The sequence below is a fragment of the Topomyia yanbarensis genome, chromosome 3 (genome assembly GCF_030247195.1).
Source record: "Topomyia yanbarensis strain Yona2022 chromosome 3, ASM3024719v1, whole genome shotgun sequence".
In the NCBI taxonomy this organism is placed as follows: Eukaryota; Metazoa; Arthropoda; class Insecta; order Diptera; family Culicidae; genus Topomyia; species Topomyia yanbarensis.
In genome coordinates, this window is record NC_080672.1 from 213,542,231 (window position 1) to 213,614,319 (window position 72,089).

The 72,089-nt window shown below is 40.8% G+C and overlaps 1 protein-coding gene across 1 annotated transcript; it reads right to left on the bottom strand.

Moving 5' to 3' along the window:
* Window positions 1-40,153: 40,153 nt before the first annotated feature.
* Window positions 40,154-40,675, bottom strand: LOC131687631 (uncharacterized). Its single transcript, XM_058971717.1, has one exon. The coding sequence runs from the start codon at window positions 40,673-40,675 to the stop codon at window positions 40,154-40,156; it is 522 nt and encodes a 173-aa protein (XP_058827700.1).
* Window positions 40,676-72,089: the final 31,414 nt, after the last annotated feature.

Here is a 72,089-nt window from a genome sequence, read left to right on the forward strand (position 1 = left end):
CGAGCTTGTTTACATGGACTTCGAATTTTTTTTATTCCGATTCAGTGCAAGTGAGCGTGTCATATCTTCGAGCATTTTTACTCATATGACGTCAACTTGCAATGTCCCATACCCATGCCATGCACGGGCCGCAGCTCAATACGCTTGAATCGTTCACGCTCAAGCGAAACTTATGTATGTCACTTTGGGAAGACACTGTCATGTATCGCTATAGCGCAGTTAGTAAAGGGGTTTCTTTGGTGAGATATTAATTGTCGGTTCAAGTCTTGGTAATTGTTTAACGCGAATTTATTTTTATGTCAGTTGGTCACCAACGCATACGTAAGAGTTATTTACCTGCGACGTCAAGCCATACCGAACTTTTGAATGAGAATGAAGTTCCGGGCCAGAGAGCTCCTTTCCCCTCTGCAATCAAGCCAGCCAACCAGCCAGCTGTGCTACTAACGCAGGGGAGACCGGGGCTAGTTGGCGGTGTTTTCAGTTTTCATTTTTTACTGCTTTGACTTTGGTAGATCTTGCAAAATAGAACACGTTGCATGAAATAGTAGACTGTTGGCAACATCTCTGAATTTTATTAAAATGTTTGATACGTTGTCATTTCTAGAGACAAAAAAAGTAACGCGGAAAAGCCTCGGGGTAAGTTGGCGGTATGCATGGGGTAAGTTGGCGGACTGCCAGAAAATAAGCAATTCATTAGGAATACAATCACAAAAGTGGTCCATATGGAATGTGCCGATTGTCTTTTCAATAAAACTGTATAGTATTCGACATATCTCATTATATTTCAGTTTCAATACCCTGTCATTTTGACTTCGACGCGTATTCCATATTCAAAAGCAAATTTACGAAATTCTTCAATTCCATTTTATTGAAGTTTCTCTTACTTTGGAGTGAATTCCAGAAATTGAAATATATGATGACTATTTTTGCACTATCAATAGTACCGCCTACTTACCCCGTGTGCGTTACCGCCAACTTTCCCCAACCGCATATTTTATAAAAAAGGATTTAAAAAATTACTTTTGGGTATGAATAGGCATAATATCTATACGGATGCTGAAGCCTCTTTTCACGCACTACCGAAAAATATAATCGTTCGGGACCTTAAATTACACAAAATGTTTAAAATTAAGAAAATTTACAAATTGTGCTCAAAAACACAATTTCGTCCACAGCTTCTACAAAACATAATGTTTCGCAACAAAAACACATTGGATAATGCGTTTCACATTACTTAAGGTACACAACGAGAGACAACGCTTTATGTCTAATAGAAACGGAGAAAAAGCGGTTCCGCCAACTTACCCCAACCGCCAACTAGCCCCGGGCTCCCCTATATTATTTGTTTCTGAAAGTTTATGTTTGACATATAAGCTGATGAAAAAAATATTAACAAAACTCGGAGGAGCGAGAACTCATGCCTCTTTTTTTCTCTAAACCCCAACCCTTACACAGAACTACTGCAACGCTCTAAGGAACGAAGAAAACAGTTGTTTAGGGACGATTCATAAATTACATAACGCTTTTAGGGGGGAGGGGGTACGACAAGTTGTGACATGTTGTGACATAGGGGGAGGGGGAGTAAGCTAGATCGTTACGTAATATGTTTTCACCGAAGAAAAAAAAATTCAATGAATAACATAATAGAAGAGGGAGGATGGAGACATTTGTGACAATTTGTTACATGGGGGGAGTCAATTTTGGGCAATTTTTACGTTACGTAATTTATTAATGGCCCTTATCCACAAGCATGACATGCCCGGCGCATGTGCACCGTATTGTCTAAAAGAAAAAAGAGAAGAAACAGGTGGTTCACTGAAGTGTTCCAACCACGTTTGTGCTTGGAAATTTAAAGCCAATGCCATTCTCAATGATAGGTAAGGGACCATTCATAAATTACGTAACGCAAAAATTGCCCAAAATTGACTCCTTCCTCCCCCCATGTAACAAGTTGTCATAAATTTCTCTATCCCCCCTCCCCTATTACGTAACAAATTCCTCGAAAAAAAATTGTTTCGTAACGATCTGGCTTACTCCCTCTCCCCCATATGTCACAACTTTTCGTACCCCCCTAAACGCGTTACGTAATTTATGAATGGTCCCTAATCACCAGATGAAACTTTCTAAATGGAGCCTAACTTTGCAGGGATAATTGCTTTCGACGATAGCATGTTTTTGTTACAGCTCAGCAAAACAAAAAAAAAGTAAAATGCTACAGGCTACCCAAAAAAAAAAAAAAATTGTTGTTAAAATTTCCAAAAATAGTTAAAATTTGTTTAATGAAGATTACCACTAAACACAAAATAGTTTTTTTTCCACGTTTTTCTCGAAATTTCCAGTTTGAGCTTCAATTTCCTTTAACAGAAAGCTACGATCATTCAAACAATGTGTGTGTATGAAAGGTGTGAGCGTTGGGAAGAAATACTAGTGCGGATGACAAAAGACAATCATGTTTTAGTAGTTTTATTTAGATTTTTAAAGAGACCGCCTAGAGGCGGTGTTGGGAACTAGAGGGTTAATTTGATTAAAACCATAACATCCACCAGCAAAATCTAACATCCGGACGATTAACATTGCTGTCGTTTGTTTTGTTTTTTTGTGACAAATAATAACCTGTCATAATAAAATGAAGAAAAAATTTATTTATGGAGAAAGTCGCAGGGGATCGGTTTTATTCGTAATTCCCCTAAAATTACTAGTCGTAACTCGGTGAACTTATGGCACTCAGAAGAAGTTCATGTATGTTATATTTCAACCAAGTGACTGTCTGTTGGTACGGTATGGTTCGAAAACGCGCTACGGAGTATACAAATGGTTGGAGGTAATTGGCCGGTTCAAGCCCATTCCGCTACCTCCCTGTTTTTTCTGGTTCTTTTTTTTCTAATTACGATATGTTCATATCGCGATGTTATATTTGAAAGATGCTTTTTGTTAGATATATTTGAACGACACGTTTTACTACATCAGATTCAATGAAAATTTACAGGTTTCTTTCAAATTGTTGTAAAATGACTGATGCAGCTAGCATAGCAACATAAGTGGCCTTAATGTTCAGATGTTATCGTCATAAACAGCCAGATTTGAAGGGTATTACGTTTGACAGATTAGTAATTATTGTATTCATCATTAAAGTTGTTTTAAAAAAGGGATATTTTGAAATCAGTGTATCAGTGATTATGCAATGAGAGCAGATGCGTGCCTTAAGAGACATGATCTTCTACAATTAACAAAAAAATCAAAGCTTTTGAGCGATTTAGTGGAGGGGCTAAGATATGGTCTTTATTAATCACATAATAAAGGTTCAAGTAAATTTTATTAATACCTCCGCATGCAAAAAATGGATTGCGTTAAAATCGTTATCAATATGATGGCTTCATTCGTCAGTACAGTATTAAAATTCGCACAAAAAACGGGTGTTACACGCAAGCCAATGATTAAATTTTAAAAGCATTTATAGTATGATTATAAAAGTGCCCGACAAACCTACATGATGGTTGAATCAGTTTATTTGTACCCTGCGTGTTTGGCTAGCGTATGATCTACTGCCCCCACAAACATTCAAACTATTCACTATGAACACCATAAAAGCACCTAACAAGAATTCTTTTTAATCAGTTTGATTTTTCATTGCGCCTGAGCTAGAAAATATACCACAGAAATACGCCATATGCACCTCAGAGAGCTTGGAAGCGCCCTACGAGTTAGGATAGACTATCCACTACCATCTCATGAGCTCAAATACTCATACCAACGCCCCAAAGAGATACAGTATATGCGCCCCAGAAAATCTGAAAGCGCCCGGCAAGTTAGGATAGACTATTCGCATAACGCCCCATGAGCATACTACCTACCCGTTAGCTCAACATACTCATACTACTGACCCATAGAGCCTGAAAACGCCCTGCAACTTAGGATAGATTATTACCGCCTCATAAGCTTAAATACTCATTTATATGCGCCCCAAAGATACTGAAACCGGTTGAAAGCGCCTTGTAAGTTTGGAAAGTTTATTGCCCACCTATCTAACTGCCAGACGAGCCATGGGAATATCATACTACCTCTCCAGCGAGTGTGGAAGTGCTCTGCAATATATGGGAAATTCATACTAGCGCCCAATACAGTCTCGGAGTGCCGTGCGAACTATGAGAATATCGGACTTGCGCCCTAGGTAGTTTAAGAGAGCCCTGCGACCTATGCGAATATCAAACTGGTGCCCGAGAGACTCTGAGAGCGCCCTGCGAGCAATATGAATATCATGCTGGCGTCCCATATAGTCGCTGTGAGCTATGAGAAGCACCCCAGCGAGTGCGGAAGCGCTCTCCGAGCTATGGGAATATCATACTAGTACTCCAGAGAATCTTACAGCGCCCTACGAACTATGAGAATATTAGACTAGCGCCCTAGCGAGTTTAAGAGCGCCCTGCGAACTATGTGAAAATGGTAAAAGCACTCGAGAGAATCTAAGAGCACCCTGCAATCCATGAGAATATTAAACTAGCGCCCCAGAGAATTTGTAAGCGCCCAGTAAACTAAGAGAACATCAGACTAGTAACCTAGAGAGTTTGAATGCACCCTGCGAGCTATGGGAATATCATACTAGTGTCCCAGAGAATCGAAGAGCGCCCAGCGGGATATGTGAATATCATACTAGCGCCCCTTAGAGTCTCGGAGCGCCGTGCGAACTATGAGAATATCGGACTTGCGCCCTAGGGAGTTAAAGAGAGCCCTGCGACCTATGCGAATATTAAACTGGTGCCCGAGAGACTGAGAGCGCCCTGCGAGCAATGTGAATATCATGCTGGCGCCTCATAGGGTCATATTAGCACCAAAGGGAGCACCCTGTGAGCTATGAGAAGCACCACAGCGAGTGCGGAAGCGCTCTCCGAGCTATGGGAATATCATACTAGCGCTCTAGAAAATCTTAGAGTCTCGGAGCGCCGTGCGAACTATGAGAATATCGGACTTGCGCCCTAGGGAGTTTAAGACAGCCCTGCGACCTATGCGAATATCAAACTGATGCCCGAGATACTCTGAGAGCGCCCTGCGAGCAATGTGAATATCATACTGGCGCCCCATAGAGTCATATTAGCGCCCTATGGGAATATTATACTAGCGCTCCAGAGAATCTTAGAGCGCCCTACGAACTATGAGAATATTAGAATAGCGAGTTTGAGAGCGCCCTGCGAATTATGTGAATATCGTAAAAGCGCTCGAGAGAATCTAAGAGCGCCCTGCAATCTATGAGAATATTAGACTAGCGCCCCAGAGAATTTGAAAGCGCCCGGCAAATTAAGATAACATCAGACTAGTAACATAGAGAGTTTTGTGAATATCATCTTAGCGCCCTGAAGAGCTTGAGAGCGCCCTGTGAGCTATGATACTACGTATCACACTGAGGCCCTAGCGAGCATGGAACCACTCTTCGAACTATGGGAATATGATACTGGTACCCCAGAGAATCTGAGAGCACCCTACGCACTATGAGAATGTTAGATTAGCGCCCTAGCGAGTTTGGGAGCGCCCTGCGAGCTATGGAAATATTATACTGGCGCCAGAGAGAATCTGAGAGCGCCATGCGAGCGATGAGAATATAAAGCTAATCTAGAGAGTTTGAGAGCGCCCAGCGTGCTATGGGAATGTTATGCTGGCGCTCTAGAGAATCAAAAAGCGCCCTACGAGCTATGTGAATATCATACTTGCGCCCTATAGAGTCATACTAGCGCCCTAGATAGCCTGAGAGCGTCCTGCGAGCTATGAGAATATCATTATAACACCTCAGCGTGGAAGCGCTCTCCAAGCTATGTGGATATCACAATAGCACCCCATAGGGTCTCGGAGCGTACTGCGGGCTATGAGAATATCAGACTAGCGCCAATGTGAGTTTTAAAGTACCCGGCGAGCTATGGGAATATCACACTGGTGCCCCAGAGAATCTGAGAGCGCCCTGCAAACTATGAGAATATCAGACTACCCTACAGAGTTTGAGAGCACCCTGCGAGCTATGGGAATATCATGCTGGCGCTCGAGAGAATCTGAGAGCGCCTCGCGCGCTATGCGAATATCATACTAGCGCCCCATAGTCATTCTAGCGCCCTAGAGAGCTTGAAATCGATTTGCGAGCTGTGAGAATATTATACTAGCGCCCTAACGAGCATGGAAGCGCTCTCCGAGCTATGGGAATATCATACGAGCGGCCCAGAGAGTCTGAAAGAGAAGAATCTGAGAGCGCCCTGCGGACGATGAGAGTATCATAATATCCTAGAGAGTTTGAGAGCGCCCTGCGAGGAATATCATGCTGGTGCTCAAGGGATTCTGAGAGCGCCCTGCGAGCTCTGTGAATATCATACTAGCGCCCTGAAGAGCTTGAGAGCGCCTTGTGAGCTATGATATTATATATCATACTGGGGCCCTAGCGAGTATGAAAGCATTCTCCGAGCTATGGAAATATCATACTGGCACCCCAGAGAATCTGAAAGCGCCCTACGAACTGTGGGAATGTCAGATTAGCGCCCTGCGAGCTATGGAAATATCATACTGGCGCCAGAGAGAATCTGAGAGCGCCCTGCGAGCTATGGGAATACCATACTAGCTCCCCATACAGTTATACTAGCGCCCTAGAGAGCTATGAGAATATCGAACTAGCACCCTAGTGAGTTTTAGAGTCTCCAGAAAATTCGTGAGCGCCCTGCAAACTAAGAGAATATCGAACTAGCGCCCAAGAGAGTTCGAGAGCGTCCTGCGTGCTATGGGAATATCATGTTGGCGCTCGAGTGAATCTGAGAGCGCCTCGCGAGCTGTGTTAATATTTTATTAGCGCCCCATAATCATATTAGCGCCCTAGAAAGCTTGAAAACGATCTGCGAGATATGAGAATATTATACTAGCGCCCCAGCGACCAAGGATGCGCTCTCCGAGTATCATGTAGCGCCCCAGAGAGTCCGAAAGAGAAGAATCTGAGAGCGCCCTGCGGACGATGAGAGTTTCATAATATCCTAGAGAGTTTGAGAGCTCCCTGCGAGGAATATCATGCTGGTGCTCAAGGGATTCTGAGAGCGCCCTGCGAGCTCTGTGAATATCATACTAGGGCCCTGAAGAGCTTGAGAGCGCCTTGTGAGCTATGATATTATATATCATACTGGGGCCCTAGCGAGTATGAAAGCATTCTCCGAGCTATGGAAATATCATACTGGCACCCCAGAGAATCTGAAAGCGCCCTACGAACTGTGGGAATGTCAGATTAGCGCCCTGCGAGCTATAGAAATATCATACTGGCGCCAGAGAGAATCTGAGAGCGCCCTGCGAGCGATGAGAATATAAGGCTACCCTAGAGAGTTTGAGAGCGCCCAGCGTGCTATGGGAATGTTATGCTGGCGCTCTAGAGAACCTGAGAGCGCCCTGCGAGCTATGTGAATACCATACTTGCGCCCCATAGAGTCATACTAGCGCCCTGGAGAGCCTGAGAGCGTCCAGCGAGCTATGAGAATATCGTAATAGCACCCCAGCGAGTGTGGAAGCGCTCTCCGAGCTATGTGGATATCACAATAGCACCCCATAGGGTCTCGGAGCGCCCTGCGAGCTTTGAAAATGACAAACTAGTGCCCTTGTGAGTCTGAGAGCACCCTGCGAATAACATACTGGCGCCCCATAGAGTCATATTAGCGCCCTGTGAGCTGTGAAAAGCACTCCAGCGAGTGCGGAAGCGCTCTCCGAGCTATGGTAATATTATACTAGCGATTCAGAGAATCTTAGAGCGCCCTACGAACTATGAGAATATTAGACTAGCGCCCTAGCAAGTTTGAGAGCGCCCTGCGAATTATGGGAATATCGTAAAAGCGCTCGAGAGAATCTAAGAGCGCCCTGCAATCTATGAGAATATTAGACTAGCGCCCCAGAGAATTTGTAAGCGCCCGGCAAATTAAGATAACATATTAGAGAGTTTTGTGAATATCATACTAGCACCCTGAAGAGCTTGAGAGCGCCCTGAGAGCTTTGAAAATGACAAACTAGTGCCCCTGCGAGTCTAAGAGCACCCTGCGAGCTATCGGAATATCATACTAGCTTCCTATGAGTTTTGCAAATATCATATTGGCGCCCCAGAGAGTGTGGAAGCGCCCTGCAAGCGATGGGAACATCAGACTATCGTCCGAGAGAATCTGAGAGCGCCTTGCGTGACTTGTAAGTATCAAACTAATGTTGAAACGCTCTGCGAGGTGTGGGAATATCATACTAGTGCTTTCAAGTATCTGAGAGTATCCTATGAGCGTATCATACCAGTGCCCCACACAGTCTGGGATCGCCATGTGATTTATGAAAATATCATACTAGCGCGGCAGGGAGTTTGACAATACCCTACGAGTTTGAATACATTCACAAAATTCAAATTAGCTGGGATCATTAAATTTGCCTTCCAGAATGATAAGGCCTACGGATTTTTTTTTTGGCTCAAAAAATATTTTTTTTCGGTTCCAGGAGCTGGTTAGTCGCCGACTAACGGTGACTAACCGCAACTACAGCATTGATTGTAGACATTTTTGTATCCATGATGAGGACTTGCGGATGTCACAAATCTTTTAGACAAGTAAAAATGAGTGTCATATGAAAGTGGTGGTAACTGAATGATGGATTGAAGCCATTTATGATTCTAAGGTGGCAATCTCCTTGATTTATTTGCCATACCATTTGGCAAATGGTCCATGGAAACAATCCTAGTGTCAAAAATTTACATCAAAAATTTTCTCTTGTGTTCAATAAGTAAACAGATCATTTTGAATTAAAAGGCAAATTTACGTAAACAAGGGCGCGTATGATTTGGCAAGCTTTTACATTGAAAAACTGTAAATCGTCGGTTTCACATGCTGAAAACTCAGTAGATATAAAACAACAAAATAAATTTGCTGTTGTTATTGCTTCTAAACCATAATATATGAAAACATCTCGATTGGAATATACCGAAACATTTAGAAAATATACTGTTTTCTCGCTTGAAAGATTTACGAGTGCAGTTGTCGCCAATGTAATAATCATGTTATTCCACTTTCTTCGAAATAGGAATGGGCGATGTATAAACGAATTTTTCAAAGTCAATGTTGTTAACTTAAAAAAATTGATCTGGTAATATCGATTTTTGTTTCAAAATTGTCATTGAATCGAGATTTTTTGATTTTTTTATGTTTCTTACAAGCGATCTTTTTGTCTGGAAAAATCGAGAATTTTCCGAGATATCAGTAGGGGAGACTGAGGAGACTTGATCCCCGGGGAGACTTGATCCCATCATTGTAACTCAAAGGCGGATCAGAATATATTAATCGGATATACTATAAAGTTGCGTAGTTTTATCTAAACATAAATTTCATTAACACAGAAAAAATAAATTGGACTTTTATGTAACCGAATCTTTACCGATTTAAAAAAAAAGTCTAAGAAGAACTGAAGAAGATTTCTTTTTCAAATTTTCACACTACATACTCTACTTTTGCATACGGAATTACAGGAGAATGTCAATTATATGAATACGTTATGATTGAGCTGATTCTTTTGTTCAATTATATCTTTGAAAAAGTTTGCTGAAATAGATTCTATGGGTTCACTTGATCCCTTCAAATTCGTGGAGATTTGATCCCCTTTGCCATACTTCATACACACCACTGGAAATAACCAAATTCAGACCAGAACAATTGGAGTCATTGTTGTCATGAAAAAATATCAAAAATGAACGATTAATCATAAAGAAACATAACTGTAATTGTTTACTGTTTACCTCAACCATAATAAAGACAGCTTTCAAATAATTGCAAGGAGATTTGGGGAATTCGTAAAAAAATCAGGTGAGAGATGCGTAATATGTAGTAACAAAAATAACAATATCTAATCATAACAATTTAATCAATACTACAATCCATTTATAAAATTGAATGAGGTAATGTACCCGTTTTTGTCCTATTAAGAAGGGTACCACATCATTACTATAATAATTTTATTATTTCAGCTTCTTTAATTTGTTATTAAGGTCCATTTTTTATTTCGATTATAGAGGTTTTAACGTTAAGGTTATTCGCCTCTTATTAAGAGCCAATATAATAACAAAATTGTCTTGAGAATGGTGAAAATCTTCTGTTTGAGCGCAGCAAAATCTCTAATCGAGTACCACCATTATCGCAATACCATTTGAGTCAATGCGTTGAGCAAAAATGGCAGACGCTGCTCTAACCAAAAGCTTCAGATGGGTAGGATGATAGTAGAAACAGGGCAAAAATAGGCTTATTACCCTACATGCTCTTTTAAACACGTTTTCAAAGGAAAAGGAATCAAGTGTCCCCAAATTAGGGATCGAGTCTCCACTAATCTAAGAATTTTCCATTTTTTTTGTTGTTTTCCAGAAATGCTCATAGCTCATGTCCAGTATAATATTTCCATGTATTTTTTTATGATAATTAGTCATCCCTAGAAACAATATAAAACTACAAAAAATGCATAGTTTTTTATCATTCCACGGAGTTGGACTGAAAAATAAAAAAGGGGATCAAGTCTCCTCAGTCTCCCCTATAAAACATTACTTACTTATTACTTGACTGTGCGGGGATTTGGCTGGGTTCATCGAAGTGTGTATGTATATGCAATTCCTTGGTATGAATTTTTTTGCCTTTCTCATATAGAAAGGTTATGCAATCACTCTGAAAAACGTCAACGTAATCACGGCCCGAAGGGCCGAGTGTCATATCCCATTCGACTCAGTTCGTCGAGATCGGAAAAAGTCTGTATGTGTGTGTGTATGTGTGTATGTATGTGTGTGTATGTGTGTGTATGTGTGTGTGTATGTGTGTGTGTGAATGTATATGCGTATGTGTCAAATAATGTCACTCATTTTTCTCAGAGATGGCTGGACCGATTTGCCCAAACTTAGTCTCAAATGAAAGGTGCAACCTTCCCATCGGCTGCTATTGAATTTTGGATCGATCGGAATTCTGGTTCCGGAATTACGGGTTTCAGAGTGCGGCCACACAGAAATTTCTCATAAAAACTATAGGAAAAATTAAAAATAGAATTTTTATTTTTGATGCTAAATGTACTCAAGGTGCATAAAACGTCGAGATTTGATGCAAACACGAAAAAAATTTGACGAAGATTCACTTTTTTGGATTTTGCACATTTTTGCCTTTCTCATATAGAAAGGTTATGCAATCACTCTGAAAAACGTCAACGTAATCACGGCCCGAAGGGCCGAGTGTCATATCCCATTCGACTCAGTTCGTCGAGATCGGAAAAAGTCTGTATGTGTGTGTATGTGTGTGTATGTGTGTGTATGTGTGTATGTGTGTGTGTATGTGTGTATGTGTGTGTATGTGTGTGTATGTATGTGCGTATGTGTCAAATAATGTCACTCATTTTTCTCAGAGATGGCTGAACCGATTTGCCCAAACTTAGTCTCAAATGAAAGGTGCAACCTTCCCATCGGCTGCTATTGAATTTTGGATCGATCGGAATTCCGGTTCCGGAATTACGGGTTTCAGAGTGCGGCCACACAGAAATTTCTCATAAAAACTATAGGAAAAATTAAAAATAGAATTTTTATTTTTGATGCTAAATGTATTCAAGGTGCATAAAACGTCGAGATTTGATGCAAACACGAAAAAAATTTGACGAAGATTCACTTTTTTGGATTTTGCACATTTTTGCCTTTCTCATATAGAAAGGTTATGCAATCACTCTGAAAAACGTCAACGTAATCACGGCCCGAAGGGCCGAGTGTCATATCCCATTCGACTCAGTTCGTCGAGATAGGAAAAAGTCTGTATGTGTGTGTGTATGTGTGTGTGTATGTATGTGCGTATGTGTCAAATAATGTCACTCATTTTTCTCAGAGATGGTTGGACCGGTTTGCCCAAACTTAGTCTCAAATGAAAGGTGCAACCTTCCCATCGGCTGCTATTGAATTTTGGATCGATCGGAATTCTGTTTCCGGAATTACGGGTTTCAGAGTGCGGCCATATAGAAATTTCTCATAAAAACTATAGGAAAAATTAAAAATAGAATTTTTATTTTTGATGCTAAATGTATTCAAGGTGCATAAAACGTCGAGATTTGATGCAAACACGAAAAAAATTTGACAAAGATTCACTTTTTTGGATTTTGCACATTTTTGCCTTTCTCATATAGAAAGGTTATGCAATCACTCTGAAAAACGTCAACGTAATCACGGCCCGAAGGGCCGAGTGTCATATCCCATTCGACTCAGTTCGTCGAGATCGGAAAAAGTCTGTATGTGTGTGTGTATGTGTGTATGTATGTGTGTGTATGTGTGTGTATGTGTGTGTATGTGTGTGTGTATGTATGTGCGTATGTGTCAAATAATGTCACTCATTTTTCTCAGAGATTGCTGGACCGATTTGCCCAAACTTAGTCTCAAATGAAAGGTGCAACCTTCCCATCGGCTGCTATTGAATTTTGGATCGATCGGGATTCTGGTTCCGGAATTACGGGTTTCAGAGTGCGGCCACACAGAAATTTCTCATAAAAACTATAGGAAAAATTAAAAATAGAATTTTTATTTTTGATGCTAAATGTATTCAAGGTGCATAAAATGTCGAGATTTGATGCAAACACGAAAAAAATTTGACGAAGATTCACTTTTTTGGATTTTGCACATTTTTGCCTTTCTCATATAGAAAGGTTATGCAATCACTCTGAAAAACGTCAACGTAATCACGGCCCGAAGGGCCGAGTGTCATATCCCATTCGACTCAGTTCGTCGAGATCGGAAAAAGTCTGTATGTGTGTGTGTATGTGTGTATGTATGTGTGTATGTGTTTTTTTTTTTTTACAATGGAGAAGACCTTTATGTCCTAGCCCAGTACACGTGCTAACGGTAGGGTCCAATCTACCACACGGGGTGCACTGGGGGCGTGTCGGACTCGAATGGTGACCAGCCATTAATACCGACTAAACTCCATTGGGCTCCGCCATCATTCCTCCCAGGAACTACCTCTCGGTATTACTTCTGGGGGGATGGCTGTACTCAATGTACTCATTCACTATCACTCGCGCGATCATACATCCTGTATGAGGCTTACTTGGGTGCTCTCTCAATCACACTTTGATTCACTCTCAAACACTCCCACATGAGGCTGACTTTTGTGCTCACCTTTTACGTTCCATGCGAGGCTGACTTGTGTGCTCACCTTACTCATTCCTTGCTAGGCTTACTTTTGTGCTCGCCCTACCCATCCATGTGAGGCTGACTTGGGTGCTCACCCTATCACCTGATTCACTCTCAATCGTGCCACTCTATTGTACCTTTGTCACTCCCTCTGGCATCCCATGTGGGACATTTTTCTTAGGCCCCACTTCTGACATACCATGCGAGGCTGACTTTTGTGCTCACCTTTTTCATTCCTTGCTAGGCTGACTTTTGTGCTAGCCTCTACCAACCTGTGAGGCTGACTTTTATGCTCACCCTTAACATGCAATGTGAGACTGACTTGGATGCTCACCCTTTCACTCCTCTGCCACGCCATGAGGCATCGATAGCTTAGTTCCAACATACTACGCTACGACCCTCCCGTCTTGGCATGAGGCAGTCCACTTATACGCCTATACACTCACTCTTCTGTCTTGCTTCGGGGTGGCTGGGTTTACCCCTTACGCGGTTGCCATTCGCTGCGCCAACCTACCTCGGCATGAACAGACCATTCACTCTCTTATTTTGCGCTTGGCCTTTTTCGCTCCAGCTAACCAATCACTAGTTAGCCGTGCCCGCCGTCTGTTGCTCGGTTCGCCAGATTACCTGTAGCCTACTGGCAATCTGGATGGTAGCAGCCGAGACTGCGTTCCACTTCTCCACCGTTTGACACATCCGCTGAATAAGGGTATCCGGGGTTGTGTCCCAGCCACAGACGTCAAGCATTGCTCTTCTTTCGACGTCGAACCGATGACATACGAACAGTATGTGTTCGGCAGTTTCATCTACACCTGGGCAGTCCGGGCAGACTGGGACCTCCGCGTGCCCGAACCTGTGGAGGTACTGACGGAAACAGCCATGGCCTGACAGGAATTGTGTCAGGTGGAAGTGAACTTCCCCATGGGGTCTTCCCACCCAGCTCGATATGCTAGGTATCAGCCGGTGGGTCCACCTACCTTTCGAGGAGTTGTCCCACTCACGCTGCCATCTGGCGACCGAGGTCACCCTGGTGCGCTCGCGGGCTCCCCTATTTCCACGTAGCTCAAAGCACTCCTCATCTTCCCGAATGACCAGCCCGACTGGCATCATGCTCGCTATCACGCAGGATGCATCGTGTGATACCGTGCGGTAGGCAGATATCACTCTGAGGCACATCACGCGGTAGGTGCTCTCCAGTTTCTGTAGGTAACTGGTTACCCTCAGTGCTCTTGACCATGACGGGCCGCCGTACCTGAGGATAGATACGGCAACGCCTGCCAGTAACCTACGTCTACTGGCGCACACCTTTGAGCTGTTGGACATCATTCTCGATAGTGCCGCAACAGCAGTCGACGCTCTCTTGCACGTATAGTCGACATGGCTGCCGAAGGTCAGCTTGTCGTCTATAATGACTCCGAGAGACTTCAGACTTCGCTGTGAAGTGATCGCGACTTCTCCCACATGGATAACTGCATGTTGTGCCGACTTGCGGTTGTTGACGATAACTACCTCCGTCTTATGATGAGCGAGCTCCAGGCCTCTCGCGCTCATCCATTCCTCCACCGTGCTAATCGCGTGTTCTGCGGTTAGTTCTACCTCAGGAATTGACTCCCCGTAGACCTCCAAGGTTACGTCGTCGGCAAAGCCGACGATCTTGACCCCAGGAGGGAACTTCAGTCTCAGAACCCCGTCATACATGAGGTTCCATAGCACCGGGCCTAGGATCGAGCCCTGCGGGACTCCGGCGGTAATCGGAACCCTTTTCTGACCGGCATCGGTCTCGTATAGCAGTACGCGGTTTTGGAAGTAACTTTCCAGGATCCGGTACAGACCCACCGGTAGGCTAAGCCGGTGTAACGAGAGCGCGATGGCATCCCAGCTTGCGCTGTTGAATGCGTTCTTCACGTCAAGTGTCACTAACGCACAGTATCGAATACCTCGCCTTTTTCGTTGGATCGCTATCTCGGCAGTATTTATCACTGAGTTGAGAGCGTCCACTGTGGACTTACCCTTCCGAAAGCCAAACTGGTTGCTTGACAGACCGTCCGTACCTTCCGCGTACGGGGTGAGCCTGTTGAGGATGATCCTCTCAAGCAGTTTGCCAGTCGTGTCTATCAGACAGATTGGTCTGTACGCCGATGGGTCGCCTGGCGGCTTCCCGGGCTTCGGCAACAGCACCAATTTCTGCCTTTTCCATCTATCGGGGAAACGGCACTCGTCAAGGCATCTCTGCATAGCTAGCCTGAACATGTTCGGGTTCGCTATGATCGCTGCCTTGAGAGCGTTATTCGGGACTCCATCCGGCCCTGGAGCTTTGTTCATTGCTAGGGATTTAGCCACTGCGAGTAGTTCTTCGTTCGTCACTGGAGCCACCATTTCGACCGTGCCCGCACTGTCTCGTAGTGCAGGTGGCCAGGGGCTTGTGGCTCGAGACGGGAAGAGTACTTCGATAATCGTTGCCAACCGGTCCGGAGACCGTTCTGGGGTGAGGAGCCCCCTTTGGTCTTGGCCATCACAATCCGGTAGGCGTCACCCCACGGATTCGCGTTGGCACTCTCACACAGGTTGTCGAAACACGCTCTCTTGCTGCTTTTAATAGCCTTGTTAAGGGCTAATTTCGCAACTCGAAACACTTCACGGCGGTTCTCTCTTGCATCTTCGGTGCGAGCTCTTTGCATCCTACGTCTAGCTCTGAGACAGGCTGACCGTAGAGCTGCAATCTCGGCACTCCACCAGTATACCGGGCATCTACCGTTTCTTGGCAGTGTTTTTCTCGGCATAGTGGCGTCGCACGCGCGTGATAGAACAGCTACCAGCGCATCCCCGCTTAGACTGTCGGTGTTGGCCTCCAGTCCCAGGGCCGCGGTGAAAGCTTCGCTGTCGAAGTGATTGGACTTCCACCCGCGTACCTGACAGGGATCTCCCGCCCTCGGATGCTGCACACCATAGTTGATCTTAAAGCGGATTGCTAAATGATCGCTATGGGTGTAGCCTTCGTCTACCCTCCATTCCATGCCTGGAGCCAGACTCGGGCTGGCAAAGGTCAAATCAATCCACGCCTCCACTCCGTTTCTACGGAATGTACTAGCGGAGCCATCATTAGCTAGCACAGTATCGAGTTTCGCAAACGCTTCCATTAGCGCTTGACCCCTGCTATTTGTACAGCGCCTGCCCCACTCCACTGCCCAAGCGTTGAAGTCTCCCGCTATTACTACCGGTTTCCGGCCCACGAGGTCCGACGAGAGCCTGTCGATCATCTGGTAGAACTGTTCTATTGGCCACCTTGGTGGGGCGTAGCAGCTGCAATAGAACACACCATTGATCTTGGCAATCGCCACACCCTCGGCGGAGGGGTGTATTACCTCTTGAACCGGGAACCTTCCCGTTGTACAGATTGCCACCATTCCAGACCAGTCCGACACCCAATTGCCGTTGCCGGCAGGGATGCTGTACGGGTCTGATAAGAGGGCGACATCTGTCCTCGACTCCGAGACCGACTGCCACAGCAGCTGTTGGGCTGCTGCACAATGGTTAAGATTTAGCTGTGTGACTCTCACGGCTTCTTCTTATTTAACTCGCCGAAGGGACACGAAGGTCCGCCCATAGCATGTTTATGGGCTTGCTTCTTAGCGGTGCAGATAAGGCACTTATATGCCTTAGTGCACCCCCGCTCTTTATGCCCCTCCTCGCCGCAGCGACGACATAGCTTGCTCCTGTCTATGCCTTTGCATTCGTAAGCTTTATGGCCGGATTCTAGGCACCGATAGCACCTGTCCACTGAAGGCGGCTGGGGTATACTAATAGGGCATACCGACCAGCCGATCTTCAGCTTCCCTTTCTCGGTTACCTTTTTGGCATCCGCATTCAGTAGCCTGAGGTAGGCTACTTGGGTGCCAGAGGGTCCGTCCCTCAATCGCACAGAGGCCCGCTCGATTGTGACGCCGCATTGCTCCTTGACGGCTGCGACGACGTCTTCTGCGGTCGTGAACTCGTCCAAGTGCTTGCACTGGAGAGTTGTTTCCGCACCTAGCGACCTGATTTGGGCGCCCTCACCAAGGACCTCTTGGGCCAAGTCCTTATATACTGCACTTGATTGTGCGCCTCGCTTCAGCACCAGGAGCATCTCTCCCGTATTGGTGCGTCTTACGCTACGCACATCCTGCCCAAGGGCCGAGAGACTTTCGGCCGCCTTCATCGATTTAAGGACATCGGCGTATTTGTCCTTGTCGGTTTTTAACCACAAGGCTTCGCCTCTGTCCTTGGCCTTCCTCGCAGGCCGCGGTACCTCCGGTTTCGGTGCCGGCTTTTTCTTGGTGACCAGCGTCCAGGGGTTTGAGCCCCCCTGCCCCGGTCGTGCCGGGTTGCTGGTACCATCGCTCTCCACAGCGAGGTCACTCTCGCCCTCGCTTACCTCACCCAGGCGGCGTTTGACCTTGACGGTTGCACGCCGAGTGGTGTCGGTTTTGGCACCCTCTCCTGGCGACTTCCTAGGGCGCTTCGCATTCGATGCCGTCTTGCGATTGCCCTTTCCTTTTCCCTTCGAGGGGAACTCGGTCGCCGCTCCGATCGACGTGGCTGCTCCGTAGAAGGTAAAGGCCACTGTCTGTGAACCTCTATTGACCTTCTCTCTTTCCTCCCTATTGGAGGCCACTGTCTGGGTTTCTCTGTCAGGCCTCTCCCGACATTCCACCCTCTCAACATATGCCTGCTGTTCCTGTCTTGCGACACGAACAGCTTTCCGGAGCTCCAGAAGGCTCAACTTCAACTCCTTGGCTATGTTCTGCTTTGCGCTAGCGAAGTCGATTATAGAATCGAGTTGCTTCGCTACTTTGTGCATCGCAGCTATTGGCCCCTCCGATGCATTGGTAGGGGTATTGCCTACCGCTGCTGGGGGGTCACTGGTGCTTTCGGGTGCAGCACTCATCGCTCCACTACTCTCCCCACGGGGGGGAGACCTCGCCAAACCACCTCTTGCGAAGGGGTTTGGAACCTCCGTCTGTTTGTTTTTATTTTTATTTGCCTCCATGTATAGTCCCACGAGTAGCGCGACAAATATATGTCCGCCACGCCAGAGCTCCGCATTAGCGTGGTAAGGGACGCTTACTGTGGGGGTTGCCCAGGTACCCCACAGGCTCCGTTAACGATCGAGCATCTTTTTCACCCCCTCGATCACTCATCCCTCGGCACGGGTCGCTTCACGCCTTGGAATTGGGGTTATGCCCTACCTTGCTTTACGTGGTGATCTCGGCCCGGATCATCATGTGTGTATGTGTGTGTGTATGTGTGTGTGTGTATGTATGTGCGTATGTGTCAAATAATGTCACTCATTTTTCTCAGAGATGGCTGGACCGATTTGCCCAAACTTAGTCTCAAATGAAAGGTTCAACCTTCCCATCGGCTGCTATTGAATTTTGGATCGATCGGAATTCTGGTTCCGGAATTACGGGTTTCAGAGTGCGGCCACACAGAAATTTCTCATAAAAACTATAGGAAAAATTAAAAATAGAATTTTTATTTTTGATGCTAAATGTATTCAAGGTGCATAAAACGTCGAGATTTGATGCAAACACGAAAAAAATTTGACGAAGATTCACTTTTTTGGATTTTGCACATTTTTGCCTTTCTCATATAGAAAGGTTATGCAATCACTCTGAAAAACGTCAACGTAATCCCGTGTAACGTGTAATCCCGACTAGCATAAGGTTTCTGGATTTTAACAGGGGCGTAGTTGATGGTTTACGGAGAGGGGTTACACCCCCCCTCTACTGTTCACTCCCCTCCTTTAAAAATCTCCTTAAATCACCCCTCAGACCACCACCTCATACCCCTCCCTTTCAACCCTATCATCTTTAAACCACCACTATATCACAAAGCATACCAATTTAAGCTGGGGAGTCGTTCGTTCATGGGACTTTCGCCCTCTTCACATACCCACCCCCGCATGACAAAATGAGTTTGCAAGCAGATAACATTGATCTAATGCTGATTAGGCTAATGGAGTATGATATTTTTTTGTTTCAAGTGTTTCACCGTCGACACGTAGCTCATCAAGTTCATGGCTGGCATGCCATTGTGTAGAAGTGCAAAGTGTACTAAGAATGTAATGGACATTTCCACAATTATGTTGAACATAAAAAGCCTCCGTCCCATAGTTTAGAGAAATGAGAAAGGCACAATTGCACCGCTAGGTGGATTAAAACAGGTTTTTTAGGTTTACTAATGCATCGAACCAACTTGATAGCTTCTTTTTGTTAGCAGACATTTTTTTTCAGGCCGAAATTGAAATTGCAAATTAACTGCATGAAATTGTAAAAAAAACACTGTAGAAATGTTACTAGAGCAAACCGTTGAAGCAACAAATAGAATAAGAAAAGGGTTCTAAGTGAGAAGTATTTAACTTAAAAGTAAAAAAAAATAATGTAATCAATTTTTGGAGTAGGTACAATTACGTTTGTTAAACACATAATTCAGCTAAAAGTCAAAGGTTGTATGTATAACAAATGACAAATGTATAGGTAGAATCAACCTTTTGAAGACATGTAGTGCAACTTAATGATTAAAGATAATAGTATTGGTAAAAGCATCATTTATTCAACTCGTAATTCAGTCTAATTAAGATGGTTGAATAAAAGCATTGATGCTGTCGCTGCAACATTTGTTAGTAGTGTACTGCCCATAAAAGCATAAGAGTCCCATATGGATTTTTGACGAAAATGAGTTATCTGTTAGATTGTATTCTGTATCACAACTGAATCACAATGAACAAATAAGATTACCAGGTTTGTTATGAAAATACCGAAAAAATACCAAAACATGGTTGTCCCACCCATAAGGCTCAATGAGAATGTAAATCTTCAATAGTGTTTTTCTCGGCTTGCTGTTTTTCAATATGGGACTCTTATGCTTTTATGGGCAGTATAGTTCAGCCTAGTTTGAATTATACTACTAACAAATGTTGCATGGAGATTAAATAGGCTGAATAAACTGTCAATGTTTAAATAGTTCAGCGAAAGTATTATTCAGCTTAAATAGCCTTTAATCTGCTTTTAATCAGCAAGTAGTCTTATAGTTCAGCTCCTAATGTTTGTTGTTGGGCATCTTCCCGTTATCGACACACCTAATATTTTTTGCTTTTTGAACTCTTTAATTGCGAATGGACCACCTTTGCATCCATTGATTCTAATAAATGATGACTTTTGTAAATTCAAACTGATCTTAGAGTACATACTATAGGAGTTTGAATTTTGAAGCATCAAATCGAACTCGTTTTCGTTCTTAACAAATATGGTCGGATCATCTGCATGAGCAGTGACAGTTACAAATTTGTCGAATACCAGAATACCACCGATGCTACTTTGTAGTTTACATAACAAAGGCTCTATGTAAATAACAAACAGCACCATACTCATGGGGCATCCCTGTCTAACTGAAGACTTTACATTAACCTCTTTAGAGATAAATCCATTATATAAAACTGTTGAATAAAGATTTTTCAAACACGCTATTAGCTTTTCAGGAAATCCATATTTTAGAAGTATATTCCATAAAAATTTATAATCGGCACCGTCAAAGGCTTTTTGCAGGTCGAGACTTACAAGAAATCCTCGAGCTCGTTTATTCTGACTTGCTCTTGTTATCAATCTACGAATATTCTTTAGGTTATCTATGTACGATTTTCTGGGCGAGCATGCCATTTGCTCTGAACCAACAATTTTCTCCTAATAAAGTAATTATTCTATTGGCTATTATTTTTGTGAAAAATTTGTAGTCTGCATTTAGTAAACTTATTGGCCTATAATTTTAAAGTTTAGTGGAATCTCCCGTTTTGAAAATTAGTGTAATTATCCCGGCTGTAAACTCTTTTGGCGGTACAATATTACCTTGTAAATAGACATTATACACATTAATTATTTCATCTTTCAGTATGTCAAGGTGGCTCAAGTAAAATTCGTACGTCAACCCGTCAGGACCTGGTGATTTCTTCTTGGTACAGGTTTTTAGTGTGTTCACTAATTCCTCTTCGGTTACCGGAGCAATAAGCATCCTTCGATCACCATCATTCAATTTTTTATCAACATTTTCTAACGATTTTTTAATTCCTTTATTTGACACGGTTCAATGCGTTAGCTTAGAGGAGCCATGGGTCTTTTATATATTTACAAGTTGTAAAAAATAAAAATCACAGTAAGTTTTATTGTGTGCCTGTAAGATCCTGTACGCTCAATTTGCTATTGCAAGCGGAGATCTTTTTTCGTGTCGAAAAGATGTTCCTTCTCTCGCCAACTTTGGGGTTATCCATGTCTCTCTCGTTGTCGTTTACGTCCGTATCATCATCGTGATTACTTCTTTGATACTCGCGATCAGATGTTCTTCCTGGCTTCTTGCCCTTGCAGGTCACGAATGTGAACACTCCATCCTTGGTGGTAGCTTCTTCACTGGTGGTATTAGTTGTTGAATTTGAAGATCTTTATGTAGTTTTAGCAGTTGTCATTATTGCCTGAACAGCAGCCACAAATTTGGCAACCGTTTGTGGTTCAAGTAAAGATATTGGAGCTTGAGTGTTGGCATTTATTTCTGCAGCTGAGTTTTCCTCAGCTGTTTCTGGGCAGGGTTGTTCGTAGTGTGCCGTTTGTTCACAGAATTGGTACGTATTAGTTTGTCCTTGCTATGTACAGAGAGTTCGCTGTGTAATGGTATCACCCCCTTCTGTTTTGTACTGCAGGGTAAGGTAGGAGGGGATGGGTTGGTCTACCCGCATTCTTACCACAAAGACACCATTTAAAATACCTGGGAAGTAGTTTCTCCATGTGTTCTCCGTAATAGATTCCATTGCTCCAAAATACGACATGAATCTTTTAATTGCCACTTTGCAAGTAAGTGGAGATAAATCATGTAATTTAACTTCAATATTTCCATTATCCATGTATATAGGGATCTTGATTTCAGCGTTGTCACAGACAAGCACGTGCTTAAAATTGTTCTGCGAAATTAAACTTTTCGCCTGGGCGAACTTGGTGAAGGTTTTCAGCACCGCATGCCTGACGTGCTCAAGCTGTATGAAGGTGACTTCCGAAAGCCGAAGCTGTATTTTCACCTTCAGCAGATGTGCGTCTTATGCGAAAAAAACCTGAAGTCAATGGCCACTAGGTTAGGCCGAATAATAACGTTTTGTTGATGAGACTCAGTCATCTTGATAGATCACGCAAGAATAAAAATAACGGTATCCTTTGTTCTTCAGACAATGCGCACAAGTAACTGTTTTTTTTTTCGTTCGCTCTGCACTGGCTCGGACAGAAGCAGGAGCACACTCAGTATCGTGACCGCTGTCTTTGATGGTTGAAAATAGACTGATTTTCTAACGGGTTGTTTCCTTCTGCTAGTTCAACAGTTTCATAGGCATCGATAAGGTTGGTAAAGTAATCAATAATTATATCGATTAATCGCATTGGATCAGCGGTAATTTCGTTACAATAATTTAATTTGAGATATGTGCCTATACGCCTAATTTGCGATGCCACTTGAAAAACACTTATTTTTTCATCGGCAAACAATGATTGTGAATTATTTTTATATGATAACGTTGCCATCCTCTGCGATTCAAGTTCCATTAATTCTGACTTTGCAATTTTGATATCGTCTCCCACGTCATCCCCCAAAATATATTCCTCAGTTAAGTTGTTTAATTTGAAATGAATAGCGTTTTTACTTTCATAAATCTTTTTGTTGAGGTTCCAGAATCTCGTTTTTGTATGAACTTCGGCAGTTTCGCTTGAAGCCAAAATTCCACCAGGCGTTTCGATCGGTACTGTAGATGTGTCTGTTCTTTAAGTTTTGGAATTCACTAGCGAAGGTTTCTTTCACTTGTTCTCTGTCAATTAGATACTGATGATTTATTTCATGTGCAGTGTCGTCGACCACGCAGGGCCAAATCATCTTTTCCTACTTTTAGTTTCAACATAACTGCCCTATGATCTGAAAATGCTACTGTTATTGTGTTTGTTTGAGTTACGCTGGTAATCATGGACAAGGGAGCGTAAAATCGGTCAATTCTGGAAGCTGTGTTACCCCTTAGGAAAGCAAATTCTTGTTCTTTTTGTATAGTAAGATATTTTTGAAATCAAGAGCGTTGATAACACTTTTCAAACATTATGAATAATTTCACTATGCAGTTGAAATCGCCACCCAGCACAGTAGATGCCCCTGTTTTATTTAAATGCACAGCTAAATCGTTTTTGAACATCTCATCACGTTCCTTGCGCTTATCAGTTCCTGAATAAGCAAACAACCCAACAAACATTTCGTGGTTTTTTAAACATTTTAACAGTTGCTTTATTCAGCTCTAGCTGAATATTGGAGGTATACGTGTAATCATATATCGTTTATTCCACCCTTAAACATCCGGGATTTGGAGAATTTATTCAGCTTGTCTGATTAAGACACATTAAAGAACAATTCTTCAGCATGTATACAGCCTGAAGAAAGCCACAGTTCAGCTTCATCAATAAACCTTTTTGTTACCGATATTCAGCTGAGAAAATTATAGTAGAAAAATTATTAAAAAAGACATTTATTTCAAGTTACACACGCTATCAATCTCTTTAGAAGCCATATACTTTTATTAGTGTTACGTTACAATTAGAGAAAATTGTATTACCTTGTTGGAAGTCATATCACGTACCTGGATCCGAACCAGCAACCTGTTGAATACTAAGCACTTACCTTACTGTCTGCACCAATCTGCCACTAGGTTAGGCCGAATAATAACGTTTTGTTGATGAGACTCAGTCATCTTGATAGATCACGCAAGAATAAAAATAACGGTATCCTTTGTTCTTCAGACAATGCGCACAAGTAACTGTTTTTTTGTTCGCTCTGCACTGGCTCGGACAGAAGCAGGAGCACACTGAGTATCGTGACCGCTGTCTTTGATGGTTGAAAATAGACTGATTTTCTAACGGGTTGTTTCCTGTTGAATACTAAACACTTACCTTACTGTCTGCACCATTCTTGCATACATCGAATGCTTAAGATTTCACCGATGTACCGAAAAGTCTAGGCTGATGAATAGAGTCTGTACAAAGACTACACTAGCCTTCTATAGATTTGAGTGAATCTAGTTGGCTTGGGTTCGAATTCTATCCTACCATAATTTTTTATGCGATAATTTTTAGAACATTCGGAAATTTTAAATTAGACAATTTACTAATTTCAAAAAACTAATGATTGTAGACGTTTTTGTATCCAATATGAGGACTTACGGATGTCACAAAAATTTTAGACAAGTAAAAATGAGTGGCATATTAAAGTGGTGGTAACTGAATGATAGATTGAAGCCAATTATAATTCTAAGGTGGCAATCTCCTTGATTTATTTGCCATACCATTTAGCAAATGGTCCATGGAAACAATTCTGGTGTCAAAAATTTACAGCATCGTTCGAACAAAAATTTTCTCTTGTGTTCAATAAGTAAACCCGACCGCGCTTGTGATACCGAATATGTTGAAGCACACTGTAGCTCAGTTTTTTCTATCCTCGAAGATGCTAACGCTGTTGATGATATCATGGTACTAGGAGATTTTAATCTTCCTAGCATTTCATGGAAATCTTCCCGTAATGGATTTCTTTATCCGGATTCGCACCATTCCACAGTGGTCGCAATGGTACCAAAACGTGCGTTTAATTAATGGTGCTCTAGGAGTTGCTTTTAGCGATTTGGTGTGTTAGAAAAACTTTTTCAGAATGGAAGCCCCCTTCTTTTGATGTATACTGAATTGTGATTAATCCACCTAAAAGTGAGATAGAAAATTTATTTCCACTAACTTTTAAGATAGAGGCACGATGTCAATGACAAAGTTATAGTAAATTCTATTGCGAGAAAACTTGTTGAACGTGCAAACTCTCCAAAATGTAATGGTGTTGAGATAAAGCACGTTGTTTGTGGGAGGCACCCAAAAAATCATTTTTTTATTATAACTTTTTTCTGAGATTTTTGCAATTCTTCAAATGTTCTATGAAGTTGTTGAAATTAAGAAATTGCAGATATTTGTCGAAGACGTCAACAATTTTTACTTCAAAACTTAAGAGTTATTAAATAAAATGGGTTAAAAATACCGCCATTTTGAATGATAATTACTAAGAGATGTGGAAATATGTGGAAGACATTTCGATTCCATGAGAAAGACAGTGAAAAGTACTATAAGAAAAAATCCTACTCACAACGGGCATCCACTGGCCTATATATAAAAAATACTTTTCGGCAATGCATGTTTTTCATTTTGTAACAAAATAATTATGACATTTTAAGCATAACTTTTTATACCAATTGTTTCTATGTGTTATTCTATTCTACGAATATTCTAAAAAATCTTTGGAAATGTCAAAGTACACATATGAATCCAAAACTCTTAGCTCTGTAGTCTCCAACTTACGAATTATTCCTAAACTAGCACAACAACAGAAGTGATCAACTAAAAAATGTGCAAAAATTTTTGGCTGTCTTTACAAGAATAAAAACCATTACAAACAGTATTAGGGTTACTGCGCCCTAATTCATCTTAGCTCCTCTATTCATCCCACCCATTGGAACTCATTAGTTAGATAAGTATTTGCTATCTCTATTCAACGCATTGACTCAAAAAGTCTAACTGTACTGCTACTTATGAACGAAGGAAAGATGGTGATACTTACTTAAGCGCAATCCAGTCACTCTAAGTCGAGTTATCAACGAAATATTGTGACATCCCGACTAATGAGATGGATAAGGACTCGTCTACCCTATATGCAGTTCTCATGAAACGATTACGTGGCCGTAATTGTCAATAATTCTTTTGCAAGCACGCATTGAATGATTAAATATTTGAAATTAACCCTCAAAAAGGCAAGCGAAAATTGTGACTTCATAAAGCATCGCTTCTAAGACGCAATGAAATCAAGAGCCTCTTTTTTGTCGTTTTACCGGTGAGAGAATCGAAAGCCCGAAAACGCTCGATCAATTGTATTTCCAATTACAAGTTCATTGAAACTAGGGAACTGTAACTAGCCGAGCCTCTGAGACCCCTTGCCTTTTTGACGGTTAAAATTTGACAGAGATGCAATATATAGGTGAAAATATTTTTCTAAAGATTTTCTGGCAAGTCGGATCCTAAGTAGCAACTCTGACTACACAGTCGTTTCGTGAAAATGATATCTAATACTCTTTGCTATGGTTCATTCTCATGAAAATACAGTAAACCTTTTTGGACGTCTCTAGTGTTCACTTTACAAATCCTGTTAATTTATGAATAGTTTCAGATAACAGAAATTCAAAGTTCACGATTTATATGTGTATTTATTACTCTCAATGATTTTTTAGAATATTCGACACATAGAAAAAAATCACTAAAAATTTATGTTGAAAAAGTTGTACTTATTTTGTTACAAAATGAAAAACATGCATTGTCGGAAAGTATTTTTATATACAGGCCGGTGGATGCCCGCTGTGAGTAGGATTTTTTCTTATAGTACTTTTCACTGTCTTTCTCATAGAATCGAAATGTCTTCCACATATTTCCACATCTCTTAGTAATTGTCATTCAAAATGGCGGTATTTTTAACCCATTTTATTTAATAACTCTTAAGTTTTGAAATAAAAATTGTTGACGTCTTCGACAAATATCTGCAATTTCTTAATTTCAACAACTTCATAGAACATTTGAAGAATTGCAAAAATCTCAGAAAAAAGTTATAATAAAAAAATGATTTTTTGGGTGCCTCCCACAAACAACGTGCTTTATCTCAACACCATTACATTTTGGAGAGTTTGCATGTTCAACAAGTTTTCTCACAATAGAATTTACTATAACTTTGTCATTGACATCGTGCCTCTATCTTAAAAGTTAGTGTAAATAAATTTTCTATCTCACTTTTAGGTGGATTAATCACAATTCAGTATACATCAAAAGAAGGGGGCTTCCATTCTGAAAAAGTTTTTCTAACACACAAAATCGCTAAAATCAACTCCTAGAGCACCATTAATTAAACGCACGTTTTGGTACCATTGCGACCACTGTGCATTCCGTTCTCCACCCATGTGCAGTGAGGCTACTTGACAGCCATAGCTTAGCCACGTTACTACAAATCAATCCTATTGCCAATGAGAATAGCCGCCATCGCGATCTTTGTTTTGTCGGCGATCAGGTTTCCGCCACATCAATAGTGACGGCTCCCTCTCCCCTAGTAAAGCCAATGCCACATCATCCTCCACTGATCACCACTATTGATAGCTCTGTGGTGCATGACTTCGATATATTACCGCTTTCTGTCTCCTACAATTTCCGTAAAGCTGATCATCGCAGTATCGCAGACATTCTTTCCACCATCGATTGGGAAAATATTCTAGACCCCGAAGATGTTGAAACCGGAATTCAAACCTTTTCAAACGTTCTGGTGTACGCTATTGACAGGCACGTTCCAAAGAAAGCTCACCATCGACAAACCGGCACTCCATGGCAAACGAGTACACTGCGATGGCTGAAGTCTATAAAGAGAGCTGCCCTGCGGAGGTTTACCAAGTATCGCACAATATCACTCAGAGACTATTACGTCAGTCTCAACCGTACATACGTACGCCAGCTAACACTGCTTCTATCGATATCAGCAAAATATTCAGCGTAATCTCAAGTCGCATTCTAACCGTTTCTGGAAATATATGAACGAGCAGCGCAAGGAATCAGGACTGCCGCCGTCTATGACATTCAATGGGAATAAATGGTAGTGTTTTGCAGTGGTTTCGATCTTACCTCACAGACCGAGAGATAGCAGTTGTCATAGGAGATTGTCAGGACCCTATATTTACTTCTACGTCAGGAATACCTCAAGGAAGCCACTTGGGACCGTTGATGTTTCTGATATACTTCAATGATGTACATCTAATTCTGAAGACTCCCTGATTGTCCTTCGTGGATGATCTCAAGATTTTTCGCATAATTCGTACAATTGAAGATTGCAGATTTCTCCAACAGCAGCTTCAAGCCTTTGCTGACTGGTGTACCATGAACCGCACGTATGTAAACCCGAAGAAGTGCTCGGTAATATTATTTTCACGGAAAAAGGATTCGATCCAATTTAAGTACCGTCTTCTAGAAACCAAAATCGAACGCGTCAGTCACGTGAAGGACCTGGGAGTAATTCTGGATTCTTAACTTACGTTCAAACAACACGTCTCCTATACAGTCGGTAAAGCGTCACGAGCGCTAGGATGCATCGTCAGGATAGCCAAAAATATTACTGATGTTTATTGTCTTAAATCGCTGTGCTGCGCTTTATCCCGATCAATCCTAGAATATTGCCCTGAAGTGTGGAGCCCAAACTACAATAACGGCGTTGAGAGAATTGAAAGCGTACAGCGTCGCTTTTTATGTTTCGCGCTCCGTAGATGGCCGTGGAGAGATCCTGTCCGATTACCCAGCTATGAAAACCGGTGTCAACTGATTCAACTGGAACCTCTTTATGTTCGAAGGAATACAGCAAGAGCTTTGTTCATCGCCGACACTTTGAAAGGTATATATATATATATATATATATATATATATATATATATATATATATATATATATATATATATATATATATATATATATATATATATATATATATATATATATATATATATATATATATATATATATATATATATATATATATATATATATATATATATATATATACATATATATATATATATATATATATATATATATATATATATATATATATATATATATATATATATATAGATGCCCCAGCTATATTGGAACAAATTAATTAATATAAACGTCGCACCACGAACATTATGCAACAACATTATGCTTCGATTACCATTCAGACGCACTAATTATAGTATGCATGGAGCCATCACTGGTCTACAAAGGATTTTCAACCAGGTTGCTTCAGCTTTCGATTTCAACGTGTCTAGACAAACTTTGCGTTAGCGATTTTCTAGACTTTTTAATCAATCTTTTAACCACATTAGACTTTTTTACCGTTTTTGTGAATTATTGACCACTATTTGCGTATATGACTTGAATGTTAGTAATAAGCTTATTATTAAGACCAACACCATTGGGGCTTCGGAATGCCTGTTGGTGTATAAGACTAATAAAGAGTAATAAAGAATAAACAGACCATTTTGAATTAAAAGGGCGCGTATGATTTGGCAAGCTTTTACATTGAAAAACTGTAAATCGTTGGTTTCACATGCTGAAAGCTCAGTAGATATAACACAACAAAATAAATTTGCTGTTGTTATTGCTTCTAAACCATAATATATTGTTTATTGTTTATGTTTATTACCTTCACCAACAGGCCCCTTGACCCCAATGGTGGTTGCTTAAACTAATTACATTTTAAAATGGACAACATTTTCACTTTTATCGCATTCCGCGTCCTGTTGAAGTCAAAGGCCGTCGCCACACTGTTAAAAATTCGTTGGAGTCCGGTAACAGCGCTCTGGCAACCATAGTTGGTTCTCCTGAACGGAACTCGCAGAAGGGAGTTATTGCGTAGAGCTCGAACGCGGGCTTGAAGATCCAGACGTCCGAGGATTGTAGGGCAATCCACTCTGGCAGAGAGTAAGTCCGAGACGAACAGGGCTCGAGAGCAGTCCCTCCGAATGCTGCGTGTATCGAAGTGTTTTATTGTTTTATTTGGGAGCAGGGAAAAGCCCGCTGGAGCTGAAATCCTTTCAATCTCGTTCTCCAGCAGGCATAAAACCTCCTCATCTTTTGTACCAACAGATTACAAACATCCAAATGATACATATAAACGATTCACTATAACTAATACTACGAGTACAATATTTACGCTTACAAACTAACACTGAGATTATTATCGATATGACAGGGTATTATGGAACAATCGCTTTACAACATCTCGGGACAAGTGAAAATCAAAGACATTAGAACAACGATTGAATAGACGACACATACTAGCAAATGGCTCATTATACCCGTAATTGGTCCTGGCATAAGGTATTCTTAAAAAGGGATGAAATCGAAGACTACGAGGTTGAATATTGAAATCCACATATTGTAGGAGATTAGAGCAATCAATTCGTGATTGTAGCAGGTCAGCAATGAAAACAGCTCGTCGAACGGACAGCAGGTCGAGATTAATAAGTTGACAGCGGTCCTGGTAACTCGGGAGGTTTAGTGGATCTCTCCATGGAAGTCGACGAAGAGCGAAACGAATAAATTTGCGTTGAATAGCTTCTATGCGCTGGATATCGATTTGGTAATATGGTGCCCAAATAACAGCACCATATTCAAGCGTTGAACGAACCAGAGCACAGTAAAGTGCCTTTAAGCAGTATATATCGTCGAAGTTCTTCGAAACACGAAAAATAAACCCCAGTAACTTAGAGGCCTTGGAAATTGTATATTCTATGTGATCCTTAAAATTCATTTTAGAGTGTAGTAGAATCCCCAAGTCTTTTACGGATGACTCTCGCTTGAGAATGGTTTGCGAAATCTTGTAGTCATATTTAATTATCGTGCGTTTGCGGGAGAAAGAGATAACGGAACATTTTGAAGGATTCAATACCATCCTATTTACGCTGCACCAATTTGAAAAAAATATCCAGCTGTGTCTGCAGAAAATCGGTATCTTCAGAATCTTTGATTAGATGAAATAGTTTGAAGTCGTCGGCGAATGACAACTTAAAGCATTTCAATGAAAAGTTTAAATCATTTAGATAGAGTAAAAATATGAAGGGTCCAAGATGACTTCCCTGTGGGACCCCAGAGGTCACTTCGAATGGCATGGTTGAGCAGTCTCCAATTTTCACAGTCATGTCACGACCAGTCAGATATGACTGGATCCAAGCCAGAAAGGAACCATTGAACCCAAGCCTATCGAACTTGGCCATTGCTATCTGGTGATTTATCTTATCGAAAGCAGCAGAGAAATCGGTATATATGCTGTCAACCTGAAGTCGTGCTTGTAAGGACTTGATGATGAAAGATGTATAGCAAACAAGGTTTGTTGAAGTTGACCGTTTGGGCATAAAACCATGCTGGGTATCAGATATGTATCTAGAGCAGTTGTGAGTGATGAATTGGAGCACAATAATTTCAAATAGCTTAGATACTGCACATAAGGCAGCTATCCCGCGATAGTTTGATATAAGGCATTTGTTCCCTTTTTTAAACACGGGAAAAATGTATTAGCTGGCAACGGGAAAGGTGTATTGGCTGGCAACGGTTTTCTTAGCTCGGCAGCTGAAATCTGTTTCGCCATGGGAGATGACGAAGGGCGAAGCGTATGAACCTGCGTTGGACAGCCTCGATTCTGTCAATCCCGTTCTGGTAGTACGGATTCCAAACAGCTGAACAATATTCTAACGTTGAGCGGACCAACGCGCAGTAAAGCGATTTAAGACAATATACGTCCCTGAAGTTTTTCGCTATTCGGAAGATGAACCCAAGCTGTCGTGATGCCTTATCCACGATGTATGACGTATGTGGTTTGAATGTTAATGCCGAATCCATGATGACTCCGAGATCTTTGATGTGAGAGTGTCTTGGAATGCTCGAGCTGAAGAAATGGTAGTTAAACTGAGTCGGTTGGCGTTTCCGCGTGAACGTAACGATTGAGCATTTGCTCGGGTTTAAAACCATTCTGTTTAGATCACACCACGTACTAAAGCTGTTCAGTTCCCTCTGAAGAAGCTCGGCATCGGTTTTATCCCGTATTTGTTGAAAAATTTTCATGTCGTCGGCGAAAGAAAGGCGGGGTCCTTGTAATGTGAAATTGACGTCATTAAAGTAGAGGAGGAATATTACTGGACCGAGATGGCTTCCTTGTGGTATGCCGGATGTAGCGAAGAATGGTGCAGATAGACAGTCCTTAATGCTGATTTGGAGTTGCCTTCCATCGAGATAGGAACGAAACCAGCGCAGAAGTTGTCCATGAATGCCGAGTTTGTCCAGCTTCGCTATTGCAATATCATGGTTGATTTTGTCGAAGGCCGCAGATAGATCCATATAAATAGCATCGGTTTGCAATCCGTCAGCGAATCCATCAATTACATATGTTGTGAACGAGAGCAGGTTTGTCGTTGTCGATCGTTTAGGCATGAAACCGTGTTGGTCATCTGCAATGTAGTGTTTGCAGTGAAAGAAAATAGGATCTAACACAACCAACTCGAACAGTTTTGATACAGCACTTAAGCACGAGATTCCCCGATAATTGTCAATGCTCGATTTGTTTCCTTTTTTATGAACTGGAAACATATGCGCTGCTTTCCAGCAGGAAGGGAATGTACCAGTAGTGAGTGATAGCTCGAAGACTCGCCGAAGTGGTTCAAGAAGCCCGCTGATGCACTTTTTGACAAAAATCGAGGGAACACCATCTGGACCCGGAGAACAAGATGCTTTCAGTTTGGCATTTGCTGCAAGAATGGCAGCATTATCGACACAAATTCGGTTGATGGTTCGTCCTAGAGAAGGAGTTAAATTAGCGGCGGCAGCGACTTGTTGTGGTGGCAGGCGCTCGTTGGAAAAAACGCTTGAAAATTTGTCGGAGAACAGTTGGCAAATTTCCTTAGTGTCGGTACCTAAAACTCCATTAAACGACATACAAGATGGCAAACCGGATTCTTTTCGCTGCTCGTTAACATACTTCCAGAACGACTTGGGCTTGGATTTCAGTTGACGCTCGACGTTTCGCTGGTGTCTAAAAAAGGCGCGTCTACTTTGTTGTTTGTATTCGTGGTTGAGTTGGAAGTAGTGATTTCGTAATGCAAGTGTCTTATGCTTCGAGAATTTTTTAAATGCAGCTCGTTTGGCAGATTTTAAACGTCTAAGGACGGTTGATTGCCAGGGAGGGTGTTCATCGGTACTAATTGTTCGTTTTGGTACATGGCGGTCGATAAGGTAGTTAAGAATACTAGAAAACGTCATCGCTGCTTCGTTCGCGTCGTCATTGTTAATATTTTCGTCCCAGTTTATATCCAACAGCGTGCTAACGATGCTGTCGTAGTCAGCGTTTTTAAAATCGTAGACGATAGAGCTTGAGACGTCTTCAAAATTCACTCCTAGGTTACCAGCGAATACAAGATGTAGTGGGGGATGATGACGCACCTGCTTGACTAAAGGAGTCAGTGCAGTGCAGCAGTACGGAGCGCAGTCCCGGGTACTTACAAAGCAGAGGTCCAATGTACGTCCATTCTCGTTGGTGACATTATTAATTTGCCGAAGAGTTGCGCTGCTGTAGTTGTCCAAAATACAACTGGCATTGTTAATAAGCGCAGATTTTTCGATATCCAATCGTAGAAAACCATTACTTGCTTGGCACCACGTCAAGCCAGGTAAGTTGAAGTCGCCCAGTATAACGATATCATCAGACGGGGCGGCGATCGAGGCGATAAAAGAAACGGAGGAAAGATGTACATCGATCAGGCTGGAATCACGAATTCTGTCAGGTGGAAAATACACAACACACAGGAACAGATTGCGATCGGCAAGTTTCTCTGATATCCACACTTGCTTGGAGCTCGCCCACCGGTCATCGTTGATCACTCGGGATTTTATACCACGGCGAACGGCGATAAGCACACCAATATATGAAAACATCTCGATTGGAATATACCGAAACATTTAGAAAATATACTGTTTTCTCGCTTGAAAGATTTACGAGTACAGTTGTCGCCAATATAATAAGCATATGTTATTCCAGGGACTTTATAGTCCACAGATAGGCACTTTCTTCGAAATAGGAATGGGCGATGTAGAAACGAATTTTTCAAAATCGATGTTTGTTAACTTAAAAAATTGATCTGGTAAAATCGATGTTTGTTTCAAAATTGTCATGGAATCGAGATTTTTTAATTTTTTGTTTCTTACAGTCGATCTTTTTGTCTCGAAAAATCGAGAATGTCAGTATAAAACATTACTTATTACTCGACTGTGCGGGGATTTGGCTGGGTTCAACGAAGTATGTATGTATATGCAATTCCTTGGTATGAATTATTTTTTAGGTTTACTAATGCATCGAACCAACTTGATAGCTTCTTTTTGTTAGCAGACATCTTTTCATGCCGAAATTGAAATTTGCAAATTAACTGCATAAAATTGCAAGAAACACTGTAGAAATGTTACTAGAGCAATATTTACTTCTACGTCAACCGTTGAAGCTGTAATATAGAGCTTTATTTCAAGATTTCCTTTATTTAATTACTCTTTAATTGAATGTCCGTTCCTCACACTTATCGAGCCTCCACATAACGCGTGCACTCACCGTCACTGTCTAACACATTATATTATCTCCCTTCGTACCTGTGCTGCCAGTGTTCGTTTGCTGGTCAAGGTGTTTCCATTATATGTAGGTCTACCGAACAGGGCTGTGCGATCTGATCAAGATAGCTAGTTTACGAATGCACGTTTTACATTAGTTGTAAGATGCTACAGAAGCAACAAATAGAATAAGAAAAGGGTTCTAAGTGAGAAGTATTTCACTTAAAAGGAAAAAAAATAATGTGCGTGTATTGAAACTCGTATCCAGGTCGGTTACCATTCGTCATGGCTCGCTAATCGTGTCAATTTTTGCAGTAGGTACAATTACCTTTGTTAAACATTTTTCGAGCAAATGTAGCAAATGTATTGTTTACATGCTGTCAAACTCGAAGTCGTGTTTTTCGATTCAACGAAAATGGAGGTGATCCAACGCGAGTCGAGAGAACAAATTCTTTCCAAACACCTGGAATTTCCTGACCTGTCGCACCGGCAGTTGGGAAAAATGTTGAACATGCACCATTCAACCGTCTCCAGAGTGTTGAAGCGGCTCCAGGAGCGGTTGACGGTGGACCACGGCAAAAGAGCTGGAAGAAAACCGGGACCGGAGAACAAAAAGACGGAGGGAAAAGTGAAGCGGATGATTAAAGCAAATCCCAACGTCTCAAGCCGTAATTTGGCTAAAAAGATCGGCATGTCGCAGAGCTACGTCCAGAATGCAAAAAAGAGAACTGGACCAGGGTACAGAACTTCCTAAACCGCGATGAGCGGCAACAATCGACGGTTAAAACTCGGGCACGGAAACTCTACGAGAAGATGCTGACAAAACATGGCTGCTGTGTGATGGACGACGAAACGTATATAAAAGCCGATTTTAAACAAATTCCGGGGTTGGAGTTTTTCACTGGCAAGAGCAAGTTCTATGTGGACGACAAATTTAATAAGAAGAAAATGTCGAAGTTCGCCTCCAAATATCTCATTTGGCGGGCCATCTGCTCTTGCGGACTGAGGAGTGAGCCTTTCGTGACAAAGGGCACAGTAAATGGCGAGATCTACAAATCTGAGTGCCTCGAGAAGCGCCTTTTGCCGTTCTTGCAGCAGCACGACGAAGCTCCGCTATTTTGGCCAGATTTGGCATCATGCCACTATTCTAAAAGTGTCCTGGAGTGGTATGAGGCCAATTCTGTCCATTTTGTTCCAAAAGACATGAATCCGCCAAACTGTCCGGAGCTGCGCCTGGTGGAGCAGTACTGGGCAATGATGAAGCGGGAACTTCGGAAGAGCAAGAAGACAGTCAAAGGCGATGCGTTCAATTTTACACTCAAAGCTCCATCGATTAACTTTTCTTTTGATTTTTGAAGTAAATATATCTATAAAACTATCCTAAAATTTTGGTTTGATATTAAACATTATAAGAAAATTGGCATGACATTTTCGGTGTCGCAATAATTTCGTGTTCGCTCTTTAGTATTGGTAGCAGCATCATTTAGTCAAGTCGTAATTCAGTCTAATTAAGATGATTGAATAAAAGCATTAATACTGTCGCTGCAACATTTGTTAGTAGTATAGTTCAGCCTAGTTTGAAGTGGCGTATACTGGAGATTAAATAGGCTGAATAAACTGGTAATGTTTATATAGTTCAGCGAAAGTATTATTCAGCTTAAATAGCCTTTATTCTGCTTTTAATCAGCAAGTAATATTATAGTTCAGCTCATCATGTTTGTTGGGGTGAACCACAACGCGAAAGAAGACTAACGGATCGAACCTAAATCTGCAGTGAACAACACTGGCAATATTTCGCCCCCTAGAAAAAGAATTTCAACACGCAGCAGCAAGCTGCGCTTGAACGAGACAAAAACTCAACTTAGATGCTTTTTTATTTATTGTAAAAAAAACGATCAATCGGCCTCGTCGAGCTACCGCAGTTTATCATACTTTTTTGTACAAATGTAAAATAAATTAAATGGAATAGTATCATGAATAAAGTATTATGAACCATTCAACACTCAACTGCATATTATATCGTCCATTTGAGACTTGGTTTGAGTAAATCGGTTTAGTCATTACCGAAGAATCGATGTAACTGAATCTGAAATATGCCCGGAAGCCAGGACTTCCGGAATTGTCGACAGAGGACAATATATTTAAAGAATATTTGATTGTCAACCAATGATCTGGACCTGTGAATCGATGTAATTTGGTGACCATTCCAATAGATTTTTAGCCTCTGAGGTATTTGGCGGGTAAGGCCAATAAAGATTTAACTCCGTTTCAGGTTAAATTAAAAACTAACTATTTATTGGTATGTACAAGGGTTTTTATATTATAATTTGGGCTGTGCCCGTTTTGATCGAACAAAGCTTATCTGCGCAGAAGGCGAGATAAATAGTTATTGTTGAAGAATTCTATGCCTCGATCAAGTGTGAGTTGTTTACACCGATTGAGGAGGAATTGGCATTAATTATAATTAAATCAAAAGCAAAGCACAAAGCATTTTTGTTTCGATCGAGTGCGGATCTCACGATGACGGTTGCTTATATGGTGCTGATCGTATCGATGACGATAATGATGATTAGCATTGCGACATTGGGTGTTGCATCGGCGCGCGACAGCAGGTAGCATGGTGCTGATGCTACATTACTCCCCTTCTAGATGAGGCGTCGGTCTAGCGGTAGCGAAGAGGAATGACGACTCGTCGACCAGAGCGGGTTAGTCTAGCCGGCAGGCTTGTAGCAGTGGAGGTAGCAGCGGGACGATGGCTGCTTTGTGGCTGCTGTTGCGGGACAGTTGTGTATGCTGGGTTCAATCGTTCGACCGAAACGTTTGACCTTCGACCTTTGACGAGTACCTTGAAGAATTTGCTGCTTCGACGTACCACCTTAAATGGGCCATCATAAGGGGGCGATAGTAACGGTCTCACGGAGTCATCGCGGATGAAGACGTGCTTGCAGCTTTGTAGATCACGATGCACAAAGACGTCACGTTTACCATGCCATGCCGTTACTTTGGGTTTAAGATTCTGCATGGCCTCTCGTAGCTTGATGACGAAATCTGTTTCGCTGTTATTAGCAGAGCTTTCGACGAAAAACTCGGATGGTATTCGGAGAGTAGAACCATACACCATCTCAGCAGGGGATGCTCCGATGTCTTCCTTGTGGGTAGTTCGCAGGCCAAGTGAGATCATCGGTAAGTGATCAGACCACCGATCCGGGTTGTGGCAAAGAATTGCTGCTTTAAGTGTCCGATGCCACCGTTCGATGATGCCATTCGCTTGCGGATGGTACGCTGTTGTTCGCAGGTGGCTGATAGCCAACATGCGAACCAACTCGGAGAATAGAGATGATTCAAACTGCCGAACTTGGTCGGTAGTGACGTAGATAGGCACGCCGAATCGAGCAATCCATCCGGTGACGAGTGCATGAGCGATCGTCGGTGTAGTCATGTCTGGAACGGGAATGGCTTCTGGCCATCGAGAGAACCGGTCGATGATGGTTAAGCAGTAACGACGACCATTGCTTGGGGGAAACGGTCCCACAATGTCTACGTTGATGTGAGAGAATCGACCATCTGGCGGCATGTATTGGGTGACGGGCGATTGAGTGTGGCGAGTCACCTTGGACCGTTGACACTGCAGGCAGTTCCAGGCGAAAGCGACACTGTCTTTCCTAACGTTAGGCCAAACGAATCGTTGGGTTATCAATTTAACCGTAACACGTGTACCAGGATGGGACAGATTGTGCGTCGTTTGAAGTGCAGTGCCATGAAAAGCTTTCGTAATGAACGGTCGAATTTGATTGCCAGAACAATCACAAAATAATTGTTTTGAACTGCCTGGAACGGTATAAAGCAATAATTTTAAAGAAGTATTTTGTTTACCCTTAACAATATTTTCAGTCTCCTCGTCAGTTTGCTGATCGTCAGCAAGGGCATCGAAATCGATGGCGGGGACGGCTTGAACTGCATGGATTCGATGTTTTCCTTGCCAGAAATGTGTCGGATGTCTGTCGTAATCTGCCCGATGAAGTCCAATTGGCGTGCTTGACGATTGGAGGCCTTGTCGAGCTTCTGACGGAAAGCGTATACGATTGGCTTGTGATCTGTATATACGTGGTAACTGCGTCCTTCCACCATGTATTTGAAGTGTCGTATCGCAAGGTAAATTGCAGTTAGCTCACGATCGTAGGTACTGTAACGAAGCTGAGCCGAGTCGATTTTTTTCGAAAAGAATCCAAGTGGTTGAATGTTCCCATTAACGACTTGGTGTAGAACTGCACCAGCTACCTTATCGGACGCGTCCACCCAGAGAGACAGCTCGGCCGATTTCGCAGGATGTGCCAGCAAGGTTGCCTCTGCGAGTTGCTGCTTGCACCTTTCAAACGCTACAGTAGTTTCGTTGATCCAGGTCAATGGAGTTCGATCGTTGCGTTTATTACCTGGAGTAAGCGCCAACAGCGGTATTTGAGCTTCGATTGCATTTGGCATAAATCGTCGATAAAAGTTGATCATCGCCAAAATACTTTTTAACTCCTTTACTGTAGACGGTTTTTGAAAATTTTGAACAGCTTTCACTCTTCTGGAAGAGGGTAGATTCCTGCGGCAGTGACTGAATGCCCCAGAAAAGAGATTTCCGTGCAACATTGATTGCTAATTCGTGTTGCTCTAATCTCTCAAACAGCTGGCGCAAATGATCGCGATGTTCTTCCGGCGATGACGAGGCGATGAACAAATCGTCGATGTATGGAAAGACGAAATCCAATCCTCAAACGACCTCGTGGATAAGTCGCTGGAATGTCTGAGCAGCGTTCCGCAGACCAAACGTCATGAAGGAAAACTCGAAAAGTCCGAATGGTGTCGTAATGGCCGTTTTGGGGATGTCTTCAGAATGAATCGGCACTTGATGGAACGCTTTCTGCAGGTCGATTTTTGAGAAAATAGTTTTACCTTGCAAAATCGTCGTGAAATCCTGCAGATAGGGCAGCGGGTATCGATCCGGAATCGTCTGGGCATTCAGAGCACGGTAGTCCCCACATGGACGCCAAGATCCGTCGACTTTCTTGACCATATGAAGCGGGCTGGCCCAGTTGCTGGAAGACGGTCTGCAGATACCCAGCTTCATTAGTTGCTCAAATTCACTGCGGGCTGCCTCCAGTTTATCTGGTGGTAAACGTCTCGGTCTAGCGTGAACGGGTTGGCCAGTCGTTTCGATTCGATGGACAATCGATGATTTGCTCACCGTACCTGGTAGTTTTAACCGCGTGATGTTCGGAAATTCGGCTAGCAACTCAGCGTACGGCGAAACTGCACTGAACGTTTTCAAGGAATAATAGTTGGTTCGTGCCAGCACTCCTGCTGATTCGAGTTGGGTGGTGTTGTCGATGAGGCGATTTCGTTTTGGGTCGATCAGCAAATCGAAATTGCAAACAAAATCGGCTCCAATTATTCCAGTCAAGACGTCAGCGATCAGGAACGACCAGAGGAATTCACGGCGAAGACCAAGAATTACGTTAAGAAGGGCTTCTTCGTAAACGTTGATAGGCGTCCCATTGGCGGCAAACAGTTTCATTGTTGTTGGTTTCATCCGACTTGAATTGAAACCTCTCGGTATCACGGACACGTCGGCGCCAGTATCGATTATAAACTGCATACTTGTTGTCGTATCCGAGATTTTTAGGCGAAAGATTGTGTTAGCATTGGAAGGTTCGCCTGCTTCCTCTGCACACTCAAGCGGACGGCATCATTGATTATTCGTTGAACCAGCGGACTGGCTGAACGAGCATGGCTTTCTGCATCGCCGCGCTTCGTTTCCGAAAACACGATGGTACCAGCACAGTTCGTGTACTGGCTTTTTGTCACGGTGCACAAATTTTGTCTTACCATCATTGTGTAAACGGGAACGCGATCGTCCGCGGGAACTGCCACTGCTACGTGATGAAAGTACCTTCTCTAGTTTGCTCGACAGCTGCGCGATTTCTGGTTGAAGGCTTTCGATGCTGCATTGTGCTGGTTTTTCAGGAGCTAGGCGTGACGTCATTCCTTGTTGCATCTTTGATACGACTGCGTTGATGTTGCGAAGTCCCATTGAATCGACAATGGCATCCGCAATTGTTGTCCTTTCTGCAGCATCTCCTTTTGACGCTATTACAGCTGCTTGTGCGTGCGGGGGCAGTCTTGTGGCCCACAAATCCAGTAACACAGTCTCACCAAGAGAATTCCCAGCAACACGACTCATTTCATTAAGCAGCTGGCTGGGTTTCATGTCTCTGAGCGGCATATCCGATAAAACATGTTGCAAGCGGCGCACAGTGGCTGAAGGCTGGCCAAAACCTCAAAAATTTATTTTTGAAATATTAATATTTTATATTTTTACCAAATTTCTCATGTATTGAATGATGTATATTCAAAATTTTATGATCATTGGATAAGAACACGATTTTTAACATCAGTTTAAACGTAGCAAAGTCCGGATTTTTTAATGATTTTCATATCCGAAACCACTGTTGCTCTGTTCACTTCAAATGCATGTTGTTCTTTTGATTTTGGTCCGATTTTAGCACAACTAGTTTCATTGTGTAGGGGAACGAAAGAACTTGGTTAGTGAATAAAATACATTTGGTAAATTTGCTGGGAACTATAACTTTTTAGTTTAAATATGTTTGAGGTGGTCAGATCAAAAATACTTTTTTCACTAATGTAATCTGTACAAATTTCGGAATCATTTCGGAACGGTCACATAGTATACATTCTATGCGAAATAACCTCTACTTTTCGAATATCATGGTCTCGTTCTGCGCCTAGGTGCGCAAAATTTTTAAGGAGATTTTGAAGCTTTGTTGCTGATATGGAGGCGCATGGTGTTTTGTGTAAAATAGTTAGACAATCTACAGTAAACCAACACGTTATACAATGGATTTAAAGTAGTGTTCTTCATTTTTTATGATATTGCTGACATTGGTGAACAGTAACGGAAAATCTATCATGAAAACGGGTTCATAGTTATAAGAAAGGTTCAATGACACTGTATGGAAAAATGCATTTAATATTTCACGACTTTTGACTTTAAAAATGAGCTCAGCACCTCAAAATTAGCTTAAATTGTGATTTTCAGCCAAATTAGGTAACATTTGAGGTTTAGTCCGACTTTTGTTTGAAGACCCGCCACTGTGCGGCGCTGTTGGCTGTCGGCGAAATGTTCAATGAGCTTCCTTTTAATATACGTGTACTTTTCGTTGTTGATCGGCGTGCCGTCAATAATCGATCGCAGCTCCGTGAGCCTATTTGGTGGAACTTGCTCCATCACGTTGTTATATTTCCGCGTGTCGTGAACTGCACCACCGATGCCAGTAGCTGCGAAACAGAACTTCAGCGACAAAAAGTACGATTCAATGTTTGAATCACTCATACTCGGCGGCGGGAGACGTGGTGAACTAATTGATTCCAGCTGCATGCTACCCGCTGGTTTGGGAGCATCGTCGTTCGAATCAGGCATCGCACTAAAAACGTTAACGACCGATTTACTTCGACGACAGATTTACTACGACCGATTTACAACGACCGATTTATTTCACACGCGTATAGCAGAATATTAAACTGCAAAATTGACGATCACGTCGGGGTCACCGCTTTGGCGGGTAAGGCCAATAAAGATTTAACTCCGTTTCAGGTTAAATTAAAAACTAACTATTTATTGGTATCTACAAGGATTTTTATATCATAATTTGGGCTGTGTCCTTTTTGATCGAACAAAGTTTATCTGCGCAGAAGGCGAGATAAATAGCTATTGTTGAAGAATTCTATGCCTCGATCAAGTGTGAGTTGTTTGCACCGATTGAGGAGGAATTGGCATTAATTATAATTAAATCAAAAGAAAAGCACAAAGCATTTTTGTTTCGATCGAGTGCGGATCTCACGATGACGGTTGTTTCTATGGTGCTGATCGTATCGATGACGATAATGATGATTAGCATTCCGACATTGGGTGTTGCATCGGCGCGCGACAGCAGGTAGCATGGTTATGATGCTACATGTATTACGATTGTAAAGGTTCATATGGGAAATCCCAGTGGGACTTTGCTAAAAAACCTGTACCTTCGGAACCAAAAGTCAGAACCGAATTAAATTTATTAGCACTTAATTGGATTACTGTGTAATTGATTTGAATACAAGTTTGTAAAAAGCGATCAAGAATTCGCTTGGAAATAGGTGTGATATTAGTTTAGAAAATTGGCGAGTTCCCCGGGGGCATTAAGAACCGTCATCGGTGACCAATGTGGTCAAACCTACTTTGATTGATCATAAGTGATCTATACCTGCAAATGCATGTAATGTTGTATCCATTTTAATATGTGTTAGATCATTTAGACACCCTGGTGTTACCAGTTTGTATGGCAATTTTCCATGTGACCGCACTCTTCAACCCATAACTCCGGAATTGGATGTCGGATCAACTAAAAATTCACTAGCGGCTTATGGGAGCGTTATACGTTTCATTTGAAACTAAGTGAAAATCGATTTGGTCATCTCTGAGAAAATTGTGAGTTTAAATGATACATTTGTGAGACAACCGTTTACCTTCTCTACAATAACATAAAAACCGTCGTAACACACATATTTGTCCTATGTTATCTGGAATTCCTGTATACATATTCCAATCACGCGTTGAACGGTAGAATAGTTCTATTGTAACTCACTGTTGTAATCAGTTATTCTATTAATTTCTATAGGAAGATCATACCACGGAGGAATTAACGAGGAGATTATATGGATCAGCATTGGCATGGCGATAACTATAGGTAACTACTTGTTTTGCATTAATTCAAATAATAGAAAATAAAAATATAGACAACTTCTGCATTTCTTGAAAGACACAATGGCACGAAAGGATATTAGTACACTGTAAATTTTGCCGTGCGTAATGAGAGTTCTCATTATATAACAATGCATTATACTGACGGTGTCGAATGTTTTGTTTTAGGCTGGATCGATCTGCTGTCGGATCTGATGCTGCTGGAATCATGGGAGGCGTACCTTAGTTGGTGGTGGAGCTTGGGTGGACTAGTCGACTACCCTTCCTCAGATCACAATGGGTGAGGCAAAGTGTCCGCTGAGGTTGGATTGATTTTGTATAGCCAGATGTGGAACCTCATTGGGTGTCAGGAGCATCCAGTGATAGTGCTGTCCGGTAGATTGATTTTTGGTGTGGTATCTGTCAGCAGTTGGTTATTTTGTGCTGGTGTTCGTTAGTTTCCCATCTTTGTTTATCCAGTGTGGAGTTTGAATGTGATAGGGTGTTGTTTCCGCACATCAACGTAGCACATCAACGTAGAGCTGTCGGATTTTTATGACTAGGAAAACTGTTCGGTGCACGGTGCAGTAAGATTTCGCGATCACTTAGATAAATTCTGTGGGTTTATTCAATAACTAGGCTCTTAGTATAAGCTCAAACTGTTCAATATAAAACGTAGCACTGTTCTGTATGTAATTCATTTTCTTCTCCACTGTTTGTTACAAGTTGATACTGATCAACTATGAATACTTGATACTAACTCCGTTCTGGTAGCAGTTTGAACTATATATAGGTTGCTACAACTATTAGATGAACACAACTGTTTTGTTCAGGAAGTGAGAATCTTCTAGAAAACTGACTGCAGTATAAGTGGTGAACACAACAAACTGTTCCGTAACGCCTTAGCTCGTTGGTTCATTATGCGATACCTAACTGTCATGTACTACAGTGAAGTCTCACTACCTCGTATGAATTCCAAGACGCGCAAACATACCGCCCGCCTTGAAAGACGGATCTTTCAATAGACCATGAGATGTACTTATGTACTATTCAGTCCTACACTAAGATATGCTGCTAATAAATTCACTTCTTATTTGCTAATATTATTGGTTATGAGTCTGCTGCTGTTGAGTATCTTCACCCTTCGCTGTTGCTGTTTAGTCCTTTGGCTGTAAACTGGGTTGCTGTGATGTTATCATTTAACCTTTGGGTCTAGAGAAAGTTTGCCGCATGAGCTGCTTCCCATGCGTTGCGATTCGTGAGAGTGTGTTGCTGTCGTGTTGCTTGATGATCGGTGGTGAACCATGGGCGCCGAGGACGGGAGACTTGAGTTCGACTCCGTCAACTGCTATGCAGCTGGCGTCGATAAAACAAGACCCGAACGACTCCGCTGGTCCCACCACTCCTGATCCTGCTTCTGTTGCTGTTTCCATGTTGCGAATGTGGAGCCTTGTCCATCCGGTAAACGGTGTGCTGCTCTACTTCCTTTGACCTCCTCCACCCCTCGTAGTGATTGTAGTTGCAGTTATCGGGTAGTTTGATGATTTCATGATGTGACCATTGCTGTGTTAAATAATCTGCTGATATGTCACCAGCCCTTTGTAGTAGTGCCTGTGAGGGAAAAGGGATACATTTCTGATGCATTTACGATAACAGGAATACTTAACTTGGGTTAGCGTTGAGGTGGTAGTTCTGACCACTTCAATCAGAATCATGCCACCTCCGATTACTTTGCTGCTGGAACCTCGAAGCCACTTCAGATATGTGGCCATCTGCGGACAACCGTTGTAAAGAATGTATGCTGATAAACGGTTCATCATCATCAATGGTGTATGATGGAGGGGTGGAGTGGCGCTGTTCGGGTACAGGTGATCTTCCACATGAGTTGTTGGCAATGTGTTGTTTCCGAGGACTCAGCGGCCTGTGTGGACGGGTTGATCTGATGAGACGACAGATGCTTCCTGTCATTCAGCGGGCCTGTGCTGCTGGCAGAATGACGTTAATTTCGACAATTCAGCGGCTAGTGCCGCCGACTGGTTGATGACGTATTCAACGATGACGATGTACACTGGAACATAGAAGAGGGTGCTTTTTTAAAGGAACAATAATTTAATAAAAAGACTTCCCTGAAACGGAGGCCCCGTGGCCTCCGTGGTCGCCCTTGGTGACGATTGCCTCGTCCGTTGTGCTGACTGCATGTCCGAAGTGAAGGCTGGATTCTGTCCGGCGGTGTATTTTGCTACTGTTAGGATGATTCTGCTTCTCGCGAATAGTGGCCCTATAGCCTTCGCGATCGCTGCTTGGCGACGACGATGTGTTGTGAATATCTTTCATCCAACACCCGTCTCCACGGAAACGCTCCCGATCGCATAGCAACTAATATATTAGTCGAATTTCTGAAATCGATTGGTTAAAATTTGGTACAGCTAAACGATTGTTGATTTTTCTAAACTTTCATTTTTGTTTTTGAATGAACAAAACAGTTGCTGAAACAACTAAATCATCTAGTTGAAAATGTGATGCTGTCAGTTAGCAAAGACACACACCATCCGAATCAGCTCATCAAATAGCTGTAACAACTAATATAATTGTTGATTTCAAGATTGGTGCGAGTTGAAACTGAAAACCGAGATGGTTGTTTCAGTCAATTGTAATATTGGAATAATGCCCAACCAGTTGTAACAACTAATATAATTGTTGATTTCAAGATTGGTGCGTGTTGAAACTAAAAACCAAGATGGTTGTTTCAATCAATTGTATTATTGAAAAATATCCCAACCAGTTGTAATAGCTAACGATTTTGTTAATTTTAAGGAGGATTTGTTACCCAGTAATAAAAAGCCAAATTATCTTCAAAGAAGTTTATTGCTATCATATCAATGGCTTGATTTATCCATCAAACGCGTTGTATCACTATATAGGAAATATAAATATTAACACTGTTCAGCGCCAATACGTTTACATTAATTCTATTTTATAACAAAAATATATAGCATTGACTTTCTATAGTAATGGTGATAGCCAGATCGACCGAATAATGCTTAAGATTTGTTCTAGTCGGATTACTCATTTTACATTGCCATATTGGATCTCCATTATTTTCGAACTTCTTTCTAACCATGGGATCATGATGAATTTTCAAAAAAACATTACATATCTTGTTTGGATGGATGATTTGTAAAAAACACATGAAACATACACACCTGGTTCCAGAAGATTTGCTCACGTTCGAACATCAGTCGAATCATGCAATTTGTTGTCTACCTGATGTATTATATAAAAATACTTCCATAAATTCACATATATATATATATATATATATATATATATCACTAAATTAGGTAGGCACTTCTAAGTATTATAACTGGTTTATTAATCTAAACTTCAAAATCAAGCTCTTTTATGTTAGCCTCAAAAATTTTACAAAATGAACATAGCGAGAAAACTGACGTATCCTTTTCAACTAAAGAAATGGTTAAATAAAATTTGCAAATTTTTGTTTCCTTTTTGCTGTCTTTATTTTCTGAAAACTGACAGCTTTCAAAAACAACTAATTTATTCAGCCGAGCGGTGGTGCGAAAATCAACAGGACAGTTAGTTGAATCAACAATTTTTAGTTGAAACAGTCAAGACAAAAATCAAGAATTGCAATATTCATTTTTTGTGATTGCGGGGTTTTCCGTGTCGTAGTGATTTCGTTGAACTGATTTCCTTGCGAACCACGTCCGGATTATATCTGTTGACCCTTGAGAGCTAGGTCCGTTTTGACACTTGCTTTGTTTTACCCGTGAGCGCATGGTGCTTCGATTTCGTGCAGGTCGACACATTTTTCATTTCGCCCGTTTTTCAATGCGAGTGGGGAATGGTAGGTGGAGACATTTTAGACAGCAAGTTTCAAATGAAAATGTTCTGATTTTCGGTTGGACTGCTTCGATTGCGTAGGTAGAATATCGTGATATATTTGTACACTGCTTCAGCACTGGACTCTGCTGTGCTCCAAGACGATATAGCCAATATAGAGGAATGGTGTTTGCTGAACGGTATGCAGATCAACATTGATAAATGTAAGATGATAAGTTTCGGACGTTCGGTAAATATAAGGCGTTGCGAATATACTCTTCAAGCCTGTGTCATCGAGCGGGTGGATTCTATCCGTGACCTGGGAGTGTTATTCGACAGAAAACTTCGTTTCGCCGACCACATCACTGCAACAACGGCGAAGGCTTTTGCAACATTGGGTTTTCTAAAACGGAACGCTGTCGATTTTGTGGATTTCTACGCACTGAAATCTTTATACTGTGCACTGGTCCGGAGCACTTTGGAGTATGCTGTACAAGTATGGGCGCCATACAACGCCGTTCAAAGCAGCCGACTGGAGCGCGTTCAGAGAAGTTTTGTACGATTTGCTCTCAGAAAATTGCCTTGGAACGACCCTATCCGTCTTCCGCCGTATAATAATAGATGCATGTTGCTAGATTTGCCAACGCTGGAGTCTCGCCGCACGTTCTTGCAAAGAATGTTCATTTTCGATATGTTGTCGAACAATATTGACTGTCCCGACATTCTCTCAAGGATTCATTTATTTGTACCCCCTCGTGATATAAGGAATCGTCCGCTTCTGTGGATTCCCAGGCACCGCACTGTATATGGCCAGAACAATCCGCTAGACAGATGTTGTAGCAGATTCAACGAAACTGTTTTAGCTTATGACTTCCATACCACTAAATCTAATTATAAGTTAGCAATTAGAAATTTTTAACATTGACACTAGCAATAGCATTAAGTGTAATCTGTACGATATATATCGAAGATGTAATAATAAAATAAAATGGCTAGTAGACGCCCCATTATCTTTCAAAATGGCGCTTCACTGTTCGTGGTCTGTAACTTAGTCTGTTGGCGCGCACTTCACCGTTTGTTGATTCAAGCACTAGTTTTTCGATTTCACTGTGTTGTACTGTGTTGTTTTGAGCAGAGAGATTTTCGCCCGACTGGTTAGATGTTTGGGCACACACACAAAGTGACGCGCGTCGTCACACTTTGTGGCTTTCTTTCACCAGCCGATTTGATTGAACTTTGTCTATTTCGTTTTCCGTAGTCCAAATGCACTTCGGAATTAGCGCATCGTCACATAACCTGGCTTCTTTTCGCCAGCCGTTTAGTTGTTCATACTGCATTTTTCTTGTCCCGTTCAGGACTATTTGAATGATTTCACGAGATACGACTACATTGTTCGACACTTTTACATTTCGCGACCGGCGTAACGTATTGAAATCCGACAGCGGATAAATCCGGCTCGAAGGACCAAAATGTTTCCGCACATCAACGTCTGTAGAGCTGTCGGATTTTTATGACTAGGAAAACTGTTCGGTGCACGGTGCAGTAAGAACTTGCGATCACTTAGATAAATTCTGTGGGTTTATTCAATGACTAGGCTCTTAGTAAAAGCCCAAACTGTTCAATATAAAACGTAGCACTGTTCTGTATGTAATTCATTTTCTTCTATATTATGACTTGTAGTTTGATAAGGTTTGTTACAAGTTGATACTGATCAACTATGAATAAGGACTTGATACTAACTCCGTTCTGGTAGCAGTTTGAACTATATATAGGTTGCTACAAATATTAGATGAACACAACTGTTTTGTTCAGGAAGTGAGAATCTTCTAGAAAACTGACTGCAGTATAAGTGGTGAACACAACAAACTGTTCCGTAACGCCTAAGCTCGTTGGTTCATTATGCGATACCTAACTGTCCTGTACTACAGTGAAGGCTCACTACCTCGTATGAATTCCAAGACTGGCGCAAACAGGTGTCTTGAAACAGTTCAGAGATGTGCGGTTTTTCGTTGGTAGGAGAGGGTTTACTTACTCGGGAGAGAGCCAGGTCCGCTGCACCGACAGTTGCCGGAGAATCACCAATTGTGGTTAGTAAGCTTTATCACTGGCCAAGCAGCTTGCTGTTTTAGACGATTTGTTGGGAGGCTATTTTCCCGCCCGGGATACGGTACTGCATGGGTTTGTTGGTGTTGGGGTTATTGTTTAGAAGTATGTCGGTTGCAGCTCTTGCTATTTTCTTTGTTTTTCTTAGGGTCCTTAGCTTCAGTTGTTTGTTGTGCTTGTAGCTTTTTTGGGTTTTGTGCTGTTTGACTGATTTGTGGTACAGCTGCTGTTTTAATTTTCGTGGTTCGTCAATTCGAAATGAGCTTAATGCAGTCGATAGGGTTCCCATATATTTTGTTCGGTTAGGTGTTGGTTTTATGGGTGTAGTTTCTTCCTGGGGGTCTCTGGCTATGCTGCTTTGGTGTTCTTTGCTGATCAGGCTGCAAGATTTGTCTGTGCAATCAGTAAGGTTCTCTTGTTTGATTCTGTTCCGGCAAGATCTTATTTCACCGGAGCATGGAGTTTCTGAGGTTGCTAGATAGTTTTTCATTCTATCGGTCAACGTTAATACCGGATTTTGGATGCTTGTTGAGGGACCCATTAGCTCGCTGAATTCGCCCGTTCATCTAACCAAGAGGTATTTTTTGAGGTCTTCAAAGGAGTTGCTTAACGCTGCCGTATCCAATTTAAGTTCTTTGTTTTCTTGTCTCGAAAAGACTAGCTCATGGTTTAGCCTTTTCATTTATCTATCCTTCCTTCGTAAAGTTTTGAATTCGATCAAACTTCGTAAACTTTTTTCGATGCCCAATTTGCTAAGCTCATCAAATTGGGACAAGGTCTGTATGTTTTTTTTATATAGTAAGGTTATAAAAGCTTCAAAAACCTGGCCTGTAGTGTATTGGCACTGTGTGGGACTCACGACTTACGTTCGTGCCTAACCACTAAAAACATTCCTTACCTTTTACGCCCTTCTTCCCCACGGAACTACGCCATCGTATTACTTCGTGGGGGGTTCGTTGCACTTTCGTCGCACCGCTTTCTGCTGCTCTATCTCAGAGCCTCGCTTGGTTCATTAAGTGGCACGACCTATGAGCTTTGATTTAACTCTCGGTTCCTCTCCTGCTTCTTGTCTACATCCATTACGTCGCCGTTTATTTCTCGTCCCTGTGGTGAGCCGTTTAGGTGCTGATTCCCTGAGCCATTCAGCTCATGTTTCCGTGGGTTGTTCAGCTCCCGGCCTTATCACGATCCGCTTGGATAGTGCTCAACGGTGAACTCATCCTACTCCGGCCTATGGTTCCCCGACGGAGGAATTTCTCCCGACACCAATACCCACTTTCTTGAGCCATTTAGCTCTACTAAAATCGTCCAGCTTTACCGCTTATCCTACTCCGATTGAGAGTTCGCCGACAACGGAATTTCTTTTCGTTACCGGTGTTTCTTTCGTGAACCAATTAGCTCCCCTTTTCGTCACAATTCTGTCGTGTAGTCCACGGCACCGAATCAGCCCTATCGTGAATTCCCCGGCGGCAGACCGCTCCCGATACCGATGTACGTTTCTGTGAGTCATTAAGCTCCCCGCCTCGTCTACTCGGTCTAGTCCCCGGCAGTGGACCTAGCCTACTCAACGGCCAGCCAGCAGATGCTGAGGTCCATCCAGCGATTCCGGGTAGAGCGTAGCTTTCGGTTCACTGGCGTCCCAACGACCCACTTTTGGCTATTCGACGCGGTCTACTCGGTCTAATCCCCGACGGTGGATCTAGCCTACTCACGAGCTACGAGTGTCGAGGTCGGTCCGGTGATTCTGGTGGAGCCTGACGTCCGGTCCGCTGACGACCTGAGCCCGGTGCTACATCGCGCACTACTCAACTGGTCCCCGGCGGTGGACCCAGTCTACACTGTCGGTTAGTTTCCCGGCGGCGGAATTTCTCCCGAAACCCTATTTGTGGTTCTACTGCGGCGTTCTAACCAATGTCGTTACTTTGTTGGTCCCTTCGCCACTTCCTTTGCAGCTCGGAGAGTATACTCGTAACAACTCTGTTGACAGCGTCACAGATATGCTCGTCGCGGCACATCTCTTCGACGATATTATCCATTGTTATATCAGGCATACCCCTTCGGACTTCTTCGAATCTGGGGCATTCGAAGACCACGTGTTCCGGTGTCTCTTGCACGTTCACACATTCCGGGCAAAGGGGTGACGAAGCGTGTCCAAACCGATGTAGGTATTTCCAGAAGCATCCATGCCCAGACAAAAACTGCGTAAGATGGAAGTTCACCTCTCCATGCTTCCTATGTACCCAAGTAGACACATTTGGGATGAGTCGGTGGGCCCCACCTTCCTTTCTCCGTGTAATCCCACTCTTGCTGCCACTTAGCCAACGAGTCCGCTCTAACCAGTCTCCTTGCATTACGTTCATTTCTCCGCTAGTAGCATTCTACGTCCTCAGCCAGAGTGATGCAGATGGGAATCATTCCGGCAATTACGCATACCGCCTCCGACGATATCGTTCTGTACGCACTTGCGACACGAACAGACATTAGGCGAAAAGTGTTTGTCAACTTCGTCCGGTTCCGCTTTGAGTTCAGCGCAGCAGCCCAGGCCAGTACGCCATATCTCAGGATTGAGGATGAGACATTCGCCAGGAGACGTCTCGTGCTGCTTCTTGCCCCTTCGTGATTCGGCATCATCCTTGCCAATGCGCTAGTTGTCCTCGCAGCCTTTTCACATACATAGTGACATAGCAGTTGTAATTCAACCGATCGTCAACCATCACACCCAGGTGCTTCAGCGCGCGCATCGATGGAATGGATTGTCTCCCGACGCTGATCTCGAGACGCTGGATTTGCCTACGGTTGCTTACCAGCACTACCTCAGTCTTGTAATGAGCCAGCTGCAACTTGACGTTAACCATTAATGTTTCCACGATGCCCATTGTCTCTGCCGTCAGCATCTCCACCTCCTCAAGAGTCTCGCCCGTTATCGTCAGGACAACATCATCTGCAAAGCCGACGATCTCCACTCCCCTGGGCAGTTCCAGTGTTAACACTCCGTTGTACATAATATTCCAGAGCGTTGGGCCGAGTATGGAGCCCTAAGGTACTCTTGCCGTTACCCTAATCGACCTCTGCTCCGTGTTCGTTTCGTAGACCAGTACTCGGTCCTGAAAGTAACTTTTCAGAACCTTGCACAGATAGTCCGGAACCCGCATTCTATGCAGCGCTACGGCGATGGCTCCCCAGCTAGCACTGTTGAACGCGTTCTTCACGTATATCGTTACCACGGCGCAGTAGCGATTACCCCTTCTCTTTTGCTTCAATGCATTCTCCGCGTTCGCGATGACGATGCGAATGGTGTCCACCGTCGATATTCCTTTCCGGAACCCGAACAGTCTCTGCGATAGTCCGTTCTCACTTTCAGCGTAGGTCGTCAGCCTGTTGAGGATGACTCTTTCCAGGAGTTTACCGAGAGTATCCAGCAGGCATATAAGCCGATATCCTGGTGGTTTCCCTGGTTTTGGCAGTAAAACCAGCTTCTGGATCTTCCATTTATCCGGGAAGTAGCCATCGTCCAGGCATTTCTGTAGGACTATCCTGAACATGTCCGGAAAGGCCAGGATCGCAGTCTTCAGTGCCACGTTGGGGATACCATCCGGTCCAGGAGCTTTCTTCGTTTTCAGCCCTTTTGCCACTATAAGGAGCTCGTCGTTGGAAACCCGATTGTCACCTGCATTTCCACCATCTGCATCAGCGTACGGTGTAGGCGGCCATGCGGTTGGATCGTGCTTCGGGAAAAGGCCCTCCACGATAATTTTCAGCTTGTTGCCGCACATTTCGACTGGCGTCATTGGACCCTTGATCCTGGCCATAACGACACGGTAAGCATTGCCCCAGGGGTTAGCGTCTACTTCTCTGCACAGCCCCTTGTAGCAGGTAGACTTGCTTAGCACTATCTCGAGTTTAAAAGCGGCCCTGGCCGCCCGGAATGTTACCTTACACTCTTCTCTGACTGCCTCAGATCTTGGTCTCTGAACGCGTTTTCTGGCTTTTAAGCAAGTAGCCCGGAGGATGCTTAGCCTTTCGTTCCACCAGTACGCCGGAAAGGTCTGTATGTGTGTACATGTAAGTGTACTAATGTCATATAATAATATCAGTAATGGCTGAACCGATCTTAACGAACTTAGTTTAAAATGAAAGGCCTAACGTGACCATTAGACGCTGATATTTTTGGTTTTGGATGTTATTTACTTTCTGAGATATATAATGTTGTCAAAACACTGTAAAAATTCAAGCCCTACTTATCTTTATACAGTAAGTTTTCCTTTGTATAAAATATACGTTTAATGGCAATAAGACCGTCTATATCAACAGTATAAGCTCGAATGTACCTTCTTCTTTGCTCCGCTCAGATCTTTCTCTAAAACATCGATTACACTGCTACGATAAAGGCTACAATTCTTCCCTCTTAGGTAAAAAACAAAATATGTATTATTGATAAAAAATTTGAATTCAAAATACATTGTACTTTATTCATAACCGAGCGCTCGTTAGTTACACACGCGCGTTGTTTGTTGTAACATTACCTTGAGTTGGGCGATATCCGTGAAGGTTTTTATCCCAGCAATGGCTGGAGTATAAACATTATAAACAATGAATTGTGTTAGGCATTGCAGTGTAGTGCGGTGCTAAACAGTTTTCTTACCTGAAAGACGGCTTTGTTTAGACGAGCTATACTAGCTCTCTACTGAGTGAAGGTCACGCGGGTGACGGATAAAAAAATGAAGGATCAATTCACCTACCAGCTCGTCAGGAACCAACTGGTGAAGTGTTTCGTTTTTGCCTTTCTCAATAGAAAAAAAATGCAATCACTGTGAAAGTCGACTTTTTAACTGAGGGCCAAGTCTTCTGTGTCATTCGATTCAGTTCGTCGAGATCGGAAAATGTTTGTATGTGTGTAAGTGTGTATGTGTGTGAGTTTTCAAAACTCACTCACTTTTCTCAGAGATGGCTGAACCGAATCGCTCAAACTTGATTTCAAATGAAAGGTATAAAGGCTCCCATAAGCGGCTATTGATTTTTTTTGTCAATCGGACTTTCGGTTCCGGAGCTATGGATTGAAGAGTGCAGTCACCCAGTAAATTTCCATATAAAATGGTAGCACCATGATGTCTAAATGGTGCAATACACATTAAAAAGGGTGCAACATAACTCGGATTTGCGGGTCTAGGTCACTAATGATCATTTTGAGCAGCTTTGACCACATTAGCCACCTATGACGGTTCTTGATACCCCCGGGTACTTTCCAAGTTCGTAAGTTAATGTCACATCTTTTTCTCAGGGAATTCTTGACCGATTTTAGCAAACTTGGTTTCAAATGAAAGATCAAAAACTCCCATGGACTGCGATTGAATTTCATTCATATCTGACATTTAGTTCCAGAGTTACAGGTTGGTTATTGCGACCACATAGGAATTTCCCATATATGATTTTAATCCACGATTTTATTAATTTTGTGTTTATTCTAGCCTCAATTCGGTTAACTTCTCAACTGTGTTTTCGATTTAGATATAACACTTATCTTTAGAAAAAGCACATCTTTCATCGTCTAGCCAAATATTAAAAGACGCATTTCCACAACTTATTCGCTAATTAATAAGTATTGATGACTTGTTAGTTTAGTGTCGACTATCACAGATACTGCTTCATCAGCATTTAACTTCGCAAATTCTGTAGCATATACACTCAAGTTAACTAGCAGAATTTTCATAATCACTTTCATCAACTATAGACAATTCTAATAATTTAACAATCGTACAATGTTCTTTATATATTGTAGATATGTGCAGTGAAGGTACCGTGCTTGAAATATAGTAACAAACATGACAACAATGTTCCATAAATACCTTCTTGTCTCATTGCGACTGTACTCTCCGCAAAATAGATCTTTGTCACACACTTTCATAGTCCCACCATTTGATCACATTGTTCTTTCAAATTTATGTTTTTTGTGTGTTTCAAACAACTCGAAATGATTAAAATTCATGTTCGATTTTGTTCTGTTTGCTTTCGGCCATTTCTGGACAGCTAGTTTATAAAAGCAGTAATGAGTTATTTTAAATCTTCAATCTTTTCCTAAAACACTAGTTATCACTATTTGTTACTTGTATGGACTTGTCAGCTTCAGGTTCGTCCAAATCTGAAAAAATCAGATCCTCCCAGATATCGAAAACATATATTTTAGCAAATTGTCAGCTAATAATTGTTGCTGAAATAATACTATTAAGGTGAAATTCAGGTCGAAAAACCGATACATATATCCTACATGATCACTACACAAATGGTACGCAGTGGGTCTAGCGCTCGTTTTTGATGATCATAATGTAAAGCTATGTTTCTATTGATGATGGATTTTATTCTTTCTTTCATAAAAACGAAGGTTAGCAAATTAATTAGCATAAGTAAACCAATATGATAGTATGATAAAGTCATGCATTATATCAATTATTGTGACTGTACGTAATTATTAGCATGGCTATAAATAAGTATGAATCATTTTCTTTACCCTGTGGTGCAAACGGTAAGGCACCCTTCGTACCTGGGATAGGACGGATCATTAGTGTCAAGACTCCTAACGACTGTATTCCATAACATGTAGTAGAATGATTAGAATTTTGGAAGAAACTATTGATTTTTATGTTATCGCAAAAATGTGCGCGAAAGAAATTTGAACTAAAACCACGACCAGAATGAAATCTAGTGCGAATGCTGGAGAGAAACCAGCTACATTTATGTTGATCGGTGAAAAGTTATCGGCAGCACAAATCCGGTGGTTGATTGTGGCAGAAAATGTGATTAAGTTGTTTCGATAATGGTTAAAAAGGAACAGAACGATTTCTAATATCGTTCATACTTATTGATTTGATATGTATGAAAAAGGATGAATATTTTAAGTTCTTTCATTCAGATAACAATTAAACTTTATGGACCTCTCGGCGATAAATTAATGCCGCTTTAGCTTGACCACGAACCTGCGTCAGGTTGCGACCCCAATCGCTGTCATTTCGAACATTTTGACAGCAGCTGGGGTTAGAACTTCAAGTAAAAACGGAATAAACAACGCTGCAAACACGTCTAAAGAGCTTTACACCTAATGTATTGCGTTTTTGGTGTACGACGAGACGCACTTCAAGTCAGACTAGCCGTAATACGAATAAGACGATGCTCCTTTTATTCCCATAGCAAAACACATTCTCAAGTGGAAAATGTTGATAGTACCCTAATTCAAGCTATTTGTGCATGTGTTAAAATTAATTGGTACAAAGTAAACGATGTTCATTTTGTGCCGAACGATATAGTTCCTCAAAATATTTCGGAAGTATGCTCTATTTAAAAATGTTGAATCATTATTTTTTCCTAATCAGTTCGCTTATTTTATAGGCTCAAATGCGTTAGCTTGACAGTGGCAATATATTTTTTCACATTTTGAATATATTAAAACAAGTAGGTTACAGTGCAGGAATATTGCCTTTCTCATATGGAAATGTTATGCAATCGCTCTAAAAATCGCAAACCCAATCCCGACCCGGAGGGCCGATTGTCATATGCCATTCGACTCAGTTCGTCGAGATCGGAAAATGTCTGGGTGTGTATGCATGTGTGTGTATGTTTGTATGTGTGTATGTGGAAAAAAAATGTCACCTCTTTTTCTCAGAGATGGCTGGATCGATTTGCACAAACTTAGTCTCAAATGAAAGGTACAACCTTCCCATCGGCTGCTATTGAATTTTCTGTTGATTGGACTTCTGGTTCCGGAATTACGGGTTGAAGAGTGCGACCACAGCAAATTCTTATATAAACTGAAATGAAAAATTTCAAAATCGAATTTGTATTATGGATGCCAAATGGCTTTAAAATCCATGAAACGTTGAGATTTGATGAAAAAAAATTTTTTTTTACGAAAATTGACTTTTTTGACTTTGGCACATTTTTGCCTTTCTCATATAGAAAGGTTATGCAATCGCTCTAAAAATCGTCAACCTATTTTTTTTGGCTTGTATTGTCTTAGGTAGGAGTATGCAGTAAGGGGTTGCTACTTTAAAATTATAACTAGTTTAAAATTTCTTAATGGATCTTCCTCCTTGATCCGCCGCTGGTTTCAAGCGATGTTTCAGTGTCGACACATAGTGTCTCAAAATCGTGGCTGTCGATCCATTGTATGTACTATGTGCAAATCGTACTGATTGTTATTCCCATCGGTTGCTATTGAGTTTCATTTTGATCTGACGTTTGTTTCCGGAATTACGAGTTGAAAAGTACGGTTACATAGAAAATCTCTAAATAATTTGACGACATCGGTTTCTCGGAATTTTCCAAAGCGATTTTCACAACTTTGAATTTGAGGTGATATTTTTTAAATTGTGAGTATAATCGCTTGAATTTGTTGTTCTAGGTCACTAACTGCTATTCAACATCTGTTTGGCCACATTTCAGGATGTCTCAGGAAAAGTGACCATATTTCAAAATTAACAGTCACATCGACTTATCGGAGATGATTGTCCGATAATAACAAGCTTAATCTTAAATAAAAGGCATCCAAATAGCTTGCTATTACGTTTCGTTTGGATTGCTTATATGGTTCCGGAAATATAAACTGAATTGTTCGGTCATACATGAAATTACATTGTCAGGTGGAATCTGAATTTTTTCCAAAGGGGAGAAAAACCTGGACTCGCATTTTTGCTGTTAAATGTTTTTAAAATTCATGATTTTATGTGATCTCGAAAAAACGTTGACAAAAATCTACGACTTTTTTATTGAACTTTGCAACTTGTTTACTTTTCCAATATATAAAGGTTATGCTGTTGCTACAAAAACCATCCGAGTTGCATATACTTTTCGAATCGTAAAATGTCTGTGTGTATGCATATGTGTGGGTATGTGTGGACATTTATATCGGTTGCATTATTCACATTGGCTGTTATTGAATTTTAATTTGATCCTACCTCCTGTAACGGATTTCTTTCAAAGCGGTGAATCTAGGGATTGACTTTCATTATATTGATATTAGAATTGATCTGAGGAATACGATGAAATTAGAATTTTCAAAATTGAAATATCCGTATAGCGAGTAAAATAAACTATTAATTTTTACCTGGAAAATAGCATAGTACTGCTGCTAACATAATATTTTTTCCTAGGCTCCATGAACGATTTCCTTCTAAAAGCATCTTACGGTTGTAGAGTAAATAGAACCGGAGATGTAATCAAAAGAAAATCGAGAGTTTTAGCTATTTATCAGAACGGGGTAGCTCCCATGGACCGAGGGGTGATTTAATTAACACAAACATTTCGATTTCTATATATTGGCCCTAGATGAATAATTTCTCCAAAATTGGTTCAAATCTGTGAAAGTCGACTTCAAGATTACTTCGCGCGAGATGGCCCATATATATTATTTGGAACTGGTAATTCAGATTTCATCAAGAGATATTATTGGATTAAGCAAACGAATCTAGAAAATACATTTAAATTGTCGATGTCGTGATAGCCCTCGTCACAAGCGCACAGACTACTCTCTGCAAGCCCAATACGTCGCACATGCTCATCGAACGTGTAGTGGTTGAACATATGCCGGGACATTAAACGAATGAAGTCTCGACCCACATTACTATTTATTACTACAACTAATAAAGGTTTATGAAAATAGGTAATTTGGTACCCATATCTATATTCCGGTATTTGATTTATCTTGAATTATGGTCACTTCGCTCCAAGGTTCAGAAGCCGATAGGAGTAAACATTTAAAACAAATGCATATTTCGTGACTATAAATGACCTACAACTAATAAACTGAGAATGTTGATCATTGTTGTCCGGAAAGGAGTAGTATGGAGTCGATTGGAATTAAGTATAATTGAAAACACATGGAACGCGTTCTATACGGACTCCTTCAGCTATTTTAATGTGTTCTGGACATGAGAAACCAGTCGACCGCAAAATATGATCTTCGTCGATTCAGACGATATTTTGCAGTTGTATTCGGTTTATGAATCTCCATAATTTTCTCTGTCAATTGCAGCATTTTGATGCGAGAGCAATTTTTCAATAGGGCGTAGACGTTTCTAGGTGTATTAATTTCAAAAAAAATCGACTGCTGTATTTTATACAGCAAAGCTATCTGAGAACGAGTTACAGGGAATGAATACTTCTTTACGAAAAAAAATTACAGTGAAAAAATGTTGTCAGTTTTCAGTAAAACAAAAATTTATACTAAAAATTTAAATTGCAAGAACTTCCCATTTTTAATTTTTTTATATTTTGCTAACAAAAATCTAAAGAGTAAAGAAACATTTTGAATGCTATTGCATGATGGAGATCTTATCGGTAAATATTTTTTTTCTAACTATGACTTTATGCATGCTTTTTTTTTTAATTTCAACTAATTGACATACAAAACTATAGTTTTTTACAGAATACAATTCTAAATGTCATTTTTTGACGGCGCCGGTGGTTAAGTGGTAAGCGTGACCGCCACTCATTCCAGTTGGCCTGGGTTCAATTCCAGCCGAGGTCGTTGAGATTTTTCTGGGGTGAAAAAATCTGCGGTCACGTCTTCCTTCGGAAGGGAAGTAAAGCCGTTGGTCCCCGGTCCATGAAATTGGTGGATCGATATCTAGTCCAGGTAGTGGAATCACCTCTCTGGCGTCGGTAAAGAAGAGGTATATCCAACTTCTATACTCTACTAACAAATTGGTTGTGTATACGACTGTCGGATTTTTTATGTATAAGGGTTTTCGGCATGCAGTCTTTAAAATACTGTGGACAGATTTTTACCTTCTCTCCTACGTTTCGAAAATGTATTTTTGTCTTCCTCAGGGATTGAATGTTTTCTGTCTGTTTGTCTTTTCACAAAAAGATCACAGACAAACAGACAGAAAACATTCAATCCCTAAGGAAGACAAAAATACATTGTCGAAACGTAGGAGAGAAGGTAAAAATCTGTTCACAGTATTTCAAAGACTGAATGCCGAAAACTTTACTAACAAAAATATCCTCCTCCCGTGATACTTGTGGAGTGCGTAGTAGTATATACGGCCTCTAGCAAAAGCAAGTATCGGACTAACAATTCCTTCCCTTTCCTTCCGTTCGGGCCTGGTCGGCGCCGGTATTGATCAGAAACACTTTAGGATTACCAGGAGTTGCACATTGAAAAATGTTTCGCTAATCCCAAGCATAATTATCTACTGATTCCCTGTGCAACTTCAGCTAGTCCCGATCGATAACGGAGTAGCAGCCAGGGGTGGTCGCACAAGCTTAAGCTCAATACAATTCTAAATGTCATTTTAAATCAAAATGCCAAATTCTTTCAAAATGCGATAGTTGTTGAGATATTTTGAATTTTGCTCAAACAAAAACAATTAATTCGTGTAATTATTGTAGTTATTCACGTTACCTCATTATAACATGTCAATAAGCTAATGTTTATCGTTTTAAATTTTCAATAAAGTTTTCAATAAAAAAAAGTTTTCCTTACAACTTTCGACATATTTTTATCATTCATACTATTTGCAGTCAAAAATACAATTTTCTTTCTGAATTTGATTATATACGTCATTTTAAACCAAAATTTTAATAACAAACATTTTTTTTTAAAATGTGGTAGTTCTCGAGATATTTAAAATTTTGTTTTAACAACACAGTTGTTATATTTAATTTCGACCTTTTCATAAGTTATTTGCGTTTCTACATCTACGACAATAAGTTTTAAAAAAGATGCATCATATTTCCTGTAACTTTCTCATTGACGTCAAGGCGATATTGTAAACCATTTGAAAGTTATTCGAAAACAATCATTATATTTTTCAATCATAAACTATATAGTTGAATAATATTTTGGTTGTTTTCCTATAACTTGCAAATGGTTTACAAAATCGTTGTGATGTCAAAGAGAAAGTTACAGGAAATTTTTTAAGCCTTTTGAAAAACCAATTGTTGTTGATATAAAAATGCAAATAACTTTTGAAAAGGTCGTAATAAAATAAATTAATTGTTTTGTTTAAACAAAATTTAAAGTATTTCGAGAACTATTACATTTCAGAAAATTTTTGTTATGGGCATTTTGATTTAAAATTGCGTTTAAAATTATATTCAAAAAGAAAATTGTATTTTTGACTGCAAATAGTATCAATTATAGAAATATGTCGAAAGTTGTTTTTTGAAAACATTTTTATTGAAAGCTTCTCCATGAATACACAAAATTTTTACGCTTTTAAAGTGATAAAAATTAGATTATTAACTTTTTATGATGGGGTAACATGAAGAATTTAGAAGAAAACCTGTATTAATCCACCTAGTGGTGCGATTGATCCTATCTCATTTATCCAAACTTAGCTGGTTTTGTTCAAGAAAATTGTGGAAATGTGTATTACATTCTTATTATACTTAGCAGGTATTCCATGACTACCACGAAAGTAGACACTTACTCACATTAAACAAAAAAGTATAATATTTAATTAGCTTAATCAGCATGAGTTCAATGTTATCTTCGTGTGATTATATTTTGAAATGTTGATGGAATATGTTTGGAAGTGATGGGGGTAGGGGGTTGGTAGAGTGGGAGTGGATGATGCGCCAGAAATCCTTCATCTTATTTCGGTATATGGAGTAGACGAAGGAAATGCGCGTATGAGGGTGGTCCACAGGGAGAGGAGTGATGAAGAAGAGAGGTGTTAGGGCAAGGGGAGGGAAGGAGGGATGGCGACACAATACTCAACTGCAAATTTTGCCTTCCATTTGAGACTTGGTATGAGAAAATCGATTCAGTCATCACCTCAGTGACTTCAATTGTGCAATATGCCAGGAATCTGGGACTTCCGGAATTGTCGACAGTGGACAATATATTCCAAGAATTTTTGATTGTCAATCAGTAACCTAGACGTGTGAATCGAAGTAATTTGGTGACCATTTCAATAGTTTTTAGCCTCCGAGGTATTACGATTGTAACGATTTATATGGGAAATTCCAGTGTAACCTTATTAACCAACCTGTAATTTCGGAACCAAGAGTCACAACCGAATGAAACTCAGCTGCTGTCAAAGGTGTTACTGTATCTTTCATTTGAAAATAAATTTGCAAAAATCGGTAGAAAATTTTCTGGGAAATAGGTGTGATATTAGTTTACCCTAGTAACAATTGTAGTTTTGTGATAGTTTTATAGGCACTGATAAAATATAGATTGCACTTGCAGCGTGCTATAAAACATCAATTGTTACTTGGGTTAGGAACTTGGCGAGTTCCACCGGAGGTCAATGTGGTCAAAGCTGTCTTGATTAGTCAATAGTGATTCCGACCCGCAACCCACTTTAATATGTTTTACATCATAGTTGTACCAGGTTATATGGGAATTTGCTATGTGACCGCAATCTTCAACCCGTAACGTCGAAACCGGAAGTCGGACCAACTCAAATTCAATAGCAACTTATGGGAGTGTTATACCTTTAAAATGAAACTAAGTTTGTGAAAATCGGTTCAGCCATCTCTGAGAAAATTGTCTGAGTTCAAATGACACACTCACATATATCTGCACACAGACATTTTCCTATATCGACGAACTGAATCGAATGGTAAATGACAGTCAGTCTTCCGGGCCTCGTTTAAAAAATTGATTGTTACATTGATTGCATAGCTTTTCTTTTTAAGAAAAAGACAAAAGGTGCGAAATCGGCTAAGTCCCAAAAAATCGATTTTCATCAAACAATTTTTTTTAGAAAACATAAAATCTCGATGTTTCATACATTTCAAAGATGTTTGGCATCAAAAATACGAATTCGATTTCTGAAATTTCATGAGGTTCTTCCTGGCGGATTCCATGAGAGACCGGCCGACCTCAAAATCGATTCGAACGAATCTTTACAGCTGTGTTCGGTTTATGAATCTCCATACATTTTCTGGAAATTCCAATATTCTGATGCAAGAGTAATTTTTCAAAAGGGCGTAGACGTGTCTACGTGCAATTACTTCCAAATTTTTTGGTCGATTACCCTATTTTATACAGCAAAACTATCTGAGAAAGAGTTACAGGGAATGGATACTTCTATAAGAAAAAAATATGCACTGAAATAAATGTTGTGTCATTTTTCACAAAACCGAAAATTTATATTAAAAATTTAAAATCCAAAAAAAATTTTTTTTTCTATTTTTTAAAGTTTGTCTACAAAAACCTAAAGAGAAAATAAACATTTTGAATGTAATTGCATGAAGAAGAACTTATCGATAAAAAGTTTTTCAAACAATAACTTTATACATGTATTTAAATTTCATCCTAATTGACGTCCAAATTGTGATTTTATTACACAATATAATTCTAAGTATCATTTTAAATCAAAATTCATTTAATAAAAATCTTCCAAAATGGAATAGTTTTCGAGATATTTGGAATTTTGCTCCAACAAAAACAATAAATTTGTGTAATTATGCCTTTTTAGAATATCAACATTCTAATGTTAGTCGTTTTAAAGACGTAAACAAATTTTTTTCATTGCATTTGGATCATGGAGAAGCTTTTAATAAACAAAGTTTTCCTAACAAAAACTTTCGACATATTTTTATAATTCATATTATTTGCCGCCAAAATAATTTTTTAAATAGGATTCTTAACGCAATTTTAAATCAAAATGCTCATGACAAAAATTATTATTCTGTAATAAAATTACAGTTTTGCCTTTCTCATATAGAAAGGTTATGCAATCACTCTGAAAAACGTCAACCTAATCCCGGCCCGGAGGGCCGAGTGTCATATCCCATTCGACTCAGTTCGTCGAGATCGGAAAAAGTCTGTATGTGTGTGTATGTGTGTGTGTATGTATGTGCGTATGTGTCAAATAATGTCACTCATTTTTCTCAGAGATGGCTGGACCGATTTGCCCAAACTTAGTCTCAAATGAAAGGTGCAACCTTTCTATCGGCTGCTATTGAATTTTGGATCGATCGGCATTCTGGTTCCGGAATTACGGGTTTCAGAGTGCGGCCACACAGAAATTTCTCATATAAACTATTGGAAAAATTAAAAATAGAATTTTTATTTTTGATGCTAAATGTGTTCAAGGTGCATGAAACGTCGAGATTTGATGCAAACTCGAAAAAAAATTTGACGACAATTCACTTTTTTTGATTTTGGCACATTTTTGCCTTTCTCATATAGAAAGGTTATGCAATCACTCTGAAAAACGTCAACCTAATCCCGGCCCGGAGGGCCGAGTGTCATATCCCATTCGACTCAGTTCGTCGAGATCGCAAAAAGTCTGTATGTGTGTGTGTATGTATGTGCGTATGTGTCAAATAATGTCACTCATTTTTCTCAGAGATGGCTGGACCGATTTGCCCAAACTTAGTCTCAAATGAAAGGTGCAACCTTTCTATCGGCTGCTATTGAATTTTGGATCGATCGGCATTCTGGTTCCGGAATTACGGGTTTCAGAGTGCGGCCACACAGAAATTTCTCATATAAACTATTGGAAAAATTAAAAATAGAATTTTTATTTTTGATGCTAAATGTGTTCAAGGTGCATGAAACGTCGAGATTTGATGCAAACTCGAAAAAAAATTTGACGACAATTCACTTTTTTTGATTTTGGCACATTTTTGCCTTTCTCATATAGAAAGGTTATGCAATCACTCTGAAAAACGTCAACCTAATTCCGGCCCGGAGGGCCGAGTGTCATATCCCATTCGACTCAGTTCGTCGAGATCGGAAAAAGTCTGTATGTGTGTATGTATGTGTGTGTGTATGTATGTATGTGCGTATGTGTCAAATAATGTCACTCATTTTTCTCAGGGATGGCTGGACCGATTTGCCCAAACTTAGTCTCAAATGAAAGGTGCAACCTTTCTATCGGCTGCTATTGAATTTTGGATCGATCGGCATTCTGGTTCCGGAATTACGGGTTACAGAGTGCGGCCACACAGAAATTTCTCATATAAACTATAGGAAAAATTAAAAAAGAATTTTTATTTTTGATGCTAAATGTGTTCAAGGTGCATGAAACGTCGAGATTTGATGCAAACTCGAAAAAAATTTGACGACAATTCACTTTTTTGGATTTTGGCACATTTTTGCCTTTCTCATATAGAAAGGTTATGCAATCACTCTGAAAAACGTCAACCTAATCCCGGCCCGGAGGGCCGAGTGTCATATCCCATTCGACTCAGTTCGTCGAGATCGGAAAAAGTCTGTATGTGTGTGTATGTGTGTGTGTATGTGTGTGTCTATGTATGTGCGTATGTGTTAAATAATGTTACTCATTTTTCTCAGAGATGGCTGGACCGATTTGCCCAAACTTAGTCTCAAATGAAAGGTGCAACCTTTCTATCGGCTGCTATTGAATTTTGGATCGATCGGAATTCTGGTTCCGGAATTACGGGTTTCAGAGTGCGGCCACACAGAAATTTCTCATATAAACTATAGGAAAAATTAAAAATAAAATTTTTATTTTTGATGCTAAATGTGTTCAAGGTGCATGAAACGTCGAGATTTGATGCAAACTCGAAAAAAATTTGACGACAATTCACTTTTTTGGATTTTGGCACATTTTTGCCTTTCTCATATAGAAAGGTTATGCAATCACTCTGAAAAACGTCAACCTAATCCCGGCCCGGAGGCCCGAGTGTCATATCGCATTCGACTCAGTTCGTCGAGATCGGAAAAAGCCTGTATGTGTGTGTGTGTGCATGTGTGTGTCTATGTATGTGCGTATGTGTTAAATAATGTCACTCTTTTTTCTCAGAGATGGCTGGACCGATTTGCCCAAACTTAGTCTTAAATGAAAGGTGCAACCTTTCTATCGGCTGCTATTGAATTTTGGATCGATCGGAATTCTGGTTCCGGAATTACGGGTTTCAGAGTGCGGCCACACAGAAATTTCTCATATAAACTATAGGAAAAATTAAAAATAGAATTTTTATTTTTGATGCTAAATGTATTCAAGGTGCATGAAACGTCGAGATTTGATGCAAACTCGAAAAAAAATTTGACAACAATTCACTTTTTTGGATTTTGGCACATTTTTGCCTTTCTCATATAGAAAGGTTATGCAATCACTCTGAAAAACGTCAACCTAATCCCGGGCCAATTTTTTTTCGACTCGCATAAGGTTTCTGGATATTAACAGGGGCATGGTTGATGGTTTACGGAGAGGGGTTACACCCCCCTTCTACTCCCCTCCTTTAAAATCTCCTTAAATCACCCCTCAGACCACCACCCCATCCAGCCCTCATACTCCTCCCTTTCAACCCCATCATCTTTAAACCACCACTATATCACAAAGCATACCAATTTAAGCTGAGGAGTCGTTCGTTCATGGGACTTTCGCCCTCCTCGCATACCCATCCCCGCATGACAAAATGAGCTAGCAAGCAGATAACATTGATCTAATGCTGATTAGACTAATGGAATATGACATTTTTTTGTTTCAAGTGTTTCAACGTTGACAAGTAGCTCATCAAGTTCGTGGCTGGCATGCCATTGTGTATAAGTGCAAAGTGTACTAAGAATGTAATGGACATTTCCACAATTATGTTGAACATAAAAAGCCTCCGTGCCATAGTTTAGAGAAATGAGAAAGGCACAATTGCACCGCTAGGTGGATTGAAACAGGTTTTTTATATGTCAATTAGTGTGAAATTTGAAAACATGTGTAGAGTTATTGTTAGAAAAACATTTTCACTGAAAAGTTCTCCATCATGCAATCACATTCAAAATGTTTCTTTTCTCTTTAGGTTTTTGTTGACAAAATATAAAAAATTTAAAAATGGTTTGTTTGCATTTTAAATTTTTAATATAATTTTCTGGTTTTGTGAAAAACGACACAATTTTTTTGTCGGAGTAATTTTTTTCGTGAAGTAGTATTCATTCCCTGTAACTCGTTTTGCTGTATAAAATATATAATTTTTGAAATTAATGCGCGTAGAAACATCTACGCCCTTTTAAAAAATTGCGCTTGAGTCAAAATAATCTTATTGGTTGTTGAAAATGTTTAGACTTCCATGCCTGTGAAACTTGTAAAGTTTCATCGGAATACAAAATAGTCGTCACGATTTTGGAAATTTTCGGACGGATCTTCGTGGAAGTCCTCACATACGATAATAAGATGACCGAATTCTCGCATCATACATTTATATCTGTAAAACTGAAGGCAATACATCAAAAACAAAAAAACAATAATAGGTAAGATTACCGAATTCTCGCATCATACAATTATATCTGTGAAACTGAAGGCAATACATCAAAAACAAAAAACAATGAGTTGTATACAATAGTCTGCACTTGTCTGTCAATTTTGCTCGATCTATTCAAATCAAAAAGATTAAACAAATGAACATTGAAAACCCTTCGAATTGGCTCTGGGTTCTTCTATATAGAAATATGGAGGTGAAGTATGTCGTACCAGAATAAAAATATTTCGGCAAAGTATTGTAGTACTAATGCAGAAAGAGCACCGGAAATTCTATAAGTCAGTTTTTGTCAAGAAACTAAAACACTGAAGTTGTTCCGCAGAAAGAACTATTCTCCAACAAACCATTACCTGGAAAGTACCAATTCTTGGAAAACAATATTTCCTTTCGCAGAAAAGTATTACCCAAATTTAACAAATAACCAGATATTCATTGCCCAGAAATTCCTAGCTGACGGTTGCCCTCGCATTCAAAATGCTGCCTTTCAAACAACAGGTGCAGATAGGCTGCCAAACCAGACATTTCTTATTGATCTTGGACAATTTCATTTGTTTGAAAATGTTTGCAATTTCCAACTTCCCCCCAATCTACACATTTTGGCTTTCAACAAACATTTCTCAAACACATTAATTCGTTGGTGACTGTTGATACATATGTATACATTTACGATCTCCCCAATTTCGTGCAAATTGGTCGGATTTTCGCAATGCTCGAGCAAAACTTTGCTCCTCTTGCTTGAAGACTATTTTTATAACTGAAGAGCAAACGTTAAAATCGAATAGGGGCAAAATTCTGCACACTCCTATAAACTATCCATAAATGACTTAACATTATATGGGGGAGGGGGGAGTTTTGTATTTTGTGATGATGTGTGACGACAGGGGGGTAGGGGTTCATGTCATGCTACGTAGCTTTTTTAAAGGGGAATGGGTTAACCTGATGACACGACAACCTTACCCATTTCATCTAACTAACATCGTTCTTTACTTTTTTTTATTTTTTACGGCGACAAGGGGTGGGGGAGAGTTCCCGTCAAGCTACGTAATTACCAGGGGGTATTTAGAGTTTTGTGACGAAATGCTACGATGGGGTAGGGGGGTGTTAAAAATTCCTCACTAAAAGTGCTACGTCATTTATGGATGACAAAATAAGAGGTACGCAGGGGTTTTTAATAAATGTTTAAATGAAATGCAACGTTTAAGTGGACCAAATTTTGGTCGTAACACGTAATTTGCTACTTCATGTAACTGTTTCAAACAATTTGTAATCCGATTCACCATTTGAAACGTTTTGTTACTCTAAACAACGCTTTCCCCGAACCCGAAGAACTACTCAGCCATAGAAAAGTTCTTTCTGAATAGCACATTGAGAATTAGCGAAAACATAACCACCACATTTATATATAAGTGCCAACTGAACAATTCTTAAAATAACTCAATCAAAAGAATGATAATTCAAATATTTAGGTGTGTGTACTTTGTTTAAATTCTCATTATTTTTGTAATCACAATAAGCATTTAAGTGAATAAAATCTAAACGAAACGTTTGTTAGAAATTTAGTAGAGAAAATTGAATTTTCAGTCAAGTAATTTTCTGGGCTTTGGTACTTTCTGGAAATTAGTTTTGATGTATTCTGGTAAATGTATTTCTAAGGAAAAAGCTTCGAAATTGTATTTGTTGGGAGATGGTTTTCGGGAAAATGTTATAGAATCCTTTAAGGTTGCACAGAGAAAGCGCAAAATTCGCAAATGAAAAAAGCAGTTTATTTCCACACCGTATGTCAGATCTTCATAAAAATCAATCAGCGTATGTAGAATGTTGTTACAGTACTGCTGATTGATTTTTATGAAGATCTGACATACGGTGTGGAAAAAACTGCTTTTTTCGTTTGCGAATTTTGCGCTTTCTCTGTGCAACCTTAAGAGAGTTTTGGAAGTTTGTGAGCCCCTTATTCTAGTTCTACAGTTTAAACGTTCAAAATGTGATTTACGACAATATAAATTCGATTATTTTAATCGCTGTATCAGTCAGCAGACTCAAGGTGTATTGGTAATAACACAAATTACTGTTGCATGTTACCCCACATGAATCGTTTATATAGTTAAATCGTTATCTTGCGTATATTTGAGTTGGTTAGCAATCATATATCTAACAGTAACGTTTACTGTTGTATACTCGATCTGTACGTAAGGGATACTAATGATATGCTCTTACCATTGAAGTGGAGCCAAATTGTAAACATTATTATTAGCGTTGTCTCCCAAGTAACATTTATAGTTTTATAGCATGCTACATATGCAATTTATGTTTTATCAGTGGCTATAAAACTACCGTAAAGCCTGAATTGTTACTAGGGCTGTCCATCGGAACAGAAACATGTTGCTCCGCTGTTGCACGTTATCCCGTTTGACGGTAATGCTAATTAGGCTAATTAACTATGATATTTTTTGTTTCAAATGTTACAGCGTCGACATTTAGTTTATCAAATTCGTGGCTGGCGAGCCATTGTATATAGGTGCAAGGTGTACTAAGAATTTAATGGACATTTTCACAATTTTATTGAACATGACCAGCCATGGAATCAGAGTTTGGTGATATGAGAAAGGCACAATTGCACCACTAAGTGGATTTAAAAAGGTTTAATATGTAAGAGATCAATCTAACAAAATCGATTTTATTTTAAAGATCTCAGAACAATTGAGTACTAGAATGATTATGATATTTTTGCCATTCTCATGTAGATAAGCTACAATCATAGCAATCGCTCCAAACACTGAAGTTTTTAACAATGGCCTGGAGGGCCGAGTCTAATACAGCATTCAACCTAGTTCGACGAGATCAGAAAATGTCCGTATGTGTATGTATGTGTACATGAGGCAAATAATGTCACCTTTGATTCTCATAGATGCCTGGACCTATTTACACAAATGAAAGGTACAACCTTCCGATCGGCTGTGTTGAATCGGACTTGCGGTCCCTGGGTTACGGGTTGAAGAAAGCTGTAACACAGCATATTCTCATATAAAAGAGTCCACCATGAAGTCCAAACGATGTAATACACATTAAAATATGTGCGACATTACTTGAATTTGCGAGTCTACATCCCTAATGACCAATCGAAATAACTTTGATCACAATGACCACTTATGACGCTTCTTGATCAGTGCTGCGGAATTTTAAAATCAGTTTCCTAATTCTGCTTGTATTTACCGAAACCAACATTCAGATTCACCGCCTCCCCCATTCATTGACTTTCCACTTGATTGATATTTCATGCAAAATCGAACACTCGAATGCAAGGAAAATATAAATTCAACAAACCAAAGCATTTATTTGTTATTATGTGGACAGTTTGAAGGCAAAAGATGACATCTTCTACATTTCCGAAGCCTAAGTGAACTGCGTAATCTATATCTGGTGCACTTTTACTCAATATAATCCCTCTCATAGCTATCATAGAAACAAAATTCAGTTTGCTTCTGAAACCGGACATATCCGAACCAGAATGCGCTGTGTCGGGAAAACAAATGACGAAGGAAACATTTCATTCATCGCGGCGTGCATGAATTGAATTTCGTTTCTGTTTCAAGTTCAGTTTGGGAGGTCAATGTTTTAAGCTCTGTTCTTGATGCCCCCAGGAAACTTGCTTACTTGCAAGTTAATGTCACACCTATTGACCGATTTTTAGATTTAGATTCTTAGAAGTTATTGTCTACTATCGACAATTCTGGAAGTCCCAGGTTGTTACCATTTGGGCCCTTTACCACATAGACCAGTTGCAAAAAACGAGAGCAAAACGCGAGCAAGAGAGTTTGCCATACTGCTGTTCGACACGAACGTAGGCAGTAATAGATACGCTATAATACTGCGTATAACAGTTAGGAGGCTTAACCATACTCTCAAATATGTGTCTTGGATAATGAAAGTATATAACGTTTATTTTGTATATGAATATTCAATGTAATAACTAAAATACTCAGGAGGAAATTATAAGGAAAGCACACGTAAATTATATTCAAACGGTCTAAATAAATATCAAGCTTTAATATGTAACACACGAACACAAAACATCAAATTACACACACGTTGGGAAAACAGGAAACGCTCGGGACTGGGAAACTATGGGAAAGCATGAAGTAAAACCAAACGGGAGAGGAAAATTGCGAGTGAGAGGGAAGCTACTGGGTTAGGATAGAAAGAATGCGAATCACTTTTGCTGTAGACTTCACGAAAGGCAGACATCAAAGTTAAAAGTTTAAGAAAAGTTTAAGAAGATAGATAGACAGGAACTATTTGAACGTAAAGTATATGGTGAAGCAAATAGAGGAGTGGTAGAAAGGAATTAATTAAATACCGAGAAGGAATCAGGTATGAAACGAAAATTAACAGTCCCAGTAGCAAACCCATAAGATTTCCCTCCTTCGTCAATATTATCCACTTGCAGGACCCATTAAATTCGATCCTACAGCCATCGGAGTGGCGTATAGTCCGGAGCGTGGTGTCCTTGAACGGCCCGTCGTCGATAGTGGCACCATCATCGCTAAAAGCCTATCAAAAGTTCCCATGAGCACACTGAACCAGCTACGAGGTTCCACCGAGACCTCCGAGTCACCAGCAGGTAGCTGAGTCCAGCCATGAGGTGCCAGAGTGCCCTTGCATCGCCGCCCTGTCGCCGAAGATCAACCGCAGTGATCGCTATCGACGCGCCCGCCAGAAAGTGGCATCGCTGGTCGCATCGGACCCAGCCACCCAACAGCCCACGTGTAGCATCGCCACA

Coding starts and splice junctions, on each gene's coding strand:
- LOC131687631 (XM_058971717.1), bottom strand. CDS start 40,675: ATGAAACCCAGCCAGCTGCTTAATGAAATGAGTCGTGTTGCTGGGAAT.